The following is a 72,089-nucleotide window of genomic DNA, read 5'->3' as shown; positions in this document are numbered from 1 at the left end:
ACACCCTAGAAATTTGTTCAATAGCTTAAAACTTTAATCATTTATACTAGCCTATTTATTATTGATTCTTAAATATGTCTGATAATATAAATACTAATAAATGGATAGCCGGTTTTTTTGTCCGGTTATACTATGAAAACTAACCGGGCCGGATAATAGGTACTTATAAGTTGCAGCGTGTTTCAGAGAAGGTTTTAGTATATGTTAAGCTGGTGATTACTTATCGTGAAAAAAAATATGGACGGACAGAGGTCGCTAGTAACCTATAATAGGAAACCTTTCCGCGTCATACTTATTGTTTTAGAAAGGTACTCTTCAGGTATTTTACTAAATCGTTGTATGATAAATAGGTATATGGTCACAGCAATTAGGCGTGCGCTAATCACAAATAATTGTATTATTCATACAGATTTGTATGTTTTCGAAACCCGACTGAAAAATCTCATACAACTGAAGCTCGTCGGGTATTAAGCGAAATAATGAAATTTCTTGTATCGTTGTTATTAATTCTGTGGATTTATATGAAACAGCATGACTTAAGTTCATACTATGAATTCTAACGTACACTGAAGCTGTATACCATTGTCATCGTCCCTAAACTTAGTACAGTTTAATGAGGAGAAAAAATCCGAAATATTTAATTTCGAACGAAGCCAAGTGTAAAGTAAGTTACAAATGAATTAATAAACTTTACAGGGTTTTTATTGCGCAGGTAATTTTTTATACATATACACGTATAAAAGAATGAATCAGTCTGAATAAAAAAAAAATGTATTTAATGACTGCAATGTACAAGCTAACGTCTCGTCAGTAATAACAATCAATTTTGTGTCTTTTTACAAAGTTGATTGTCTCGATGTACTGAAAAACGACTGCTTTGAACAAAAGAAAAAAAAATGTAAGTATACTGGTAATATTTAACGAACAATTATTACGTATTATGTCAAATTTATTTCATACTAGCTGCCCGGACAGACTTTGTTCTGTCATAAGTTATAGTAAGAATTATTTATTTTAACTATTAAAACCTTCCGTGAACCTGGAACACACAAAAAATAATTACCCGAATTGGTCGAGCCATTCTCGAGTTAGGCGCTTAGCAACATTCATTTTTTTTATATCTTCTAATATATAAAATTCTCGTGTCGCGGTGTTTGTAGTCAAACTCCTCCGAAACGGCTTGACCGATTGTCATGAAATTTTGTGTGTATATTGGGTAGGTCTGAGAATCGAACAACATCTATTTTTTATCCTCCTAACTGTACCATCCCTATTTTTTTTTATTTTTAGATAAATTATTTATTTTATATTTTATTATGATTTGTAGTTAAAAAATACATACAATTCTAAATTTTCACCCTTTTACCACCAACCCCTATTTTTAAAATAGCGTTTAGCGGCAAGACAACGTTTACGTTTACAACATTAACTGCCTATATGTCAGCAATCTGTATTTTTTTATGGTTGAGTGTTTGTTTATTGAAGAAGATTTAATGGAAAACACATAACTATACTCAGCTATAGCTATAGCTGAATATTGATAAATCTTACTTGAATTTTGATTCCCTTGCAATAAGAGGTTTGTCTGGTATTTATAACGTTTTCTCCATTCTGACATGCTTATTAAAATTGTGTTCAAAAACTAGTTATTAGTGTATACTGGATATAATCTTCTCATTTACATTTTTAATCGATAGAATAATATTTTATTATAATAAATATTTATGTAACATTTTTATGTTAATACAGTTTGCATGATTTTTGGATTCTCATTTCGCGCAATTTATTTAAATAAAAATTTATTTATCGATAGAGAAAGGAAAGTTAGAAAGAAGTAAAAATGTTTGCGTCAAAATAAATTTAAAATATAAAATACAACTAGCTGATTTATGTTTGATACTTCCAATGTTACTTTTGCTATTATTTGCAAAAAAAAGTGAAGTCATTTTTTATTAATTATTGATAATACTGAAATATGGCTAAAACTGTACTGAAAACAAACTATATATATATATATTAATACGTGAAGCAAAAACTTAGTACCTCTTTTACAAAAATTGTGCGAATCCCTCCGTATGAAATTTCGTACACTTATAGTTTACATAGAGAAGAAGTGTAGACAGCTATTTTTTTTAAATTATCCATAAAAATACAGTAAGTCAATAGAAAAAAATATTACACACACTACCATGTATTTGACACAACACGTATATATACTCTTTTTTTTAATGTTCAAACTTATAATTTAAATTAATTATGGTCGAACTTTGACCACTGGACGACCAGTATTATTAAATTTTTGTAGTCTTAAAACGATATTAATATGCGAAAGAGAGAGATATTTATAATATATCTGTACACGTAGTAAATGAATAAGACTGCATGATGCGTAGATGTCCTCAAATGCTCTCTTAATTGCTAATATAAAACTATTAACAACCTCAAAATAAACTGCCATCAGATGTTTCATTAATTGTTTGTTTATATACTACCTTTTTTTAAATAAATGATTGAGAATGACTCATTAGTGATTCCATTCATCCAAAGAACTGATAGAGTGAACTTTAAATTAATTATATAACGGATGTTTGATACTTCCAAGACCCTTAATGTTTACTATGATTGACTGTTCTAGAGGAAATGATCACACTCAAACATTTTACTGTGTTTAAGTTTTGTCACACAATTAAATTTTCTATTAAACTTGAAGTAATTTGCTATAAAATTTGTAATTATGAATGACTGTATAAAATATTTTAAAGCCTGTGCGTGTTGTTTTAAAGCCTATGTAAGACACTCGAAATTTCCTTATTAATATCATAAATATGATTCACTTACTTCCCCCTAAAAAAAAGAGTGTACTCATGTGTTTTTCCCATAGTCACCACGCTGGGCAGGCGGGTTGGTGACCACAGGGTTGGCTTTGTTGCATCGAGGACGCTGCTGCCCGTCTTCGGTCTGTGTATTTCAAAACCAGCAGTTGGATGGTTATCCTGCCATCGGTCGGCTTCAACAGTTCCAAGGTGGTAGTGGAACTGTGCTATCCCTTTTTCTCCTCTTACGACAGCCACGGGAAGAGAGGGGGGAAATATGATAACAGTGGATTTATTTGTATATTTTTATATAAAACTAAAATTGTTTCTTGAAATAATTATAAAAAAATATGTTAGTTTTTCATAAAATAAAACCTCCAAAGTAGTTATTGTTACAACAAATATTATAAATAAAATATTTAAAAAAAAAACTGCTCTAAATAATTAGGCGACTGTTCCAATTTTAAGCACATGCACATCAAACTTGTATTACAACTATCTCTGTCAAAAACTGCTCTAGTTTCTAAAACGAGCTAAACTCTAAACGAGTCTAGCGACAATTTCACCCGAATCCGAGACGGGTCAAGGAAAACACAAGCTATGATTATAGAACTACGTCTTAATGATTCTTAAAATAAACTCAAGGGAGCAATGACACGTGACTAGGGTTGCCAACTCGTCCAGGAAGCCTAGACTTTATGAGTAGAATATCCAGGAACGTATTCATGACGCCATGAATTGCGACTTATTGTAATTGTTGACACAGATTAGTTAGTTTTTATAGAGGCTATGTTTCCTAAAAACTTAACTGACATATACCCTCAATTCTAATTTTAAATTCTCTCATCTAATTCTCTCATTACAAATGAACAAATTATTTTAATGTAAAAGTGATACTTTAAAATATCTAGTTCTCTTCATCTTTGTGTAATTTTTAGCCTTTCTTTATAACTATTAAACTGTAAAAGCTATTTAAAATTGTAATTTGGAACCTCTTGCTTGGTAATATTAGCATAGATAACGAGAACAAATTTTCGTTTCGATGTTAAGGGCTATAAATATCACAGATGATTTTTCTATAAAAATGATTGTCGTGCTATATATGAGTGATATTGAATACAATAAATCGGCATCCCTATACAAATCCGATTCCATCCAGACCGTTCAGAGTCAGATAGTTGTGGTATCAGTGAGTTACAACCAGATTCAGGCGGTGGTTAATTGTCACAAGAATTAACGATAATATAGCGTGATGATGCGAGCGTTTAACTTAAACGATTAGTATACTGTTTGTGACGGTAGCCCTTTATGATTGTATGTTAGATTTCTTGATAATAAAACCAGTTTTTTTTAACTACCTGATCTGTCAAACTTCGAGCTACCATTTTTTTCGTATATATCGAGCTATTTCAAATTTCCTTTCGTACCAGTTGTCACGACAATAGAGGATACAAAAAAAAAAAAACAATTTGGTGCACTGGTTCGAAAGTTATGCGTGTGTTTATATTTCAGCGATACTTTTTTTATTTATATAGAGATTTGGTAAGGTTTTGTCTGCTATCGGGATAAATAACATTTTCAAAATATAGAGATTTACATATAGAGAAGATACCAGCAAAATCCTCCCCTATGTTTTTTATGTTAGTTTTGTATGTAATAAATATACCAAATATATATTCCATAAGTTATATACATATGTCAGAAGACAAAGAAATCAGAATCTCGTAAATAAATACCGCCATTCGTGCTCAAGACATATCTGTCATGTTGGTAAACGTTTAATTCGTGATAAGGTACAAAAGAGTTGTCGCAGGACCCGCGAAACAAGTGCGACCTTACCCAACGCGGGATGTGAACCCGGAATCGCATTCCACAAGCGCTCGACTGTTTAATGACGGTAAGTAGCTCGCGAACAAAAAAATATATATTTCTCCACCAATGCTATGTCTCTTCCTTTCCAAACAGGTTCCAAACTGGTTGTAAACTTTTAAAATTAATAATTAGTACTAAAAACGGTACAATTGAATTAAAATTAGATTTCTTTTAAATTTTTTTATGATTTCGTTTCGAGGAAGGGGAACTAATCTAATTTCGTTGAAGGGTATTTATACTTTACGCATGTTGTGACTTTTATTCCATTTCCTTTATCACTTATTAAATTTGATGACGCTAATAAAATCTCTATATTCTAGTAGGTTCCAAAAGCGCATTTAAATCGTAATCGATACGATAATTATATTAATATTTAAAAAAAATATGGATAATGTGATGTTACAATCATTTAATATTAACGTGTTAATTGTTTTTGCTTTTTTGTTCCTATGTACTTTGTTTACATTTTATTGTATAGAGAAAAATATTCTGTAACACAGATATTCCTAATAAAATATAATTATATTACATTGAAATTAACTATTAACAAGTCATTTAGTCATTAGATGTGTATTTTTAATTATGTATTTTAAGCCAAATACAGTTAAGAATACATTGATTTACGTCTAAACAAAATACATAAATAGAATTGTCTGCCTCCTCGCAAGCCTTAGATAGGTAATGCAAATAACTATTTATTAACCCTCGGTCGGTCGCGCATTTTTTGTTTACGCGGTTGGTCGCGTGGGGTCTCTCAAGACCCCAAAAATAAACAGCTTAAAAACCAACTATCTAATTAAATTTTCTTAACTATCTTAGCAAATTATTGGTAATTAACCTAATTATAACGTAACTACAACGAGTTACGTAAAAATATTCTTATATTTCTGCCTTCAACTTACAATCTAAAAGTAGGAACCTAAATTTCTCTCCTTGAGATCACAATTACAAAAAAAATGTTTTAATGTAACTAAATGCAGGAACTTCTCCTTTTAATAAATCTATATACAATAACACTAAAATAACAAAGGCAGTTACGTGAAATTTGGAAAAAACTAACAAAAAAAAACATAAACTTTTACCAATTGAAGTCAGTCATTTTTTTACCGATTACCTTTTTGGACACAGTCGGTGTATACCGTTTTAATACGTGTTAGGCATATGTTACCCTTACAATAATGGCAAACAGATTTGAATTTTCGATCTGATGATCTTGGACAATGAATGCAAAGGTATCTTCCTCATTTTTTTTCTTTTTTTTATGTCACTTTGCAATTTATCAATCAATTTGCAACTTATTTTGTAGGTCCCATTTCTCTCCCTCTTTTTGACGATGAAAAACTTTTGTGACGATATATTTATCAATGGCTCTTCATCATCATCTCTATACGAACTTTTCAAATCTATGTGTTGTTTATTCGATTCCACAAACACATGCTGTTCGTCCAACGATTCCAGAACCTGACGATGCTCACGCAAAGATTCCCAATTCTCAACCAGTTCGTCCCGAGATACCTCATATTATTCTGTAGATTCATCTTCACATTTCTGCTCAGAATCAGTGTTATGCTTACTCCTTTTATCCGGATATATACCGCCTTCACCATCTTCATCATTACTACCACAGTAAACATCGTTATTTTCATCATCTAACCAGCTTGATATATGACGTTGTTGTTCTTCGTCCATTTTACCAGTTAATTAAATTTAAAATAACAAAAAAATACATAAAAATATGTTACAAATGAAATCTAAACTAAAAAAATCAATTAAATTTTACTTACGCGGTTAGTCGCGTGGGGTCTTTCAAAGCCCGTACGCACAAAACACGTTTGTATCTTACGCCACTTACACACGAACTGAAGTTAATGGGTATACAGAGCAAGTATAATCCAAATTAGGAGGGTACCCAAAATATTGAATCGCTGAGATGGTTTTAAATGTTAACATTTTACATTTCTGTAACACCTGGGCTTTCAAAGACCCCACGCGACCAACGGAGGGTTAATAGTTATGTGTAATATATAATTAACATTATAAGGTTATCGACTTGTTCATCTCCGCATAATTTTAAATGCATTACCAAGTAAATTTCTGCTTTTGTTATAAACGTTCATTTCCCACTAACTGTTATGTAACTTATATACTTCTTTGTTTGTTTTTATGTATGCGTTTATATACTTATTGGTATATTACATACAGTTTCTTGTGCGCTATAGGGCGCTGCTTCAAATAAACGTACTTATGTGTTTGAATAAATGTGTTTGTATTTAGTTCGAAGGTCACAGTGAATAATTGAAAAAAAAAGACTCAAAAATCATTACAGCTTGTAATAACAAATTATATTTGATTTAGTATTGTTACATTTTCCATTATTTCCTGTCCTTGGTTGTCCATAAACGTAGTGCTGTACTCCATGTCTTTATTTCCGGGACAAAGGAAATTTGTATTCATTCAATTAATTGACAGTTTCAAAGGTATATTTTCGTGTCACGTTCGCGGTTAAAGATAAAAAAAATGGTTTGTCAAATACCGTACTTTATACGCTACGCTGTAATTTCCCTAAATTACTGGCTGTTAATAAAAATGGACCATTACAGAAATATAATTAAAAAAAAAAAGACTGACTGTTGTAGTGCTATTTTACTAGGCTCAAGCGTTAGCGTTACGAATTTGTATTCGCTGGTTCTTAGATGCTTCAATTACTTCTGACTTACATTTGATTTAAAAAAGCGCTTTATAGTCTAGAGACTGATAAGACTAAGCTGAGAAGACCCGCCAAGGAACTTAGTAGTTATTCCGTTTAAATGCTCTATTAAATTGCTCAACCAATATAAATTTTGTTATAGGACCCCTTGAAAGCCAGCATTATGGGACTAGCAAGTAGCAAACTGCACGATAAGTACGGGGACAATAATAATAATAATATATTGGACATCACCGTCCCGCATGACGAGAATCTCGTGAAAGCCGAAACTGAGAAAAAACGTAAATATCTGGATCTGGCGCACGAGATTGTTGACATGTGGGGTGTGAGGCCCGCTGAAATCATCCCTATCGTAATATCTGCAAACGGTTTGATCCCGGTTAGCCTCGCTCATCATCTGAGGCAACTGGAGATACGGGACGGTTCGCTCGCAGTCAGGATGCAGAAGGCGGTGTTACTTGACTCGACTAGGATTGTCCGCCGGTTTCTCAGCCTACAGCCCTAACCCCCGGCCGTATGATCTGCCTGCCGGGGTGCATTCCTCCACCCGCTTATATTTGTATATATAAGTAAATTTACTATATTATTTATATAGATATTTATTATAATATATGTATTTATTATACATTAAGTGGCTGGAGGGACATCCAGTCAGATAATAATAATATAACCTCCTTAAATTCTTAACAATTAATTTGCGGTGAGCTTATTGAGATTATTTTAATAAGTAATATCAATAATTGTGATTCGCAACCGATCGATTCGATTGTGACTCGCAAAACGAAAAAAAAAACACATAAATAACATCGGCCAGTAAGTAATACAACGTAGGTAGACGATAAAATTTTAAATCAAATACGTATTATTAGAGGTAACTCAAGTAGTAAAAGTATTCGTCAGATTTTTAAATCGGGTCATATGACAAACACCAGTTTTCGATTCAATAGAAAACCTGTGTGTGTGTGTGTGTGTGTGCAATTCACATCCGGCAGAAGTGAAACTTATGAAAAGTCGTAGGATAGTATGGCGTTGGGGTTTGTTCTATCGATCATCGCGGTCTCGGCCAAAGGGTCGTAAGCACCATGAAAAACGCGTCGCTTACGCGTTTTTAGCAGTAATATATTCTATCTCTTTCTTTCCGATACATTTATGTGTTTGTGTCGTTATCGTAACGCATTTTCGTTTTATTGAGTTTGAAATTACGATTCTAAAAAAGTTTCAAAAAACACATTAAAATATAGTGAAATTGAGAGCCTCCTTTTTTTGAAGTCGTTTAAAAATCCAAATAATTTACAAAATTATGCTACATTTCGTTCTAATGCGCTCCTCTAAGTTCATTGTTTTGCAAAAAAAATATCTTTTTTTTTTCAACGAAAAGAAAAAATAAATTTTCTGAAAAGTACGCAATTGTTTTCCGTCAACCGTAAAACTTGTTTTCCGCAACTCCTCTAACGTTGCAGATGTTTAACGGTAACCATTTAACATCAATAGTCGTCTGTAGTAGTAATCTGTGCGTTTAAAAAAATCACTAAAAAATATAGTACTATGAAGTTCGATCAGCCAGTATTATATAATAAAACCTTTTTGTATATATACATCTTATCACGGCATACCGAAGGCGGGTAACAATAAATTCCGATTAAATTATGGCAAGGTGTATATCGGTCAAGATGCGCCGGCGCGTATCACTACAGTGGTTAGGGCTGCCAACTAAACTTTATATACAAATTTTACTTTCGTTAACTATTGGCGCTTTTGTCTTTTTCATAAATTTAATTTTGATATTCATTAAATTGATGAATTTTTGCTTATTTAATTTCGTTTTTTGTGTCTAACATAGGAATTGTTATAATAGTAGTAATTTATATTTTATTTTATTTAAAATTATAAAAAAATTGATGAGTTAATTATACGCGACTTATTCTTTATTAAGCGGTTCGTGAGAGATACGAGTCCTTTGTGTATATAGGAACCATGCTAATGAATTTATTTCGTCAATTTTTTTTTTTTTGAAGAATGACTAAGCCGAATTAGCAACCCTAACAGTGGGTGTCCTTACGAACATGTTTGTTACAACACAAACGTACGCTCGTGAATTCTCTCGTCTGCCTGACGCCTAGTCCTTGCATATTTAATAATAACTAATAAGTTAGCTTAATATAGCCTTAGTTGGAATTTATAATTTGCAAGCTCGTCTAAAATTTTTCACATATTATCGAATTGATTGATAAAATATCTTAACCTCGTTAAAAATGCCGTAAGATGTTCTCACAGAGACAAAGAAGTTAGACTGACCTAACGGAAAATTAATTATGTTTCTTTTGTAAAGAATATTTGGACAAATTTCAAACTTATTACAGATTACTAGCTGTATCCTGCGTGCATTGCTACGCTTTCGTACCAACTCAGAAACCTCAGTGTGCTCGTGTACTTTGCTGAAGATCATGACGCGATCAAGTGCATACTTTACGATTCTATAATGGTCATACAGAAAAACATTCACAAGATAAAGTTTTTGGTTGGAGGTTACGTCTAGTAACAAAATTGTGTTACATTCTAAGATTCTGTTATATTATTAAGAACTAGGTCGGCAAATAAGAGTACGGCTCATCGGTTGGTAAGCGATTACCGTAGCATATAGACGGCAGCAACATCAAAAGCATCGCAAGCGTTGCCGACCCGACCATCAATCCTCCAGGCGCCCTTGTCACGTTACTCACCACAGGAACACAACACTGCTTGAATCTGTGATCTTCTGTAGGTGTATGTGTATGCGTATGTGTGTGTGTGTGTGTGTTTGTGTGTGTGTGGTTGTGGGTTCGATCCCCGCACATAACAAACATTTGTATTGGCCATACAGGTGTTTGCCGTGGTCTGGGTGTTTTTACAGTCCTTGTGGGTCTCCCCACCGTGCCTCGGAGAGCACGTTAAGCCGTCGGTTTCAGTTATTATCATGTACACCTGATAGCGATCGTTACTCATAGTAGGGAATATATCCGCCAACCCACATTGGAGCAGCGTGGTGGATAAATAAGCTCCCTACCTTCCTTCTCCTACATGGGGAAAGAGGCCTATGCCCAGTAGTGGGATATTACAGGCTGAAGCGATCTTCTGTAAGATTGAGGTACTTCGCCATTCAGGCTGTTTTAGATTGTGACAAGGATATTTCTTGCTGTGCCCGACCTCAGTTACATACTGTCTGTCTGTTTGATACTAATAACTTAATAAAATGTATTCTTCTACTGTTAAAACTGTCGTTATAATATTATCGGTTATAATAATTTCGGTTAGAACAGTAAGGACGGATTAAATCTGGATTTTTTTGCGAAAAAGCTAAATCGACTAAGTCGTGCCAATATTTTACTTGTCCTTGTACCTTAAAATATAATGTTTCGTACGGAATATTATTGACTGAATCTACATAATTCAAACACACATAACGAGACAACTCTATGGGCTAAACCATTATTTTTTTACTATAATCATATATTTAACTCTTTTACTGTCTTTCAAAGAAGAAAGTTAAAAGCTATAAATATTGTGTGATAAAAAAGCAGTAATTTTGAAAAAGTATAATTGAAAAAAAATCAGACAGTCTTTGTTAAATTAATTTGAAATTAAGTCTTAATTGCTTATCGTTCTTGAATTACAATTAGACATTCATTTAATTAAACTTAAACACTAATTAATTAATTAATCTTTGAAGCAATACTTCTAATGCGTCTCTGTTAACAGGATATCATTGTATCAAGGTTCTAGAAAATCCTCAGTTTTAATCTATTAGCGAGAGAATATAAGAAAATATACCGTTTAATTCTACTTGAATTAAGTATTTATTTTCAAATATTGACAACATGGATTTATCAATAATATTTAATTTCAAATACAATTTGTAATTAATAACTAAATACATAAATATGAGAAAGTTCGTATTCTATTATATCAATCGATTAATACTGATGTTTATGATATTCTGTTAAATCTTCAGATCAATATTGTTTTCATCTGAAGTAAATTATTAATTACCAATAATTGTGTTTGCTCGCCAACGAAAAAAAACCGACTTCAACTACATCGACTACGCGTTATCAAAGATTACTCAAAAAGTAGTTATCAGATCTCAATAAAATTCTATGTGACCACATGACAAACATCAGCTTTCGATTAAATTAAAAATTATTAAAATCGGTACACCCAGTAAAAAGTTATTGCGGATTTTCAAGAGTTTCTCTCGATTTCTCTGGGATTCCATCATCAAATCCTGGTTTCCTTATCATGGTACTAAACTAGGGATATCTTCTTTCCAACAAAAAAAAAGAATTATCAAAATCGGTATACCCAGTAAAAAGTTATTGCGGATTTTCGAGAGTTTCCCTCGATTTCTCTAGGATCCCATCATCAGATCCTGGTTTCCTTATCATGGTACTAAACTAGGGATATCTTCTTTCCAATAAAAAAAAAATTATCAAAATCGGTACATCCAGTAGAAAATTATGCGGTATAATACAACGTAGGTCGACGAAAAAAGCGTCAAGTAAAAACGCATTATTAGATATAACTCGAAAAGTTGTTGTTAGTTCTCAAATAAATTTAAAATGGGACCAATTGACACACACCACCTTTTGATTAAAAAACAAATTTCGAAATCGCTCCACACGGTCAAAAGTTCTGATATAACATGTATAAAAAAAAATACAGTCGATTTGAGAACCTCCTCCTTTTTTGGAAGTCGGTTAAAAAATAAGCGTCATGGACTTATTGATTTGCTTTTTAACTTACTGCATATGAGGAGATTCTCAATTTGACTGTATTTTTTAAGTGTATTCACTTTTTTTTTTACTCGGCGTACCGATATTTATGAATCTCTTTTTAGTCAAAAGTTGATGCTTGTCATGTGGTCTCTTTTAAAATTGATCGAGATATGGTGCGTATATTTGAGTTATTCTTAATACTGCGTGTTTAATTGACTATTTTTTCGACTACCTACTCGAACGTTGTATTACTTGTCGATGAAAATTGATGTTGGTTTTTCGTTTAGCCATTGAACCCAGTAAAATTAAATGTATGTGATTATTCTCGCTTAAACAATTAGCGTTTATACAAACGAAACACTAATCTTTATAATTCTACTGTAGATCAACATAACGATAACATAGCACACCGCGTAACCCAAGTGATGATACAATTTAAAACGCGGGTTCTCATTGTGACATGACCAATTTGACATCAATGTTTCCAACAACAATACTGATTTCATACCTGCGGACACTTTTGCGTCATACATTTTTTCGTTTTGCCAATTAACTTGACCTCCAATACCTTATTAGCTAGCGGGGATGACAGGAAATGACACCGTGGGAATGATTCTATTTGATTTAGACACGCTCGACAACTGATACTTCTGATTTAGCGAACTAAAAATGTTTTGTATTCACGTCATTTCGTAAATGGACATGGCTGTGTAGCTTTACATTGATTAGTTTATTTTATTTATTTATTTATTTACTTATTATAATGATTTAGTTTTAGGATATTAAATAACAAGTTCGAATATAATAGTTGTATAATGATAAATTTTAGTACGGAAAAAATCTCTTTGGATACAAAGTTTACCAATATCATTATACTAGGCATTACTAGCGTGCTGATATGTTTAAAGTATGTCTACGTAATATTAATTGAAGACAAGCTTAAAAAAGTATTTAAATTTGAAAGAAGTATCCTCGATTTTAGTGTACAAATGTATTTGAAGTCATGACAATGTTGGAAAAGGTACGTTAACACTTATATTAAAATACTATTTTAAGAGGATTGAAACAAAAACCTCAGATAGTATACATAATAAAAGAAAATTGTAAAAAAAAAACCAGCCAAGGGCGAGCCAGACTCGCGCATCGAGGATTCCGTACAAAATTTTTTAAAAATATTTTTCCTTTATCTGTGGTATTAGACGTTGCTTCGTACCAAAGTTTCAAGATTCTAAGCTCACGGGAAGTACCCTGTAGAATTTGACTCCCTTACGAGTGTCAAAAATTTGCAGCATAAACGGCTGTATTTTTTGATTGCGTTAGTTTAAAAGTTTGATTTCTTCACAGCTTCAAGAAACAGTAGACTTGAGTAAATGGTGTACAATTCAGCTTGATATTTCCACGTGTTCCTAAGAAAAAAGGTCTTGACAGACAGACAGACAACAAAGTGATCCTATAAGGGGTAGATTATATAAATAATTAAACTTTACGCTTAGTAAGGTCGTTGGTGTTCCTAATGGTTGGTTGTTGTTTTTTTTTATAGACGAATAACTGGAAAACTTTAACCTACATATCTGTTAACGAAACTAAACGAGGATGAAACCGTACCTGACGGATAGTCAGCAATAAATTATAAAAGATATTTAATTACAAAACAATCAAATCAAATTGCAAGGTGATTAAAATATTTCATGATTAATCATTAAAATAGTTAAAACATCGCTACCTTATCACAGGTGCCGGATGCTAACTCGCCACGTATGGTATATTAGTTTATCACCCCGTTCTCTGATTATGTAAGATTAACTCTTATTTTAAGTGTCATAAGAACTTAAATGGTTGTACGGTATAATTATGAGCTCAGCTGAATGTTGTTGTGAACGTGCTCAAATAGCCAGTATCATAGATAAAGTCTCAATTTCAATATAATCAGAATACGGACTAACTACGACATGCGTGCTTATTCAATTAAAAATGCAAGCATTTAATCGTACCTATTAAGGGATCCGTATGATAGAAGGTGTACTAGGGTCCTTTTTTCGGACTAATTTACATAGGACTAGTATTAACACGTAGTTGGAGATCCAAATACGTATGTGTGATACGTATATGTATGTGATATAAAGGTCGTCTAAAATACGACAAAAGGTCACTTATGGCGCAAATCGGAATTGATAGCCCTTGAGACTGTATTATACTCACGTCAGTCAAGACAAATAAAAGAGTATAAAAAAAGCATTTTAATATTTTGCATTAAATTATTTAAAAAACACGTTTACATATCATATTAATTACCTATTTTGTTTAGTTTTAAAAATCCTTAATTATTATAAAGAATATTTTACGATGCATCATTTTTCAGCGTACGTTTAGAACACTTAATCAGAACTCCCAAAACTTTAAAAAAAGTTACAAAAACCCGTATAAATTAAAGTGATTCTTAGAAACGTTATTCGCCTTTGTCCAGCGACTACGTTTATAATTAGAGTCGTAAACAGGTAATGGACAAAGTGACAACATTACCGATTATTGTTCAAAACATACACATATAGTTACACAATAGAACATTCAATGATTCGCATTTGTTTTGGTCGCACCCGTCCGGAATATTTAGAAGAGATTTCAACATAAACCTTATTGTTGATACTGATACAACAGCAATGATGGCTGTCGAAGTAAAAATATATATGTGACTACGTGTGTATTCACTTAACTATAATTAATTATTTTTAAATAACTTCGTTATACTAGACGATACTTTTAAGTATATTTCTCAACATCAAGTTTTAGTCATACAGCCAGAAGGTCTTTTTTAGATTCTTTCGAGTTTCCAATATTTTGAAATGATTGTTGAATGATTTCCAATATTCTGATTGATCACTGTGCTATGGCGCACATGATTGTATGATCATCGATATGTAAACGTTATTGTTTTAAATTTGAAAATAATTGACATAATTTTCCATCTTGATATTCTACTGTAACAAAGATTCGTTGCAATTTATTTATAAGTGTACTAATTATACTTTTAATCTTTGTGAAGTAGGAACTAGTATTAAATAGCCTTCTAGAAGGCGATAATACAAGTGCTTTTCGACAACGAATTTCGCTAATGCAAAGTAGGAAGGAAGAACTAGCAGAATAAATTGTTTCAGTAGTTTTAGTCATCGAAGGTTATACATTTGCAATAGGTATCATATTCAACGTGTACAAATCACTGCGTGACAATACGATTGGATTATAGGTTCCTGACCATATTTGTGTGATGTGTAACGATAGATTCTATAGATATATTGCACGTTACTGTTCAAGAATTAATAACATTGTTACGGCACTAACAAACTGCTTTTATGATGCTGTGACGTCGGTTGCAATGGTGGAATCCATTTTGTAAGTTAAATTTGACCTCTCTTTTAGTGATTTGCAATTGTTAAGCAAAGTTAACAAAATTAGTAATAAGTAATTTACACTTTTATTAAAAAAACAAACCTTTCAATCACCATTACAGAAACATAAATAAACATAATTAGACCACTCATGAAGCTTCATTTTATTCTTATATATAAAATTCTCGTGTCACAATGTTAGTTACAATACTCCTCCGAAACGGCTGGACGGATTTTTATGAAATTTAGTGTGCATATCGGGTAGGTCTGAGAATCAGCCAACATTTATTTTTCATACCCTTAAGTTATAAGGGGAAGAGGGATTAAGAGGGTTAATAAAATATATGGCAAACAACGTTTGCGAGGTCAGCTAGTAAGTATATAGTTACTGCTCCCATGATACGTACTACGTTTCAGCATACACCGATTTGATTTCAAACAAATTAAAAATGTTAGCTTAATTTTTAAAATTTTTAATGAAGTGTAAAACGTGTTATTTCACGTTGATTATCATTCGGCTTAATAAATTCAAAAAGACTCATATAGCTGTCATGACGAAAGAGCAAGTAAAACAAAACAATTGTGTTATGTGTACTCAGCCGATGTTCACTATTGTGACGCTGATGCGGATCCAATCGAAATTGTTACAGAATCCTCTTCGCTGATCACAACACGTTCCATCATTGTGCTAGATCACGTGATTTTGATTGGAAAAAAACACACATCCTCTTGATGATTGTTTTTTTCCTCCACGTCTACAAAAACATTGACATAGGCCTTACGTCGTGATCCTATTGTTATTGTTCAATAGAACCTTTACCATTCAATGATAGTATAATAGATATCAAATACTAGTTAAGGCGTTTTAATAAAGGATTACTTGTATGTTATCGTTATCTAAAACATATTTTGTTTACAGAGCAAAAGGAGAACACGGTATGACTGCGACGCACGGTGGCGGCTGTGAAGACCACCGGCCGGACAAAGATTCTGTGTATACCATCAAAACTGGATTCAAGAACGATGGCTACCAGCACGATAGAGATTCTAACGACGATATCGTCAAACCTCCACCCCTGCCCACCGAGGACGATTCCTACGCCTCTGGTAAGGTCAAACTGTCGAGGAATGAGAAGTGGAGGATATTGAAGAATGTAGCCGCTGTGAGCGCGGCATTTATGGTACAGTTCACAGCTTTTCAAGGGACTGCGAATCTCCAGTCATCGATCAACGCTGCTGACGGCCTTGGAACAGTCTCGTTAAGTTCCATTTACGCGGCACTAGTTGTTTCCTGTATATTTGTGCCCACGTTCCTAATTAAGAGGCTAACCGTAAAATGGACCTTGTGTCTTTCAATGCTTTGCTATGCGCCGTACATTGGGGCTCAATTTTTCCCAGCGTTTTATACGCTCGTGCCGGCTGGAGTGATCGTAGGCCTGGGAGCAGCCCCTATGTGGACTTCGAAGGCCACATATTTGACTCAAGCTGGAAGTGTTTACGCCAAGCTAACAGATCAAGCCGTTGATGGCATTATTGTAAGATTCTTTGGATTCTTCTTCTTGGCGTGGCAGACCGCTGAACTATGGGGAAATCTCATTTCAAGTTTAGGTAAGTTTACTGGTACTCAATTTAAACCACATACCGTGATTTCGTTAAAGGCTTTTAATATATAAATGAAACTCGTTTCTATGGATTTTAACAAGCGTCCGGGTTCGATACCCTGACGTTACAAATCATTTTTTTTTTGCCACACTTAAACTTAATAGTTACGACATGCATATTCCACATAAACATATACAACTTTTTAAAGCTATCAACACCAAAAATTCCTACTCTGGCTTTATCACAAAATTTTCTGAAACAATTCCTTTATAAATAGTCATAACTTTTTTCAATTCAGCGTTTATAAGTACATATATACAAGGACTATTTAATAAAATTAACTCGTTATTAAAACATTTTATTATATACAATTGTAATAATAAAATATTACACAATATAATTCTGATAACTGTTTCGTGATTCAGCGTAACTGAAAAAATAACAATATTGAAAAACTAAACATTGATAGAATGACTCATGTAGCTTAATTATGTGTTTTTATTTTGGTAGTATTCTCATCTGGAGTGCATAGTGGATCATCATCAAAAGAGAACTCCAGTCGTGCTCTTCTAACGTGCGGTGCTAACTTCTGCATGATTGGCGGCGGACACCATGACAATCAGAACCTACACCGGCCGCCAGACAGCGAGATATATGAGATCAGTGCCATATACCTTGCGTGTGTTGCAGTGGCTGTTTTGATGGTTGCATTTCTCGTCGATCCTCTGTCTAGGTATGTTTGAAACTAATTTAAGAAAAATGTCTTACCATCAATAGTTGGTTCAACTTTGTCATCTGTATTTGTCCTGAGTTAGGTTTGCCAGTTTTGCATAAGTTTCTAAGTCTAAACAAAGAAATTTCGTCTAAGAAAAATGCTAAGAGCTCAATACAGAACCTTCTTTCAATGAAAATACTGATTAAGCTTCAAGCTAACGCATTAAGTAATGTCCGTAAAATAATCTTGCTCGCGATTTCTTGTATTCAATATTGCAATATATCATATAACATCTACAGAATATTTACTTACATGTACTTGCCAATTAAAAGTAATGATCTTTTTATTTTGATATTCGACTGCACTTATGATTCATATCTCACTTAATTATGTGCATCAAACATCATCCACTTTTAAATAAAAATATGTATAAAAATGGTTTTTCATTAGTAGTCATTGAATAAGATTAGTATATCCTGTAATGGATCAAAGAGCTAAAGTAACACGAACGATAATTATCTTCTTAAAATTCATTTAACGCCTGTTACAATGGCTCGTTGAAGTCATTGTTCTTTTTTTGCATAATTTAATTGAGCTTCCTTCACAAAACAGAGTCTTATTGTACGAATTCTGAGAAATCTAGAATGTTTAAAGAAGATCGGCTATTTTTGACATCGAAAAGGTTATTCATCGAACACGTACCGTACAATTTAAGGTTACATGAAGCGTTGACTGCATTAAGTGCTTGAGACTAAAATTCATTAAATATTAACATTACAGTTTTTTTTGTTAAGGTACGGAGAGAAACAGAGGACTTCAGATGCAGCAAAGTTATCTGGAATCCAGCTTCTGTCAGCAACAGCGTACCAGCTCAAGAAACCTAACCAGCAATTGCTCATCCCCATCACACTGTGGATCGGGATGGAGCAGGCGTTCATTGGCGCTGATTATACACAAGTAAGTTTTTACAAAATATTTTAAGTTACTATTATTATAGTATAGTATAATATTATATATTAATATTATATTATATTTAGTATTAATTTATCTCGAAATTACTAAATCGAAATTAAAATTTCGAATTATTAAATTACTTAAAAGTTTTTTACCATGTATTTTGTTTATATTTTTAAAAACAGTTTTAACGATTACAATGAAACTTATTGTGTGGCACATTGTCTGAATCTTTCTCATCTCGGCAAATTTTTGTCAGCTAGCAAAAAAAGACCAGATATGACAAGTAAAGTTCAACACCTATTTTTTTATTGCTACGCATTAACAATTTGCCGGCAAGAAAAAGAACATTACAAAAACTATAAAGCTTTGTCCGTAATTCAAATAAATAAAAATTCAGCGTTACACAGCATCAATACAAATAATAGTAAACAATAAAAGACAAATGTACCTATTTTGAGTATCTTTCGCTTCAGCCTGTAATATCCCACTACTGGGCATAGGCCTCTTTTCCCATGTAGGAGAAGGATCGGAGCATAATCCACCACGCTGCTCCAATTTGGTTGGCGGATATATTCCCTACTATGAGTAACGATCGCTATCAGGTTTACATGATAATCACTGAAACCGACGGCTTAACGTGCTCTCCGAGGCACGGTGGGGAGACCCTCTAGGACTGCACAAACACCCAGACCACGGCAAACACCTGTATGGCCAATACAAATGTTTGTCATGTGCGGGGATTGAACCCGCAACCGCCAGCGCAACCGGTAAAATCCATGGCTGTAACCGTTGCGCCAACGGGGCGTCAATGATATATGAATGTTATATAAACATTTATATAACATTCAAATATTTATATAACATTCAAATAACATTGTATATAAATAAAAATAAAACCCAGACCACGGCAAACACCTGTATGGCCAATACGTTTTGAGTATCGTTAAATCAACCTAATACTTTGTTCCAGGCTTACGTCTCATGCGCTCTCGGTATCCGATCAATTGGGTACGTGATGATATGCTTTGGAGTTGTGAACGCTCTCTGTTCCTTACTCTTCGGCTCGGCTATGAAGTATATCGGACGATTTCCGATATTAGTGATGGGAGCAGCGCTTCATTTGGGACTTATTGTATGGCTACTTATCTGGAGACCGAATCCCGATTCGCCAACAACATTCTTCGTTATATCCGGCTTGTGGGGAGTTGGAGATGCTGTCTGGCAAACGCAAGTTAACGGTGAGTGTTTATTTCTCAATAATTTATAATTTATTTTTTTCTTAACTATAAATAAAAAATGAAACTGGCTATCGAATGCATTACTTACTGTTTATTTTCAAAATAGTACTTAAAAAGTACTAAACATATTATTTAAATTCCTTTTTTGCAAATTTCGCAGTCAGCGGCTGAAGTATAAATAAATTCATCATGAACTCATAATTACATATGGTATTTTTGGGCTAACACATCTCTTGAAATTGTAGAAAAATATAATTTGCATTTTAATATTAAGCGCTATCTACAACTTGCAGCGTACTTACATGACACTAGTATTCAATATATTTTGTTTATACTTCGCGAAAATAAGTTGCATTCATTTTTTGCTGTTAATATTCATTGATTATATTTTCATTTTAATATTGTATGATCTTTGTAATTGAAGATAACAGGAAGTGTGAAGAAGGTCAATGCGTATAATTCTAATGCGATACTTATATCTGTAATGTATGCATATAGCGTATTATATGTTAATGATTGAGGGATTAATTGTGTGAATAAAATATAAGATTTTCTTGATTATCATAAAGTACACGATTTTTACCTAAACCGGTTTTAGTGACATCTATTAATATAATCGGAAGTGAGGTCAAAAATCTCAATTTTTATGGTTAAAATAAGATAAGATAAATTGGTTCTTTACGTTTTTTGAAGTCATCTGAGTCAAAATTTAAATCTACTGTTCCATTATTTTGAATCACTCTAGAAAATGTAACTTCCTAATTCAATCAGTCAGAAGGTTCATCCTATCACAGTTCACTGCTGGCCTGGACATAGGCCTCCTCAAGTTCGCGCCAGGGATGTCTGGCTTTTCCTCAATCCTCATCCAGCCTACACCGGCAATCTTACGTAGATCGTCAGTTCAGCGGTCTGGAGATTAACTTTATTAGAATCATCTCCGCTCTTTATTATTTTAGATTAAATTGCTAATTACGGAAGTATTGATTAGAGTTTTTCATTAATTTCTTCATTTTTTGGAGATAAAAAAAATCATCTAAGTCTTGCTCATAATATTAATAAAAGGTATGGATTTTTAATTCTACTGAATGATTTGTGTAGTATATAAAAGTATTACTAATAAAGAAATTACAGTAAATGTTACGGATAACCGCTTCGAACCTGTAATAATCTTATACTATATAAAAATTTCGAGTTTTAAATATTTCATTTTTCATTTCTAAAACAAGCATATATTTTAATACAAATAACAAATTATTACTTATATCTTATACTATTAACGAGCAATTCTTCTATATATATATAGTAGAATTGCTCGGAACCGGCTCCAACGATTTTCATGAAATTTAGTATGCAGGGAATTTCGGGGGAGATAAATTAATCTAGCTAGGATTTATTTTTAGGAAATGTCGTTTTATCCCAGTTTTCAGACAATGAAAAATATATCGTTAGAATACGAAGGTAAACTTCGTAATTTCAGTAAATTTGTAATACTCGTAGTTCGGGTGGGAAATCGACCGGTCGCGATCGAAAAGACCATGGTTCAAATCCTCAGTCGATTATTATTTTTTTCTTTTTTTTTTCTAATTGCACTCGTTATTTTTTATTTAATAATGTATGTAAAATTGAAAAATATTATTCATATCTTATCATTATTATTTTTTATTTATTATTTTTTTTTTATTTTTGATTTGTCATATTTATTAACATTTTTTATCATTGTCGGTAAAAAAAATGTTATTCATATTTTATAAATAATGATTTCCAAGAAACACAATTTACTAAAAATACCGAGCTAAGCTCGGTCACCCAGGTATTGCTATTTAAAATGAGAACAACAATGAGACATTTATTTATTACGACACATAACGGAGTACAGTTATGAGCGCACATAATAGAAATATATTCCAATTGGTAATTTGAGTTCGAAACTATTATTTATTTATTAAATACAATACAGTAATGCAATATTTTACTTATCAGATGTACATATCAGATGTACGCAGTGGCGTGCATAAAGTTTTTAGACAGCAATTTTTTCCTAGTTTATTCCAATTTTGTTGGGAACAGAAGCTTTTAGATAATTTAAAGAACAGACAAGTAAATTATTGGACACGTAAAGTGCATTTATACTTATAATAATGCAGTCATACAAATACACGTACAGCACCCAACTGATACTTATCAAACAAATCAGTTACTAGATAGACTGTGACCTCATAAGGCCGGCACTCTGATAATTTCGTTTGTGTCAAACATAGGAAATCATTGATAACACTATTAATTAGTTACGAAATTGTATGCTTAATGAAAGTACTTGTATATTTATTAATAAATGAAAAATTATAACGTCATTGTTATTTATATGTTAAAAGGATACGCCTGAATATTTTTAATTTATCTGTAAAATCGAACGTGTTGAATTTGGATGAACTATTTACTTTCATCAAACATACATCTCCGTTACATATTTCACAAGTAAACTTACTCATTACTAACATATTAATATTTTCACTAATAACAAGAACGCACAAATGAAAAATTCAAAGCGAATTATTACGAAATTACTGTGTGGAATGTTGTGATTATGCGACCGTGTAAAAAATCATAATTATTGGTAAAAACGGTATCGAATTCAAGACAATTTGATTTGACAGGTTATTCTTAGGCTGTGCCTACTCTCATTGGTAAACCGACCAATGTTAAAAACACAATACTTTGTTCGTATTCCATATGACGCGACATTATAAAATTGTAGGATTATATAATGTCCTACTGTCATTGCTAACATTTTGTTAGCGATTGTAGGCAGAAGTTTCATAAAATGCCCGTCGTCGATTCGCGCGAAGCGCTGATATCGCATATATGACGGCGGGTTTTTCAATTGAAGCGGATTTAAAATGAATTATGGTTTATGTCTTTTTCAAAAATATGTAATGTTCATGTTTTTTTATCATTTTTAGGAATATGACAAGGTAGGCAGTGCCTTTCTGCCTATATGGAATGCACGCTACGGGATATACGTAATACATATTTGAGTAGGTTCTTAAAAATTCCCAATTGTAACCTATAGATGACTCTGATTAACTTAGATTCTAGGATATTTTAAAATGAGAACGTTTACTAAGACTCCTAGTTCTTTATATCATACTTTAAATGATGAAGCACAGACATGAAACCATCCTGTAATGCAAATCGTGCAAAGTCAGGAAAAAGGCCCTGGAAATAAAAGAGTTGTAGCGTTCGAGTGTCATAAAATGCTGAAAATGTATATTCTTGTTAGGGTTGTCGGTTGTAGGATTTTCGATAATCTGTCACGCTTCGGTAAGCGCATGTACGAACGCACACAGCGATCTCGCGAACCGGTACCGACTACTTGTACTGTTCTGTTGATAAATGCTTGAATATCGTGCGGAGTATAAAATACTTATGTTTTGTACAGGTATCTTAAATCTCTGTCTATACTTAAGAACTATCAGACTCTGTCTGTTTATAAAATAATAACTATGCCTATATTAATATTAAGAAACATTTTTAATTACGAAATTTCAAAAAAATTTGCTATACTGTTCGTGTAAATTCTGTATACTACTTTTCAAGAGCTCTTTATTCTTATTACGTTAAGATTACGAATAATTGTTAAAAAAAATTATTACTTTATCGCATATAGCAATACTTTATATTTTCAATATACGTTGGATAATACTTGTATCATTATTTAAATTTTTACTACTCCAATAATTAATTAAATTTATTTAGTAATTATTCATAAAAGTATCTCTCTGAACCACTTACGAAATATAGCCCTTAGAGCCTGCGAATATTCTGGTCTCGAAGGTTGCAATTGCAGCATAACTCGATTCCAGGAAGAGCTACTATTAGTTGCCTCGTAGCATGGCGGCGATATTTTTAGCTCAGTCGTGGTATTTTCATATAAATAGAACTCTCTACCTTAGTGTTATTTCTATCTACGACATTCTCACGTTCAAGTTTTAGTTAAGATTTTCCTTAACTGATAAACTATACATTTTAAGCCTATTTGCATTTATCTGATATTGTTTGAAATTCATTTCTATAAGGAGAGATTACTATTAAAAAGGTACATGTAAAAATGAATTAATCATATCCTAATATCTATCTATATCCAGTCTAACATTGTAAAAAAAGAGGTTTTATAGTCATCTAAAATCATTAAGGGGGTGAGAGACGTGCGAGTAAGTTCGCGAACTAGTGGCTCGACGACCTTTTTCACTCGTGTGTCACCATAAGTACGCGTACTTTAAAACTGCCGAGTAAGTTCGTTGGCGATCCAACAAGTTTGAAATTTTGCTCGTAACCCACCTCCGCTCGTGCGTGTGGCAGCACTGTGAGCCACGAGCTTAACTGACTTCCAAAAAAGGAGTAGGTTCTCAATTCCATTAAGAAAATTAGAAATTTTGACTGGGTGGACCGATTTCCATGATTTTTGTTTTAATCAAAAGGTTTTGTATGTCGTGTGTTCCCATTTAAATTTGATTGCGATCTAATAAGTAGTTTCTGGCTTATATCTAATAATACGTATTTACGTGACTGTTTTTTCGTATACCTACGATGTGTTATTTGTCGATGTAATTGAAGTTGTTTTTTTAAAACACAATTATGTTTCGCTAGTCCATGGATGCGGAACGCTTGTAGTGTAGGTATTTGTTATTTTTATTACTTTTGATTAAGAAATTACTCATAATGAATTATTTCAGAACTTCGCCTTTTTTTGGTTTTTAAAATGTAATAATATAATAGTAATAATAATAATAATAATAATTGTTTATTTGCAAGAACATGGTGTTGAAGTTGTACAAGATTAATATTAGTATAGTCCAAAGATGTTCTACCTTACGGTGTGCAAATATTAAATATTAATGTGGTTCGATACAATATTTTTAACATTAACTGTAGATTATTTATCATTAAATTATTTATAATTATTAAATTATTTATAGATTATTAATATATGATATAATTTCTACCTAAAACTTTGCAACCAATATTATTATAATTGAGAAAGAAAAAATTATTAAATTATTTATACATTATTATTAATATATGTTATAATTTCTTACTAAATATTTATACATTATTAATATGTGATATAATTTCTTCTTAAAACTAATTAATATTACCATAATTGAAATGTTTCTTAGATGTCACGTTCAATTAACTATCTCTAAGGTCATTAAATAAATAAACAATACCATATAAAATTACAATAAGAAGGGGAAAGGTGTGGCAAGTTTAGTTTATATATTGAAACGGTACACGGTATTTCTCAAAACTAAACTACAGATTGTCGTAGATTTTGGACAAATGTTAAGTCGTTGGATATGCATAAGATTGATATTTTTATATTGTGATGATTGTCGTTATAAATCGTTTGTCGATCCTATATTAAAACAACCTACGGATGGAAGTTATTATAAAACATTTTGACTAGCCCGTTAGCGCAGTTTGTTGTGGCCCTGCTTTCTGTGCCGCGGGTTGCGGCTTCGATTCCCGCTTGAGTGTTGGTGTAATATAATATTTGTATTTATATATGCATTATTTCTATGTATATTTATCAAAAATAAATATATAGTTGAAACAGTCGACTGTTACCCGTAACACAAGCATTAAGTTGCTAACCATAGGAACAGACGATCGTGTGTGTATGTTATATGATATTTATATTTATATTCATCATTACAGCCTATACAGTCCACTGCTGGACATAGGCCTCCACAAGTTTACGCCAAAAATAACGTGAACTCATGTGTTTTGCCCATAGTCACCACGCTGGGCAGGCGGGTTGGTGACCGCAGTACTGGCTTTGTCGCACCGAAGACGCTGCTGCCCGTCTTCGGCCTGTGTATTTCAAAGCCAGCAGTTGGATGGTTATCCCGCCATCGGTCGGCTTCTTAAGTTCCAAGGTGGTTGTGGAACCTTGTTATCCCTTAGTCGCCTCTTACGACACCCACGGGAAGAGAGGGGGTGGCTAAATTCTTTAGTGCCGTAGCCACACAGCACGTATTTATATTATATTAAAACATTAAAATTAGCACATATAGTATTTTAATTAGTTGTATCATAAAGATGAATCAATTCTAAGAAAACAACTTTTGCAATCTGGAAGATTCCATAATTTTCGCCGTGGAAATCTCAAAACAAGCAAGAAAATCAATTACGGCACCGGTAATAATTGGCTTGTTAGGCTGACGTCATTGTGAAGGAAATATCATAAAGATAAGAATCGTAACTTTAATTTCCTACACGAGTTTCACTCGATTGTACTTGTGCCGGACTAATACCATACCACATTGATGGTTAATCAACCAATATAAATAACTATAATATAAAGAAATAACTATAATATAAAGAAATAACTTTAAAAATATTAATAACTTTTTAATAATCCACGAGCGTTTTAAATCACAAACTAAACTCATCTCAAATAGGGAGGAAGATTGTTCTCATAGCAGTGTCAATTTATAGTGAAATTTTATTTCAATTTTAGTAAAGCTGCGTAATATGAAATTATATTTTATTGAATGGATACGTGAAATATTAATACATTTGCGTATTGTGCGAGTATCTTCTATATATTAATACGTGAAGCAAAAACTTTGTACCCCTTTTTACGGAAATTGCGCGGTTGGAGGAGTATGAAATTTCGCACACTTATAAATTATATAGAGAAAGAGTGCAGAATGCTAATATTTCTTTTTAATTATACAGGATTACTTATAAAATGTCACGATACGTTTAAGGGGTTGTCAGGAGAGGTATGGACAATCACAGAAAAAGATTTAAAAAAATCCATGTTCACCTATTTTAGATTTTTTTAATTTGATTAATATTGGTAAAAAAAAACCCAAATCTATCACTTTAACGCCAATTTGCACGAAACAAAATTAATTTCAAAATTTCATACAATTCTTGCGATTAAATTAATTTAATCAATACTTAAATTTTAATTTCTTTTTATGCAACTCGGCGTAAGGGGCATTAAAAAGAAATTAACTGACGAATATTCGTAAAATCTTCATAGAATGATAAAAAATATTCTAAATAATAATAAATAATAACAAACATAACGATAACTTATTGTTATTTCAACGCTTGACTCACCAAAGTTAGAAAGAGGAAAATAATTAATGTCTTTGTTTTACAAACTTATGACGTACTGAAAAAAAATCTATGAACGTGTATCTGCGTATTATTTTAAAAATATTTACACTTCCGAAACTATCGAACGAGCTACAATAACCATAATCAAACTCAAAACCAGTCTCAAAATCAAATAAATTGCAAGCAAAGAAGAATAAATAAAAAATCAATATTATAATTTTTTAACTATCTTTATGTACATGACCGTGTTCAGTAGAAGATCATATTTGGTCACGATCCCCAGCACTTAGGAAACGACGAAGAAGAAGATTTACATGATGTTATTTCAATCATTTTTAATATGGGACCTGTCATTACGAATACAAAGGCGCATTCTTTTCCTTAAAGTGCTTTTTACGACACTTTTTCGTAAAGTTTGCCTGATTTGTTCAGCAGCAATAATAATGCGAGTTTTTCAATATTTCAATGTTCGGAACAGGTGACACATCATAGACTACACTCTGCGTGTGACCCCAAACAAACTCATTGCCCAATATTTTCTGCCTAACAATTTGAACGGGAAAAACTATGGAATTTTTTTAAGAGATCATTTATTAGATCTTTTAGAAGATGTTTCGGATTATCGGCCATACCATGTATTTGACACACACACACACACACACACGCGCATATTAGCTCTTTTGTCGATTCAGTCTGTGATCAAATTGAAAAATTTAAAAAAAGGTTCTTTATTTTCATATTTTTTTTAATTAAAAATTTTAATTATGGTCGAATTTCGACAACTAGGCGAACACTAGTATTTAGAAATTTACAATTAAAATTAAATACGCGATGCATGATATTTTTAGTGCAAGATACTCACATTTAGATGAGAAGAATTATTGAAATTAAAAAAATTAATTATTCAGAAACATATTGTACAAAGGAATTGTAACCATAAAGAAAACAGATGGATCCGGGTGACGGGCTTAGTAAACAGGAACTATTAAGACCCCAATCACAATATTAAAAAAGTTGATTAAATCTAAAACTATAACTATAAAAACAAATTTTATCAATTGTGAAAAGTTATTAAAAATGGTTTAACATCGATATTATTTCCTTGAATAATTTAAATAATGTAGGAGAATGTTTTTTGTCGTTATTCGAATTGTTTTTTTTTCTTTCTTACAAAATATAGCTTGTAGGTAATGATTTAAGATAAAACCGTTCAATCCGAAATTACAGGAAAACACAAATAATAAAAACGCTTAGTGGCAAACACAGCAATAATATAAAAATAACCGAACAGCAAAAAAAACGTGATACAACTTTTTACTTAAAAAGTAAGCACACGTTTTTATAAATATTAAATTAAAAATCCTTATTACTATTATTTGCTTCAGCCTGTAATATCCTTCTGCTGGGCATAGGCCTCTTTCCAGATTTAGGAAAAGAGTCAGAGCTTAATCCACCACGCTGCTCCAATACGGGTTGGCGGATATATTCCCTACTATGAGTAATCCGGTAGGTGTATATGATAACAACCGGGACCGACGGCTTAAGGTGCTCTCCGAGACACAGTTGGGAGACCCAACTTGACTGCTCAATAATATAGGTATGCATGAATAAATCATGGCGAAATAGTGAAAGAAAAATGGTCTTTGTCAGTCTTATATAATCAAAAATATTAAATTCCTTCAATTATGAGTGAAAGTTTTTAATAATGTGACTTGTTTCTTTTCGTTGAGTGTTTTATTCTTTCAGGACACGCGTTTTAATTCGTAGCATCTCAGACTTGTTAATTTCTCTTTTTAGATATTGTCGCTGTTTAGATCAAACGTTTGAGGACTCTTATCTCAAAGGGCAATCAAACTTCCGAAAGTTACGCGTTACAGGGGTTTCTTTGACAATTCGAGTCATACAGTTCATGCACGGTGATTTTTATTAATAGAGGAAACCAATTTACTGTCTCATTAACATCTGTCAAGAATATTTTTGTATTATTACGGTTTAGATGCTCAAAATGTCTATGATAGATGGCGTTACATGTACTTTAAATCACGCTATGATTTGGTTCAATGAAAATAATATAAAGCTTAACATTATTAAGTTATCTTCTTGCTATGAAGTGTATCGTGTATCCTGAAACTGTTTTATGTTGTACAATAAACGTAATAGGCATAAATAAGTATTTTGCATAAATTTTCTAGGTTTTTAATGTTACTAGTAATAAATTTGAATATTTTTTGTTTATAACTAAGTAAAAAAACTTTGACATTGTGACTCCTAACATAAAAAAAAATTAAATTAATCGAGTTCAGTAAGCTAGTTAATATTTTTTTGACGATGGACATTTTATTTTTATTTTTTCAAAGATACAAAAAACACATACTTAACATATTCATAAACCTGCCACGAAAACTTACAAGAGTTTATCCGGACAAGCCGCCACGTCACATACCATATTATCATATAACTGAGTTAGGGCACAGCAGGAATTTCTTGCTCAAAATCTGGAGCAGCCCGACTGGGGAAGTACCTCGACCTTACAGAAGATCACAGCTAAATAATACTGCTTTCAAGCAGTATTGTGTTCCTGTTGGCAAGTAAGATAACCAGAGCTCCTGGGGGGGATTGGGGATTGGGTCGGCATCGCGCTTGCGATGCTTCTGGTGTTGCAGGCGTCTATAAGGTACGGTAATCTCTTACCATCAAGTGAGCCGTACGCTTGTTTGCCGAACTAGTGATATAAAATAATAATAATAATAATAATATTTATACCGTACCGTACCATATTATAGCAATTAAATCTAAACTAAGGTAATAACCAAAATTTTGTGACTGTTAAACGCTTAAAGATTTCAATAAGTGTTCTTTTAATGATCTTCTATATTTGCGTTTGTCCAGGAATACTTACTATACTATATAATATACTACTACACTATATAATATACATAATATACTATATAATATTATACTATATAACTTTTGTAGGCCTTCGGGAAGTTCATTGACAAATGCGGGTATAATGGTGTTTAACATTCTAGCTCCGTAAAATTTCTAGCATTCGGTATAACAATTTTCTTTGAGCTTTGAATATTTCTTAGGGTATTGGGTCTACATTTTTCGATTAATAAAGAAGGATCATTAAATTCATTTAGGACATTGAATTTCACCAACGTAAATACATCCATGACATTACAATAATTTAAAATGAAGAATATAGCTACCCTTTCTCTTCCCGTGGATGTCGTAAGAGGCGACTAAGGGATAACACAGTTCCACTACCACCTTGGAACTTAAAAAACCGACATATGGCGGGATAACCTTACAACTGCTGGGTTTTTAAATGCACAGACCGAGGACGCAGCAGCGTCTTCGGTGCGACAAAGTCAGCCCTGCGGTCACCAAACCGCCTGCTCAGCGTGGTGACTATGGGTAACACCCATGAGTTCACACCGTTTGAACTTGTGGAGGCCTATATCCAGCAGTGGACTGTGATAGGTTGAAATGATGATGATGATGATTAAAATAATTTAAAATATCACTTTCATTCAAGGTACTTTTATTATAATATTAAATATTAAAATGTAAATATGAAACATATGTATTTTAAACAGAATTCAAATGCGCTACAAGAGTAAAGGAATATTAAAAATCGATATCACGTGACTATAATTTCAAAAAGTCTGAGCATAAAAACTTTAAGTCTGATAGTGTTGCTATCACACGTTCTCATAACTTTGGCAAAATGTACATTCAATGTTGATGTTTTGATTTATACATGATTATAATATTAAAGTTTAACTAGTGGAAACAAATGTATTTTTTAAAGGAATTTGTATTTATATCTGAATATTATGCTAAAGACTAGACAGGGCTTAAAGTTTTTTACTAGTAGGTATTATTAAAGGTACGACACAAAATAAGCTAAGTTATAACTATTTAGTAATCTGGGGCTAAGTGCTGATGAGATAAAATATATGGGTTCATGGGTCGGTACGTTACAAACAAAGTATCAACTTCAAAAATTATTTTGAAATTATCAGATTATTAAACTAGTACAGGCGTTTATACTAACTTATAAACTAATATGAACGTTTGGGCAGTGATACTTTAATATTGACAATCCGAAATTATTCACGGCTATATATAATTATGTAGCTAATAAGAATCTTTATAGCGCGATTTAATTTCGTACAGTGCCATCTAGTGGGTGGATTGTTGATGTTAAACGTAGCATCCCCATCCCTCTCATCCTCGATTCTTTTCACCCTCACCCATAAAAGATACGCTTTGTATAAGCTTATATAAACCTTATTTCATATACAATACGGCTCTAAATAACAATTATCCATAATTTATTGACAAAATTCCTTTCAAAGCTCATTGAAAAAAAATTTTTTTAATCAATTTCAATATTTTTAGTTTTGAAGTTATATTTAAATATATATATACACTATATAATTACACATACACATCCATACATTATTGACCATGGATATTTTACATTTTATGTATTTCTCATTTTTATTATAACTGTGTTTTACTACCTCAACTCAACTTTGTCTACCTTAGCAGTGTAATTCAAATAATGTAAAATCCGAAATTGGCTTTTGTTTGGATGTTCTGTATTGGTTTAAGAAACATAAAATGTAGCTGTGGATTTTTGTACAAATAAATAAATAAATAAAAAATGTAAGGAGCTTATTTAAAATTTTATTAATTAGACGTAAATATATATATATATTTCAATGCGATTGAATAATATTTTAACCGATTTAAAAAAGGAGAATGTTATCAATTCGAATGTATTTTTTAATATGTGTTTCTTACTGGGTAGACCGATTTCCATTATTCGTTTTTTAATCGAAAGCTGGTGCTTGGAATGTGGTTACATTTCAATTTAATTTAAATCTGACGAATACTTTTGAGTCTCTCAATAATGCATGTTTACTTGACTATTTTTTCACCTGACAATATCACAATTATAAACATAATCAATATTTATATTATAGAACTAAAAAATTTCTTTAGAAAACCTTTAACTAAACCTATAATAAGTAGTGTTTCAAATTAAAAATCCTTTTAGTGTTGGATAACTCATGTATCGAGGAAGGCTATGACCATGGACATACCCACAGTGGGGTAATGTGGTTTTTATGTGTCCCACTTTGACTGGACGCTTATAACAGAATTTGTAATTTATGATTTTAATTTTAGATTAGTCATAATATCCGATATCCGAAAGCTATTATTGAAATAGCGTAGGCAGAATACTTATTGAATTTTTACATTTATTTTCTACGGCCTGGCCCTTCACAAATATTCTAGATATGTCTATAGCCCTGGCTATAAATATCATTAAGATACAACTTAGAAGCATCAATCTAAGAAAACGGTTAATTTTACTACATTTGATAGTATAACTTATACGGTAACGATATGAAACGATACATTTAAGCCACGAGTACATCAGTAGCTAGTACATATATGTTTGAAGGTTAAACATTACCGCTACCTACCTAATTAATTTTTGTCTGGGTGTAACGAAATTCAACGAAACAATTAATATCAAGATACTTACCGCACATTACTTTTTGTTACGTTCACGTTAGTTTTACCATTACTAGACTGTCAAATATCAAATACTTCTATTCTAAAGTCTTTATCTTATTTCCTATTCATTTGATTAAAAAAGGAGTCTCAAGTACATATGAAAACTTTTTTAATATTTGACATTATACATCAGATAATATACAAGAAAAAAAGTGTAATTTATATACTATTCTGTGTCTAAAACATCCAGTTCTCTCACGGCTCATTTAATATGGACCGGCTTTCCGGGTCCACTCACTTTTGCTGCAAAACGTCTTTCAACATAAATTATCTTGTTACAACAGATTTTGATGTTTAAGATAAAAGATATACTTATAATGAAATGTGTTATTTAAATTATATTTATTTCTATTTATAGATAAAACGTGGGTTTTAAAATATAAACTTAACTTAAAGTAGTAATTAAATTTATGCTTTTTAACTAATAAGTAACAGCTAGTTAATTAAAAACTCAATACATCGAATATTCGGTCTCACAAAGTTAAGGGTAACAAATAAATAAATAGCTTTAACATATACACGGTCATCTGTTCCTATGATAAGCAACTTAAGGCTTGCGTTATATATAGGTAACTGATACTATACTTGTGTTATATATAGGAACTGATTTTATAAATACATACAAATAATACATATTTTATTATTATATTATATATGTAAATAAATCCAAATATTACACCCAGACTCAAGGTGGAAATTAAACCCACAAACCCTGGATCAGAAAGCTCACAATCTGTACCAACGGGCTAGTCTATATTCCACACGAGAGTGGTTTACAATAATAATAATTTGTAACATCAAATATCTCCTACATTTTGCGTATTCTTAACGATTTTTTTTTTTTTCATTTAATTGACAACATTTAGAACTTAAATATTCACGTAAGTTTATTAAGAAAAAAATCTAAATATTACATTTGGAGGATGAAAAAAGAATGGTGCAATACTTCTTTCTTGTTTGTCTTTTTTTTTTAATAGTAACTGCGGAGTTCGTTACTGATACTTCTCTATTTTAAAAATGCTTCTCGATTTAAAAATGCGTATTTGAAACCTACTCGAATAAATTGATTTTATTTTTTTGCTTTACAATAAATATTTCTTAACGTTACAGGCCTGTACGGTGTGCTCTTCCGACGGAACAAGGAGGCTGCCTTCTCCAATTACAGGCTGTGGGAAAGCGCAGGATTCGTCGTCGCCTACGCCTACTCAACTCATCTTTGCGCCAGGATGAAGCTATACGTCATGATGGTGGCACTTCTTATCGGTGTTGCTGGATATATAGTTGTCGAAATACTTCACATGAGAAAGGTGAGTTTATATTATTTATAATGGTTTGACTATTTGATTAAACTTGCATCGTTACATCGCAGTTGAGTAAATAATCTCTTAAATTTAAAAACGTTCGCAATATATTCCACCACGCTTTAACAGTGTAACAGTATTATTTTAGTGTCAGTATTGTACTCCTTTAGTTTTACGTGAAATGGTGTCTAAAGAGTAAAGTCCTCGATAGTAAAACTTTATATTGGACTGGAAGTCGTTATTTCAATTTCAAGTCAACGAAATGTAATTTTCTTCTACTTATATTTAAAATAAATTTGTATGAATAATGCTTTTTTAATTGTAGATACGATAGCTAAAAAACCTTTTAAATAAATTACTTTAACCGTAAAATTTATAAATTTGCGTAACAATATTAAATAATGTCGAATTTCGTTCCAGGCTCGTCGTCTGAAGGCCATCGCCGAGAACCCGGCCGCCGCCGCCGAAGCAGCCAAACAACCGCCAGAAGAGGATGACGAAAAGGACGAAATCGATGACGACATCATCATAACACATCTGTAAACGCGGTGACGCCGCGACCGAGCGCCTAGCGCTTATGCCATACACACATGTTAGGTACAATCCACGAGCTAATGTAATCTCGAATTTATTTTATTTATATGTATCCAGTAGTTAGGTATTAAATCGAAAACTTATCGATGTACAAAGTTTTCGCATGGAACGTGGCCTTCTTGCGTCGGATACTATCTGCGAAACGCAGAACGAATTACAAAATGTTCCGACTTGTACACTTCGGCCCGATATGTCGCCACGGACGTCCTACTTCGTGGCGGTTAATTAAGAAACTGATATCTATGTTGACGACATAATTATTTGTAACTGAAGAAATATTTTTGTTCTGTTTGCGTTACTATTTTCATAATCATAGTATGAGATTTTCAAAGAGATATGTGTCGTAATTGTTTTGTAAAAACTGAAACATGTGAAATCGGAATGGAATAAATTGGTTCAGTTTAAAATTATTCGATATTGTTTTTTTTTGTTTTTTTTTTTCAACATTCATTTAGATTTAGGTAACAGAAATCTGTGTTGACAATTGTGAAATGTAAAGCGCAAACGCGTTAATTTATTATTGTCTTAATGAATGAGTAAAACAACTGTGTTTATTTTTCTCTTTCATCGTAATCATTCGCTTTGTCTTTAAACGTGTTTAATTATTGTACTTTATTTATTCAACTAAATAATCCACACTGGAAACATTTTTCCTTTTTATTTTGCGATAAAACTACTATGCGAATCATGTTAAGACTTGATTTTTTTTTTTACAAAAGCGTTGATTATAAAAATTAATGGTGTGATTCCAATTAAAAGTAATTTAAGAGATAAAAGATATATTATTAGTTTAAATATGAAATTTTATTATTTATTTTTTAATTTATGCAAAAAAGACATTCCAATTGAATGGTATACCGCAGCTACATTTTCTTGTTGACATTTCGTTGTTTATATCTATAATCTGTTTGATGTTTGTTTTATCTGTGACTGTAATACATTTAATAATGCTCTAGTTTTCTTTCCCTATTGGGGATAAATTTTAAAACAACATAATGCTCTAGTTATTATTATTGTGATATGATCGAAATTTTGTTACAAAACACATTCATAATTCGATTGATTACAGCAGTAAAAAAAATTAAATAAAAAAACTGACGAAATTCATAGTATCAATAAGTTACCGTCTCGTTTAAATTTTCATTTCACTTTTCTCAATAACTTACAACACTAACATGACTTCAATTATATAAAAAAATCACTTTTATTTATTTAAATGACGCCCAACCACGCATTTGCGAATAATAAAAAAGGCGCGATATTATAGCAGAAAAATACTTTAAATTGTGAATTTGCTACCAAAAACATTTATCATAAGATTTTTAAACGGTAGCAGATTCACATACTGTAGGCACTTAGATCAAACAAATTAATATTATATCAAAAAAAAATTATAAATATTTAGTTTTTAAGGTATTACTTTAAGAACATTGTCGTTATAGTGATTTTATAGAAAATGAACTTAAAATATAAGATAAATGTACCACCATTGTCTCAAACGCAATCATATAAATATTTTTTTTTTCTGCAAAACTCTTTTCACATTTAATTTCAAAAAAAAGGTAAATTTCTAATACTAGTAAATTTTTATAAAATGTATTAATGTATAATTTAATTTTTTTTTTCTGAAACGATAATTAAATGAGAGTATTTAAAAAGCAGACGTATTATAAATAATTTTAAATTTTTTGAAAAACACATTTTTCACTAAAAGAAGTTATCAATTACATTATTATACTTAATTTTTTTTTCCGCTAAATCGATTTATCAAAAATTATACATAATAATACCAAAGGTGTGTTTTTCAGATAGATATGTATTTTTTTTTTTTGTTTTGTTTTAGGGTGAAAAACCACGTGATAACACTATAGCTATAGAGATCTTTAAACGTATATTATTATTATTATTTTTTTGTAAATTAATTTTAAATTACAACTTTAGGTTAATTGTTTAAAATAAGGTTATATTATATCAATTAAATACTATTTTTCAGATAACATTTATAAATAAGTGATTATGTTTATAATTATTATATCATTAGAAATTGTGATGAAAATAAACAAAAATTGTTTTGGTCAAATTCTATTATTATTTGATAACCGTTTTATCGTGTAGACGATTTGCAGATAAAAATTACCGAAAAAAAAAAACCGTCAGACAGAAATTTATAGTTGCTATATTATATTGTAAAATTATTTACCGATTACTATTTTTACATTAATTACAAAAAGGAGAATAAAATTTTGCATAGGAAGCACTTCAAGACATTCATTTCGTTATTTTAATTATAATGGAAGTACTGCCCTAGTCAGGTTGCTCCAACAGATTATTTTCTGGTGTGTCCTACTTAATTTTAGTTTCAGTCATAACAAAACCATATTAGGAGGTCAGGTGAGGCCGAGTTCTTTTCGAGCTCAACCGGCATTGTTAGTATCAGTATATTCATATTTTAATTCATTTATTTCAATTTAAAAGCTTATATATTTATTTTACTAACCGACTTCAAAAAAGGAGGAGCTTACTCAATTCGACCGTATATACGAGTATATATATATATATATATTTTATGTATGGTCGGGGATAACTTCGTCGTTTATGAACCGATTTTGATAATTCTTTTTTATTGGAAAGCAGATATTCCTAGTTTGGTACCATGATAAGGAAACCAGGATCTGATGATGGGATCCCAGAAAATTCGAGAGAAACTCTCGAAAAGCTTTTTACTGGGTGTACCGATTTAAATGATTTTTAATTTAATCGAAAGATTACAACTTTAGGAGTAATTTTTGATAATGCGTATTTACTTGACTATTTTTTCGTCAACCTCCGTTGTATTACTTATCGATATAATTGAAGTCGGTTTTTCTTCGTTTGCCTGCAAACACAATTATTATATTTATATACAATGTTATTTGAATGTTATATAAATATTTATATAACATTCATATAACATTGACGCCGCGTTCGCGCAACGGTCACAGCCATGGATTGTACCTGTTGCGCTGGCGGTTGCGGGTTCGATCCCCGCACATGACAAACATTTGTATTGGCCATACAGGTGTTTGCCGTGGTCGTTAAGCCGTCGGTCCCGGTTGTTATCATGTACACCTGATAGCGATCGTTACTCATAGTAGGGAATATATCCGCCAACCCGCATTGGAGCAGCGTGGTGGATTAAGCTAGGATCGTTCTCCTACACGGGGAAAGAGGCCTATGCCCAGTAGTGTGATATTACAGGCTGAAGCGATTTATATAACATTGTATGTTTGTGTATGTGTATATTAATTTGATTGGCGAAATACGTTATCGTGATCGTATGCAATTATAATGATATATATGAAGTTTTGGTGTGTTTTAAATCCTTTTGTTTTTCTGTATCCTTTTGTGTTTCTGTGTTAGTACTATCAGATATGGCGACGATACGATTATAGATGACGTGATAGTAGAATGCATATTTTGAAATTACGGTCAATGAACAGCACCAAGACAATAAAATATTGTTATGCGAATGTTTATTAAGTATTATTAACATGTATTAGTCACTTCTATGATAAAGACTAAAACTTATTAATTTTAATTATTATAGCTTTGTTACGATCTTTTTAACCGATCTTCTGTGTAATATGTACCATTTTATGTTTATAATTTTCAATTATGTTTTCTAGTCTTATACTATTAAACGAGCAATTCTTATATATATATATATACGGCACCAACGAGTTTCATGAAATTTAGTATGAAGGGAATTTCGGGAGAGATAAATAAATCTAGCTAGGATTTATTTTTAGGAAATGTCGTTTTATCCCAGTTTTTAGACAGTAAAAAAATATCGTTAGAATACGAAGGTAAATTTCCCAACTGTCAGTAAAGTTATAATAGCTCGGATGGGAAATCGAGACCATGGTTCAAATCCTCGGTCGATCATTATTTTTTCTTTTTTTTTTTTCTAATTGCACTCGTTATTTTTTATTTAATAATGTACGTAAAATTGATAAATATTATTCATATCTTATCATTATTATTTTTTAATAATTTTATTAATAATTTTTTTCATGTAAAAAAAATATTATTCATATTTTATAAATAATGATTTCCAAGAAACATGATTTACTAAAAATACCGAGCTAAGCTCGGTCACCCAGGTTATTATAAAGTATAAATGAATATACGTATATTAATTATTTTGAATAGGCATTGCGGGTTCATACAGGTATTTTCCGTGGTCTGGGCGTTTAAGCTTGTGTATTGTGTGTGTTTCCGGATACCGACACAGGAGCGAATCCTTGTGGCGGCATCAAGATGGAGTATCAAGAGTAATCGTTTATTATATAAACTATATAGACTAATACGTTGAATAGGCTTTTAATGGGACAGGTTCATAAATCGAACCCATCTTCAAAAATTCATAAAATATAAATAATCGACTGATGGAAGGAGAAACTCGCTTTTTTTTCGAATTGACAGTTGTTGTTGGCCCTACTGGCCTTTACAGCGTCACAGGTGAGAGGGGCCAGGCACTTAGGCAAACCGGCCGCGAAGGAAGATGTGGGCCCTTTTCGGCGGGCACGGGGTTGACGTTCGTCCTAAGGGTGTCTCGTCGTCGGGGGAGCGCTGCGGCGAGTTGTGGACGGTCGATGCGCCTAAGCGTATCCGAGCCGTCCTAACGCGGGGGACCTCGTCTTCGCCGGCGAAGGCGGTGCGTGTGTGGAACTCGCTTGAAAATTTTCAGCTTATATACTGGTACGTGAACAAGTCGTTAGCGCGATTTAAAAGTGCACAGTGACATCTATTGGCGAGGAGGTAGGGGGTGGTGAACGGGTTCACCCTCCTCCTCATTCCAATATCTAATTTCCCCTTAATAAATATGTCTAACAGATAAATCTAAGCCTAATCACTAACACAATAAGGTGAAATTCTAAAAAACTATGAAAATTTAAACATGTGTTTAACGTTAATAGATTAAAAAAAGTTATTTGATTATTAATTTTGAAGGAACAATGATATTTTGAAAATTTGATTATTGTGATTTGACATTTTTATTATTGTCGTATTGACGATTTTACGAAATTTAGAATAATTGTGCTACTCCATTGAAATATAGAAGGGTTTTCTTTATATGTAGTTCATCATTACATATATGTAGTTGCTTCTGATATTTTAAATATTTATTCTTGTTGTTTACTGTTTTTTATTAGATACATGAGTGAAGCCGCAGAAAACCGCTTGTAACCTATAAACACCTGAGCATAGGCCTTCCTATAGAAGCAAAAGCAAATCAAAAACATAACTTCATTTAAGTTGGCTTTAGAATCGCATTCGAATTGTCGCTATAGAAATTAAAACTTACATTGGTTATTAATAAATTATTTATATTAAATGTACAACTACCGCCAATTCGATAAGCGGATTATGCAGAGACGAATTGGCAAAACATTTTGTGTTCCTATTTTAACGAAAAACTTACTAGTTTGGATACATACTCGTAACATAGGTATGTCTTGCTGCTTACCCACCTGCAATGTACGTGGATACACCCGGCTATGCGCTTATTAGAAATAGTTAATTATTACATCATACCCCGTGAGAGAGACCCATTTTTGTCTTCTTTTCTATGTCAGTGCTTCAAAGTGTTATGCTTTGATACATAAAGGTTAATAGGTGTTACAAAAATGTTATATAATGTAACTAGCTGTGCCCGCGACGTCGTCCGCGTGGAATTTTTCCAAAAAAATATTTTTCAGTTCGCATAGTTACAAAATAAATAAATTTCTAAAATAAAAGTAGCCTAAGTTATTCTTTAAGCTGTCAGTGAAAGTGGCGTCAAATCGGTCCAGCCGTTTCAGAGATTAGCCGGAACAAACAGACAGATAGACAGACAGACAAACAGAAAAAAATTGTAAAAATGTTATTTTGGTATATGTACCGTGTATACATCCACATGCATTTAGTAAAAAGCGGTTATGTTAATAGTACACACAGATACTTAAATTTATTTATTTCTATAAATAATGGAGTGACAATTTCTAACACCTCCTCCATACAAATTGGATTGGATTGGATGCTTCTGGGGGAACTGGGGGTAGTTAAGGCATCGCGCTTGCGACGCTTCTGCCAAAAAATTTATAATAAGCCAAAAGTTTTCTATTTAGATTTATATTCTGTTGATTCTTTGTTGCTTGATACAAATGTCTGTGATTGTTATGTAGCTTATAATGTTGAATAAACGCGTTTAAACTTTTTTAGTTTTTTTTTAAATATATCTTTAGCTTAGGTGTTTAGCACTGTGGGACTTCCCTTACCAACAAATATACCTATCTATATACTATATACCTATCGATTTGTATATATGTGTTATATTAATTCTCCGATAAAATATTTCTTTGCGCCATATTTTTATCTGATAAAGATTAATTTTATGAAAAAGGTATTAAGAAAGTATATCGTACCGTTTTCTTTTAAGTTGATAGGTATATTTAACATCTATTCATGTATGAATGTATTTCAATCGTCAAGTATCAGTTTTGTGTGATTCCCGTTTAGTTTTATCAAAACCAAAAAGACATATTATAATAAAATATAAATACTTCTTTGTATTTTCAATGCATAAGGCTTTAATTGTTATCATTTTTTATAGGCACTGGCTCATCCCAATCGAATAATAATAAGAGTACCTAAAACATTTAATATTTAGATGTAGTAAACTTTTCTCTAATGAAAATTTAGAATTGAAAGAAGTTTGGAATGCCCTTCCGACTTTCGTTTTTCCAAATAATTACAACTTGGGTATCTTCAAATCAAGAGTGAATACGCATCGCAACCATCAGGCGAGATCGCGGTCAAGCGCTAGTCTATATATTTAAAAAAAATCTTTTAAGTGTCGAAATAACTGAAGATGACTATAAAATCTATGGAATCGATTTGTCATCATCAAATCAGTGACACGATTTAGCCTGTAATACCCCACTGCTGGGCATAAGCCTCTTTCTCCATGTATGAGTAAGATCAGTGACAGTCATTTCAAAGTTAATAATTTTTCAGCACCTTTCTATAAAATCTAAGGCATTAGGCATTTTACAATATTCTAAAGAACACATGTGTGCTCTCCCAAAAGCCATTCGTTATTATGTATATTAACAAAATATTTAACCTCGTAAGGCCCAACCCAAATTTATGTACCTATGAACAAGTTGAAATTGTCAAAATTAAAAACATGTTTAAGGTTGATAACAGCACGAAATTTTGCATTTTTTGGGGTTTTTAAATTAAGAAAAAAAGTATGTAAGAACCTGCACTATTGATGTCAATATAAGCACTAACTAATCTTCTTACCATTTATATATAGGCTTAATGGACATTTTAAAACAAACACTGCGTATGTCTGCTTGTTGCTGTATGCTTTGTTGTCAATAACTTCTTTAAAGTTTTCAATAAGTACATTTTCATTTAATTGAATATTATATAATTTATAGCAGCTAATGGGTTAACTTTTATGATTGTCAAGATAACGTAACTTCAGTAGGTAATTGAAATTAATTGCAGATTTTAAAGCCACATTAAAGAAAATTACTATATTTAAAGCCGGTATTATAACTGGTTGTGACCTCATACTAAAAATCCGTGTCTAGAAGGCAAATATTGAATACATCACACGACACGAAAGGCACATGGTGCTAAAAAGCTATGAAAATGTAAACATTTTTTAATAATAAGGTCTGAAAAACTAATACGAAATTACGTATACGTGTAGGCTGGATGAGGATTGCGGAAAACCGGAATGTATGGCGCGAACTTGGGGACGCCTATGTCCAGCTGTGGACTGCAAAAGGCTGAACTGACTTCAAATAATGTAATTATTTTTGTTTTGTTATCATTTAACTAACAAACTACTACAAGGATTTTTTTAAACTCCAATGTTATCATTTAATAGAGTGTATTAATTGATTAAATAAACAAAGATTAACCTTAATTTTAAAAGCACGTGGTGCATGTGGTGACATCTTATGTTGTATTGATTTAAGTATTTTTCTTTGAAAACAATCAATTTGTAGAATAAAAAGTAAAATAGATAGAGATTGATAAGAGCAAATGCAATTCAAGGCAATTTTAGCACTTTTTTATAGATATATTGTCACTAGCTATTGGTGAAAATGATATGGCTTGTTTGTTTTCATGATAATCATAAAGAAATAAATACCTATTCAAAAAAAAACTTTATATGTACTAATTAATACGGCGTATTGTAAAGTGGCACGTCAGTATTTTTAATATGAAAGCCTCTATCTATCAATCATTATAAAATAATATTTCTATCTAAAAAAGTAAAGATAATACCTATTTGCTTCAGCGGAACTTTATCAGTCAGATATAAGCGTCCTAATTATAGGTGACATTCGATTTTATATTTCTCTATACACAAATTAGATAACAGTATTAGCATTATTTCGAAATCGCTTGTTTCAGTAACGGAAAACAAGACTAATAAACTCGTACAACCTCTCGACTCAATCGGTCGACCATAACGTACATTGTTTATCGTATTACCAAATAAATAACTAACTGGATATCTTTATAAATATTTCACATGCGAATCTATGTATTAATACATATTATCAGAATTGTCTGATTGGCGAGCCTCGTTGTTCGACTAAGAAGTTAGTAGCGCTACGGATTCTGTCGCGAGTCATCGTCTCCAAGCGTGTTTCTATTACGTCATAAGTTAAGTGTTTGTGATGTTGACAATAAATGATGAGGACCGTATCGAAGTGAGTGATAGAATGAACGGCACCTCGAACGTGGCGATTTTGGACGAGCGGGCCATCGCGGCTGCGATGCCCGCCCCCAACGTCGCGAACCTGAATGTAACCAAGTCATCCAAAGTTCACATCGGGCCAAAGTTCGTCTCTGTCACCCAGAACGTGCAAAATGCAGAAATGATTAAAGGTAAGCAGCGTATGCGCATCATCCATTTGCCTTTGTTCGCCGTCATTTTATTAAGCTCGCGTTAATATGCTCGCGACTTTTTTGTGGACAATTTGTTTTTACTCAATGTTATCTAAGCATGATTCAAGCTAATGCCGACAAAATACACGTATTGCGATGCGAATTACGATTTTTATTATAGATATACTCGTTATAAATAAGTATACGACCGGACTTGTTTACTGGTGATAAGGACGCAGTGCTAACATTAGCAATGTGAATTCAAGACTTAAGTGCGTAAATAATTATATCAACAATTTAAACCGTTATTTAATTGATTTTTCCTGGTAACCACCATAAACGTATCTTCCAAAGTTAACAATTAGATTCAAAAATTCTAAATAAAATATAATGTCAACACTCACTGTTTCTGAAACTAGTTAGTTCCTAAACAGTTTGTACATAAAACTTAGAATGATTAATAATTTTAAAATTGCGAAATCTAATGTTGATGTTAAAAACTTAACACTTATCACAATAACAAGAATAGATTATAAAATCGTTTTACAAAACTAGTCATTACTTTTTTGGAGACAAGACATGCTACGAATCACTGTAATCTAGTCCTTATCAGTTCTTTGTTGCCAGCATCAAAATTTTACGTCCGATATTTTGCAATATTATGCTAATTCTAAAAGATGGCATCGAATGCTAGACAGAGACAAAACATATATACGTCTCACTTTACATCAAGACGTCACTAACAGTAATTTAAAATTACATGTTCATTAAATATATTTGTCTGTTCCACAAAAAGATGAGGAAAAATATTTCTACCACATACAAGCCGTAGCGCGTCATAACAAGCCGTATTATTAATAATGATAATTTATGTACAATCATTCTCAGCACATAATCGATCGTAAAAACTGAAATGAATATAGGTAGTTCTCGGAAATTTCTGACATCATTTTCTCCATTTGAAAAAATCCCGTTTTTTTAAATAAATTATACTACCTGTTTTTATACATCATTTTATATGAAAAATATTAATATATATATATATATATATATATATATATATATTAATATTATTATTATAATATTATATATATATATATATATATAAGCTGACCCCGTAACTGTTGTTTTGCCATACATGTTAAAACCCCGCTTAATACGTTATAACTTAGGGGTATGAAAAATAGATGTTGGCCTATTCTCAAACCTACCCGACACGCACATAAAATTTTATAATAATAATTGTGTTTGCAGACAAACGAAAAAAAAAAATCGACTTCAATTATATCGACAAGTAATACAACGTAGGGAGATGAAAAAATAATCAAGTAAATACGCATTATCAAAGATTACTCCAAAATTTCTAATCAGATCTCGATGAAATTTAAATGTGACCACAGGATAAACATCGGCTTTCGATTAAATTAAAAATCATTTGAATCGGTACACCCAGTAAAAAGTTATGCAGATTTCCGAGAGTTTCCCTCGATTTCTCTGGGATCCCTTTATCAGACTCTGGTTTCCTTATTATGGTGATTCTGTACATGTAACAAAGTTCTTTTACCACCTTGGAACAAATGAAGCCGACGTTTGAGGAGCTAAGCCAAATGCTGGGCGGCCTAAATGAGTCCTCGCGACGGGATATGAATTTGGATATAACAAACTTATGCTTAACAACCAAGTCATATCAAGACTTGTATTGGTCAACGATACCCTTCTATAAGTTGTACAACAAAATTTGCCACTTTAAAGTACTGACCAGATCTAATATTGAATCAATATGGCAGTGATAAAATTGGAGTTAATTAAAGGCAACTAAGTGAACGACATGGTCTATGGCGTAAAAATCCTCTGAGTTACGTTTATTTTTACGTATTTTTTGTTGAATTTTATAACAATACGTGCTCGCGATATTTAAGAACCACCTATTAAGAACCTAAATAGCTTAGGTATTGCTGTGTTGTACTAAATAGTTGTTAAAATGTTACAACAAATAACCAACAGTAATAGGAGAGATTTCATCCGAAACCACCGGATTCCCTATCAAAATTGATTTCGAAGCATAGATAATTCTTCACAGTCTAATATTGTATCGTTGTAATGAGATGGTGGTGATAGTAAAAAGAATTTATGGTAACTTATTTATACGATAGTGATGATCTAGGATGCCTAAGAAGATAATGTATCAAATAATAGCAATTTAGTATCATATCGCTTTGCAAATACGTTTCTGAGTGACCCATTAGCGGGGATCATACTTTCCGCTCCAGAAAAATGAAATTTGTTAAATATGTTCTAATAATAGCATTCCCGATGACAGCTTTTTTTTATGTCACTAGGTCGGCAAACAAGCGTACGGCTCACCTGATGGTAAGCGATTACCGTAGCTTATAAACGCCTGCAATACCAGAAGCATCGCAAGCGCATTACCGACCCAATCCCCAATCCCCCCAGGAGCTCTGGTCACCTTACTCACCAACAGGAACACAATACTGCTTGAAAACAGTATTATTTTGCTGTGATCTTCTGTAAGGTCGAGGTACTACCCCAGTCGGGCTGCTCCATATTTTGAGCAGGAAAATCCTGCTGTGCCCTACCTCAGTTAAAGCTGAAACCTGAAATACAGGCATTAAGTTGCCTACATTGGAAACAATCTATAATTTGTATGTTTAAATAGATTGATAACTAACTATAACTACTAAGATAATTAATTAAAAGTCTCTTTTAGAGTACTTTTCATATGTCGCTTCCTTTCGTTCAACTCCACACACCTAAGATAACGTGTTCGATTCTTAGAACTAAAACTAACATAAATACGTAATGAGACGATCAACTGACAGATAAAACATATTTTATCTGTTTACATTAGACAGACCCTCTGATTCCTATCGATGTCATTCCAAATATCCGAAACACTTTATTTATATATCTAGCAAAAACAAAAAAATAATATTTAAATATCACTCAGCGAAAATATTACTTTTATTTATTCATTTAACAGTAGGTCACGTGAATGTGAAGCAGTTATTATAGCACAACATATTTTTGGACTTGCATTACATGTGTAAAATATAATTTAAAATAGTTTTTATTTTGTTAAGAGTAATATTTGCCAGAACATGAAAAGTAGATATTTTTTGCTTGTTAATATGCCTCAATATACTTAGTTAAGGTAATAAGGTGTACGTTTTTAAGGTACTGAATGATTACTACTATTTAATATCTTTATTATTTGAAACCAATAATTACTTCAAACATTTTATCATGACTAAGCTGTCTTCATTTCATGAAACAAACCTCAGATCAAGATTAGCATTTCATGCATCAAGCTTTCCGCTTGCAACTTTTCTTTCCTTTTTTTTTTTTAAATACAAAACCATAAATTTCTTCCTTAGCAACCGTAGTAAATAGTATTTTTCAAGTTTGAGGAATTTTTGCTCCTTGTCCTATGTGTATTTTGTTTTGCAAATATTTGCTTGTTTATGTAAATGTTGTTGTCCATTGTTGCTGTCCACTGTTGTTGTCTACTGCTGTTCTCCATTGATATTATTTTTTGCCAGATATTTGAAATTGTTCTATAAAGTTATGCAGCATCCTCGTATAAACATATGGTCATAAAGTATTTTCACTAATAAGTGGAATTTTATCCGTAGCGCCTCGCTAAATTTAATCGTTTTATTAACAGCTAAAATTTTTTAAATAGAATAATTGCATTATTTTTATAATTATAATTATACTCTTTACTTATTAGCTTTTTCTAGTTACCATTAACATCTTAAATTATTAAGGCAATATTATCATACATTTAATTCATTATTTAAATGCCGGCCGTTCAGCACGGTGCTGTGCGTCGCGCGCATCTTGACAGTTGATAATCCACAGTTTGTGTACAAAATAAAATAACAAGAACCGTGTACTGTGGATATTTAATAAAATAATTTTCAGCCCTTAACATACATACATAAATTCAAATTCCATCAAGACCTTGTTTCGTATTATTCCACTTCTTCTTCATTTTATATTGGTATACAGATGTTATCAGGTATTTTTATTATTATTAGGTATATTATTATTAGGTAAGGTTTTGTCGTATTTTGGCATTTGTTTTGACGTCAGATCATTCATTCATTTTATTTAATAGCTTTCTATTGTGCAAAATATCATGAATAAATTCCCTAATTTCACGTAGAATGGAAAAGACACTAAGGAGATCGTTTTGTCCGTTTTTTTTTTCATTTTTTTTTTTTATAGTTTAAATATATAAAACGTGTTATTATAAGTTAATAATAATTTCATTCGGTACTTAAAATTTTCAAATTATACACCAGATACATATCTATTTTATGGCGATATTCGTGATTAGATTGTATTCTTAATATTCTTATTCGAGATGATTTCGGATTTTTAACGTATCTTTTGTAATGATAAATCTGTCAAAATTGGACCACGTCTAAACGGTTACAGGACTGTTGACCTATAATTATAAAGTTGTTATTTTTAGTAACTTATGGGAAAAAAATGTTTTTCAATCAAAAATTCAAAAATTTCATTTTTTTCATTTCAAAAAATCTATAGAAAAAATTATTACTTATTATCTACATATCTTGGTCCTAGTGATTTGTACCCGTTTTAAAAATAATATGAGTGCATATACGATCCGCCAAATCTCTGTTTTTAATAAAATAAATTGAGTCGCAAATCACAATTATTAATGGCTGGGCTTTTGAACTGTCGTGCAATACATTATACAATTATTAATACAATTTTATCACTATTGTCCGTCTAATTCATTTTTCGTTTGCTGGACAGTTAGTTAGATTTAAATCGAGCATCAACAAATTGTACTTAGACTGTATGCGTCATGTAGTCACGCCAACGGTAATTGTGGTTGTTATGACTAAAGGTGGAATTTCCGACACCACTGTATGTCGAAAAGAAGTTTTTATTTCAAATTTTTACCTAAAAACTAGACGATCAATTAACGAGAGCATAGGTAAAAACGGACGTAAGGTATTCAATTTTATTACATACTAGCTGGCCCAACAAGAGCTGCCGCTATCTTATCTCGCGTACTACACACATTTTTTGAATGATTGTTACATTTTCTGAAATTTCCCAATATTTATTTAATTTCGAATGAACATTCTACATAGTATTAGAAAAACTTGAAAAATTAGCTGAATTTTTCCAGCCCTTTTAAGCTCTTCATTTATATATTTTTCCCGACCAACAGTCGTTTCAATGAATTTATTCACAAATATGCATTTTTTCCCTAATATATCTTTATGTTTTGACGCGATAACGTCTTATAAATCGATGAACAACGGCTGCACGCAAGAAAAAGTGTCACGTTACGTTTGAGTCTGATCGTAAGTGCGAGAGCGCGGAACAAGCGGAAAGGCACGATCGGCCCAAACGTTAGCTTATGACACATTTGTCTCTCTTCTCGCGTGACGTCAGAGCTAGCAGTTTGAAATAGTTGGGTGATAATAATTAAATTCGGAAAAAAAAGACGGGCAGCAGCGTCTTCGGTGCGAGAAAGCCAGCCCTGCGGTCACCAACCCGCCTGCCCAGTGGTGACTATGGGCAAAAGACATGAGTTCGCGCATTTTTGGCGCGAACTCATAGAGGCCTGTGTCCAGCAGTGGACTGCAATAGGCTGGAATGATGATGATGAATGATGAATTAAATTCAATTCATAAAAGTATGCAATTTTTCATTAATGGTTCTTTATGACGTTATCACGTAAAACTATCATTTCTAAACTGACTTTACAGACAACAACTGTTTTTTGTTCACTCACCAAATAAGGGTTTTTTCCATTGTTTCAGGCCGATTTCTGGGCCTTGAATTGGTGTCGTCAAAACGAGCGCGCAGGTTAAGATGCTGTGTGGTGGTCTTTATTAGTTGGGCTTTGATTGTCACCATAGGTCTTATGATTTATATCATATACGTAACCCAGCCTACCCAGATGCGGCTAGACATAGGTAACTTATATATAATCTATATATCTAAAGCTAAACTTCATTCGATTTGGTTTACAGTTAGATATATTCATAATTTCCTTTCACTCAAGGTTTAAACGAGACCTGGTATTTACGTCGGGTCGATTGGGATGCGATGCCCTCGCGTCACGATGACTATCTCAACTTACCAGTCGAAAACGTGATCATTGGACATTCCGCCGCTAACTATTGTATTCAAAGAAATATCTGCATAGACCAGATGAGAATAATTCAGCAGTATCACTTCAGGAGTAATTGGAACGATATTGGACCTAATTTCCTCGTCGCTGGTAATGGGGATATTTTCGAAGGCAGGGGTGCCAATATACTCGGAACAATGATCAGAGGTATGAACGGTAGAAGTATATCGATCATGTTTATAGGAAATTACGTAGTAAATCAAACCGATCCACTGCAATTTGAGCATACCCAAATCTTGGTAGACAGGTTGGTGGAAATAGGTGTTTTACGACCTGACTACGTTCTTCGAGGACAGTGTCAAATCGAAGAATTAACTATACCTCCTGGACCGAATGTAATGAATAAAATGAGCTTCTTTCCTCATTGGGATCCTAAAGGTCTAAATGCTTGTATGCCGGGGTGACGAAACTGGCATACAAATTCGTAAATTTTGATAAATTTTGATTATTTCACAATGGATTCATTGAATTAGGGATGTTATGAATTTGAAATTTCGGATATTGATGTAGATATATATATAAATATGGATAACGATATATGAATAATATTGTATCTGTTTCGGACATGTTTACGGGTTTTAAATTAGTTCGGATTATCCATTAGTTTCGGTTACTTTGGTATGTAAGAAGGAGATCTACAAGAGTTTTAATGAATTACTAAATATAGTAAAATGTTACTTTATTGAAATTGTACAAAAGGGCCTTTTGTGCAATTCAATAAAATAAAATTCAATGAAGTGTAATTAATTTTGAGTCATGAATACAAAATAAAAATAGTACAAACATCGCGAACGGCTTGTGTACGAGTACACCTAATATATATTAAGTAGACTATCCCAAACTGTCCGAAACATTTATATCGGATTCGCTTACGGTTACGGAGTTCCATAACATCCCTAAATTGACATTAAATCATAAACTTTAATTACATTTATTTATTGTATTTAGTAAATTACTAATAATACCTATATATCGTTACTTTGTATTTAGGTCACGAGATATGATGCAAAAATAATAATGTTTTAAAAATAATAAATTAAATATTAATGTTTTTGTTTTATTGCTTTGTGATTAATTCTGCTATTACGTTACTGGCTACATAGTGAAGTCGAACGGACGGTATTCACGGTATGCACAATGATGCAATAAAGGAGTAGCTTAAAAAAATGACGTGTATGGAGTGTATTAAGCTTATCTAGATTATGATAGCAACTATAGAAAGCGAAGTAAGGGACAATCATCGTCCAATTCCAAATACTTTGGCCACTTATAACTTTTTACTTATGTTTACTCGTAACACCATCTGCATTTTGCGACTACAAACGTTTATACGTTTGCAGTCGCAAAATAAACAATGTCATTGGTTGATTGGTTTTCTTTTTAAAGTATAATTTAGTTTCAACAATGAAAAAATAATTGTAGACTGTTCGAGGTTAAATCAATTAAATAAATGAAGATATCAATTTACTCTTTTTTTATTTATGACTCCTGTTCTTTATGTTTATTTCAGAGTGTTTTGTTCAATTTTTATACCTTTAACTCTGTATCTAAATTTGTTACAAACATGGAACAATATAGATATAGTATAGTAGTAGTCAATAGGTATACGTTAAATCAATACATATAATAAAAAAAGTAACGGCTCACTCTCTGTACATGAAAAATAATTATGAGAAAAAATATTATTGGGACCTTTATCAACGCAAATAGCACCCAAAACAATGATTGTTAGAAATTTTGTCTGTTTGTCTGTGCACGGTAGTCTCAGCAACGGCTTATCCGATTTAGATTTTTTTTTTTTAATTTTTTTTAATTTTCGCTAATATACGATTCAATTCACCCCGAGACACCCGCTGCCGGGCATCGTAAAGAAGAACTTAAAAGTCTGAATTGCAATGTTAACGAAGTTTTAGATTTATGTTATCATCCCAAATATTTTTGGCACTATCAGAGGCGGCCCATCCTAAAGAACGCTGGTGCAGTACACTCGTGCGAAGATTACATAGGTAATCTTAATTCTATATTTCTTTATAATACATATTAGCTGACTCGGTAAACGTTGTCTTGCCCGCTAAACGCTATTTAAAAATAGGGGTTGGTGATAGAAGGGTGAAAACTTAGGGTTGTATGTATTTTTTAACGCCAAATGATAATAAAATAAAGAATAAATAACTCAAATAAAAATTTAAAAAAAAAATAGGGGTGGACTACCCTTAATGTTTAGGGATATGAAAAATGGATTTTGTTCGATTCTCAGACGTACCCTACATACACAAAATTTCATGAGAATCGGTCAAGCCGCTTCGGAGGAGTTTAACTACAAACACCGCGACACGAGAGTTTTTTTATATATAAGATTATCCTTACATTATATTCTTTCTGTCCTATTATTATTATTTTCATTCATATACAATAGTCTCTTATATTACTTAAACGGTTTAGGCTAAACCTACGCGTATACTTGACGTCAAGTTGTAACGAATGGAGCGCTAGCGATTGCGCTTTCAGAAAATGAAGTTTAGTTCTATTCAATGAGTATGACAGGGACACATTGACAGAGGCCGACGCGTGAAACAAAAGACTTCGTATGAAAAAATAGCCTAATCTGGAGCGCTCCTCATAAACTATTTTGTTTTCCGTGTCTGGTGTTTGGAGTTAGTCCGGTAGTGGTAATGAATCTCTATGGACGGAATGAATTTTCTGTCATCATCATCAATATGTCATCATTTCAGCCTATCGCAGTCCACTGCTGGACATAGGCCTCCATAAGTTTACATCAAAAATGGTGTGAATTCATGTGGTTTGCCCATAGTCACCACGCTGGGTAGGCGTGTTGATGACCGCCGGGCTGGCTTTATCGCACCGAAGACGCTGCTGCTCGTCTTTGGCCTGTGTATTTCAACGCCAGCAGTTGGATGGCTGCCCCGCCATCGGTCGACTTTATAAGTTCCAAGGTGGTAGTGGAACTGTGTTATCCCTAAGTCACCTCTTACGACACCCACAAGAAGAGAGGGGAGGGAGGATTTTCTGTAGAAATAAATAAATGGTAAGCTCTAGTCTGTTGATTTTCAGTAAGCCCCTTATGATTCGCTTCATGACATGAAGTTTCTAGTCTAAATTAATAAACTACATGTATCCCTTGCTCTTTGTCGTCATAAACTAAAGTACTTACATTGTATAAATTACTGCGTTTTTAAATTACATATTACTTGCCATTACTAGATAATTCTAGTAACTGAATGATAATTATATTATAAGACTTAATATTATTAATAAGAATTACTACCCTACCCTTGTCGGACTTGAAGTCGATCGCCATAAGATACCTACTGCTAACGAATAGTACAAAATCAGTTTATCTTGATTTTATAGTGATCCTCTTTTAACCCTATTCTAATGTTGCACACATCGAAATATAGCTTCACACCTAAACTCCGAGAGGAAAATGCGGTATACAAATGAATTAAGTCTGAATAATAAAAAGAGATATCACAGAACTTCAAATTATTATTTCAGTAGTTGTTGACAGCACTTTCAAAGGGCATGGTGCCTTTCTTAATATGTTAACTGTTTACTAACTTCTTTTCTTCTCGACTAATAGTCGATCTAACTTTATTAAACACAAATATGCTTCTCTTTCGTGTGACTTATTTTTTTCTTTTTGTATTTGCCGAATAACGGTTTTGTTTTTCATTGTTTCAGGCCAATTTCTGGGCCTTGAATTGGTGTCGTCAGAACAATCGCGCAGGTTAAGATGCAGTGTGGCAGTCTTCGTATGCTGGGCTCTCATTGTCGCTACTAGCCTTATGATTTATATCATATACGTTACTCTACCTAGCCAGATGCGGCTAGACATAGGTACTAAATACGCATTTACAGTTTCATGACGACTTTTTATCTTTCAGTAAAAACGATGATTAGATTTTTTTTAAATGATTAATTTTTAAAACTATTAAGTCTAATTTATCTATGATTGGTTCGTAAACTCAATTTTAATTTCTTTGTTAATTTTCCGAACTAGCTAAAGATAAGCTCCTTCTTTGATTACTGCACAGAAATATTTATAATTTCCTTTCACTCAAGGTTTAAACGAGACCTGGTATCTACGTCGCGTCGATTGGCAAGCGATGTCCTCGTACGGTGATGAATATCTTGATTTACCGGTCGAAAACGTCATCATCGGACATTCAGCCGGTAATTACTGCAACCAGAGATATCGTTGCATAAAAGAAATGATAATGATACAGCAAGATCACTTGAGGCGAGGATGGAACGATATCGGGCCCAATTTTTTCGTTGGTGGTAATGGCGATGTCTTCGAGGGCAGAGGGGCCAATGTAATTGGGGCAATGGTCAAAAGCTATAATCGAAAAAGTATAACTATTATGTTCCTTGGAAATTACGTTGTAAATCAAACCAATCCATTGCAACTCAACCATACCCAAACCTTGGTAGACAGATTGGTGAAAGTTGGTGCCTTACGATCTGATTATGTTCTTCGTGGACATTGTCAAGTCGATCCACTAATTATCACTCCCGGGCCGAACATAATAGATAAATTAAGCTACTTTCCTCATTGGGATCCTAAAGGTACAAAAGGTTGTCTACGCAGATAACGAAATTACATTCGAATAACAACGATGTATATAACGTGTTACTTAAAAAAAGAGTATGAATTTGCAATTTTAATTACTAAGTGGTTACTATTTGAATATTAGATTTGAATATACGTAGTGCAGTAGTAATATACAGAGTACAGTTCAACTTTTATCTCATTTATGTAAATATACGAAGTAAATTTAAAATAAGTAAATCCAATAGGTAGATATATAAAAATCCCGTTTTATAGTTGTTATCGAGTAGGGTATTTTTTATATCCTAGCTGATAAGGTGTCCCTGTCCATATGAACAGAACAACGCCTTTCTGGTCAGCTATTATTTTATAAAGAAATAATGTACATAAAGTGTAACAAGAATGACTTGGATAAAAAAAAACTGTATGATTTATTACATTTCTAGTCGAATAATCAAGGTTGATTTGGAGTCGAATTCATGTTTTTAATGCTGATATGAGTGTGAACTATTAACAGAACGAATCAAAATTCTATCTTCGTTTCTAATGAATTCTGATTATTATGCTTACATCAAATCTATGGAATCTAATACATAAACATAAAAAGGTTTTTGAGACTAATTAAAAGCAATTATAGATATGAATGAATGAATGAATAAAAAATAATTGTAAACCTGAAAAAGAAAGATTTGTTTGAAAGAAACATCGCGGTTTGAAATAAAAATTAGGACCATGTTGATGTAATTTTGAAAAGGCTTATATTAAATAGATATAAAACAACTTTTAACTAATTATGTCATTTCTTGTTTAATGATTTTGAAATAATATTTAATTTACTAAATTATTCTAGATTTCAATCTCAAGATATGTTCTGTATAATGTTAAGATACATTTATTTACATAATAGGTACCATAATTTGTGTTCTCAATCCATGTAAACTTATCATTCAGTTTTGTAAAAAAATTAAACTAAATTTTTATGTAAAAGTGAAGAGTCTCAAAAATTTTATATTTTCATAGCGTAGTTTCGCATTTTTGTTTATTAATTATTTTATATTTTATTTAATATTTTCGTGCATTTATAGCTCTTGCAATGATATCGTTGTTGCCGTAGGTATACTTAGTCGGTATTATGTAATTGTAACAGAGGGAGTAAGGCTACAGAGGAAGGAACGACCATGTACCAAGTAGACACCTTTTATCTACCGCAGGAAAATTGACAGTTTGATGATAGAATACAGACACAATTACTAGACATGAAGACTTATTTTTTTACTTCAATTTCTTTTTTTCTATCTTGAATTAAACTTAATAGACTATTCACTGGAAAACCTATTCAACTTAGAAATGTCAGTATCTTGGTATTAATTTCTAAACATGGAGCCAACGACGGTGTAGAGACACACGAGACAGGTAAACAAAGTTAGGTTAGATAACATTAAAATTAACGAGCAATATTTGTACAATCATATATTTCATTCGCTCATATATAAATACTCGTTACAAGTCGGAATCTGGAACCGGTATTTAATAGATATATTAATAGGAATTTCATAATCGTTGCACCATACAATATCCGATAAATAGTTGATCTGTACACATATGAAATTCAGAACTAACTATATATAGAATACGTATATCTCTATATCTATATCTATATTAATGCTAAATTTTGTTCCAAATATTTAAATTTCGTGTTTGTTCCAATATAATAATTCAGTCATTTTATATAATTAAATGTGTACTAAGAAAAAATATATATACATACAAAAACCATTATTATTTAAAATATCCGTCAACTGTCAGAATGCGATAACCACGCAGTATCGCATTTACATCGTTTTAAGAGCGAATTATTTCCAAAAGTTTTGTTACAGTATTTACAAATGTACCAAACAATGTTTATTTTAAAGTCTGTTGATATGAGCGTAAGTGATAAATCAATCAATTAATATACGATATCATCGAATGAACCATGTAACTGTTAATCTCTGTTTAGACTTTAATTTAGTTCTAGTTTAATGTGTAAAATAGTTATAATGAGTTCGAGGAAAACGACGATGAAATAAAATCATTTTGTAATTTAATTTATTTTTTATTTATATATCCTTGTAAAGCGATTTTGTTATTTGGAAAGGAATTTCTTTAGACTATTGTACGAATAACGAATATGAATCTTTTATATTGGAAGAGAACAAAAATACCTAGAGATTGACGGGAGTGATTTTACAAATAATTACCGGCAATTATCTATTCTGGTATTTGTGAAATACTAATTATTTTTATCTTTCACAATTACAGAATATTTAAATTATGATAAGTTGCAATAATCTACAATAGTTAATCACATTCTCGACAAATTATCTTTCTATGGACATTACCTACTACGTGGTATCGATGTGAATCAAATGAAACCTACCGGGAGCCTCATAAGAATTAAGTTTAATTTTCGAAGTTTATCTCATTACACAAACATGTCTTATACATTCATCACCACTTATCATAGATAAACACCGCTCAAGATCATTCACAATATCATGCAGTCTGGACTATTGTCCACATTGTTAACCTTTTTGATAATCATCTGGACCTTATCTAAATAAAACTAATTGTTAATTTTTCTGTAAAAAACCCAAAAAGTGAAATCATGTCAATTTGAAATAAAGTCATATTTTTGTAGGAATAATATGCGTTGAAGGAACTAATGCACATACAAAATGTAAACACCGTTGTTGTCTTTACCAATATGTGAAGGCGCTAGTAAATACAAGGTAACATGATTTTCCTCTTGTCTAAGAGTCTACTGAATCATAACGAAATATGTCTAACCTAATCTACTGAATATAATCGTCTATATGCTTAAAATGATAAGCCAGTCTACTGCATAAGTTATTTATTTAACTCGCTTATTTGAAGATCAATTTTAAACTTCTTGGTAAATAATAAAACGAGACTTATTTGAATTTAGTCAGCAAAATATCGGTGACTAAATCTTTTGAATATGTAATATTATAAATACTACTACTTACATGAAAAATTTTAAATTATGTCAAGAACTCAACCTCTACTGTAACTAACATATCACCGCATTATGAAGCAGATAATTGGCCTCGACAGTGCACATAAGAGGGTCTCACTTGAGGGCTTTTTTACATAACTTGATGTCGGACCCATAAAAAAGTACCTGATAACAGTAAAGAGAAGAGCTACATCTTATAGTATATTATTTTCTTATTACAATAAAAAAAAATCCCCAGAGTTGTAATAGGAATTTTTACCAGCAAATGTCTTTTTCTTTCTAATATATATTTAAATTACCGCATAACGACTTTTTCCTTGTTTCAGGCCAATTTCTGGGCCAAAATTTGGTATCCTCAAAAACGGCACGCCAATTAAGATGCAGCGTCGCGGTCTTCGTATGTTGGGCTTTGATTATCGCAGTTGGCCTTATAGTTTATATCGTATATGCTACCCTGCCTAGCCAGATGCGTCTAGACATAGGTAATTTATGCATATCTGGTTCATGTTCTACTCGTTCATCGATCTTAAGAACGTTTAGATGAATTACTCTCTTATTTGCCCCGAAATGAATGTTGTTTTACTATTTTTTTTTCAATTGTCAAATTTCCTGAAACTAAACTTGACTCAATTTGGTTTATGAATAAAAATATTAATAACTTTCTTTCACTCAAGGTTTAAATGAGACCTGGTATCTACGCCGCGTCGATTGGCAAGCGATGCCTTCGTTTGGACAAGAATATCTCGACTTACCGGTCAAAAACGTCTTAATCGGACATACAGGCGGCTACTATTGTAATAATAGATTTTGCTGCACTAAACAGATGATAATATTGCAGGAGGAACATTCGTGGCAATCTTGGAATGACATCAAACCTAATTTTCTCGTCGGTGGCAATGGGGATGTCTTTGAGGGCAGAGGTGCCAATGTGCTTGGAGCAATGGTCAAAGATTATGACCGAAGAAGTATATCGATCATGTTCATGGGGAATTACGCAGTAGATCCAACCGATCAGTTGCAGTTCAACCATACACAAATCTTAGTTAACAGATTGGTAGAAATAGGTGTTCTACGAACTGATTACGTTCTTCGAGGACAGTGTCAAGTCGATCCGCTAACTAATAGTCCTGGGCCCAACGTTATGGGTGGATTAAGCTTTTTTACTCATTGGGATCCCGAAGATCAATACGGCTGTGTTCCGCGATGATGAAAATATGTACGTCGCGTTAGTTTCTAAAGAGTTCGTTTTTAACGTTTGACATTTTGGTGAATAAATTACTTTTTAACTAAAATATATACAATTAAAATGTATTAGATTAAAATTTGTTATTCTTACTTGAAAACAACACAATTTTATGGCATTTGCCTAGTTATAAAATTTTATATTGAAATAAAAAAAGTTTTGCAAAAATGTACTCACTATATATATCAACAAAGATGACTTAATCCGAATTATATATTCGGAGAGAATGAGTATATATAATAATATGATATTGTATAATAGTTTTTAGATTGTGATAGGATAGTATGTAATTTTGTCAGACCTGATTATGTATTAATTAATAAAATATATTTCAAAGTATGATACGTAATAAATATTTTATTGTATTTATGGTTTTTATTTTGTCATGTATACCACCTACTTGACGAGTGATAATAAAGCAATAACAAGCAATAAGAGCTGATGAACTTGTTAAAAATTCTGGTGTAGCTTAGAAGAAGAAGGCTTTTTTTTATGTCACTAGGTCGGCAAACAAGCGTACGGCTCACCTGATGGTAAGCGATTACCGTAGCTTATAGACGTCTGCAACACCAGAAGCATGGCAAGCGCGTTGCCGACCCAATCCCCAATCCCCCCAGGAGCTCTGGTCACCTTACTCACCAACAGGAACACAATACTGCTTGAAAACAGTAGGTATTATTTTGCTGTGATCTTCTGTAAGGTCGAGGTACTACCCCAGTCGGGCTGCTCCATATTTTGAGCAGGAAATTTCTGCTGTGCCCTACCTCAGTTGCTAAGATTATCCTAAAATCTTTATTATGCCAAACACTTCCCCCTATCATCTATCAAGCAGGTAGTAACCTACTACGTACCTAGTTTTTTTACTACTTTAAAAAATTTTTTATGCCATTACATTTCTTTTATAATTACAGTTGTAAAACATATCATTAAACTTATTTTATCTTATTTTCCAAAATTAATTTGGCAACGGAATTATTTAATAAAATTGCTCCTAATTTAAAAATACTTCAAAGAAGACACTTTGTCTTCTAGGTGCACCACTTTTTGATGAAGGCATACAGCCAATTTTGGACAATAAAATTAAAATATTTGTTGAAAACACTGACAAATTGGGTACTCTCAATTCTCATATTGCCTACACTATATTAAAATATTGTCTATTTGTCCCAAAATTAGTGTATATTTTACACAGAAGCCCAATTTGGAAATTTCCTGGAATGACCGAAAAACTTGATGCCACTTTAAAAAATTCATTAGAAAAGATTCTAAATTTATCTTTCGATGAAAATTCATGGACGCAAGCTACTTTCCCAATTAGGGATGGTGGCATCGGCGTGAGAAAAATTTCTAGTGTCGCTCGTCCTGCGTTTCTTGCTTCTGTGCATAATATCAAGGGTTTATGTTCTGACATCTTAAAAGCTAATTCAGCCCGAATTACAGATGCTACAGATGCAATAGAAAACTGGAAGTTAATGTGTCCTAATGGCGATATCCCGAAGGACGTTACGAAACAAAAACTTTGGGATATACCAATAGTTCACAATACTCATATAAGTTTGACGCAAAATCTTACAAGTGACAAAAACCGTGCCAGGCTTCTAGCTGTGTCAAATAAAGAGTCAGGTCACTGGTCACACGCAATGCCGTCAAAACATCTTGGGACACTTTTAGAGAATGAAAGTTTTAGAATGTCTCTCGGTCTCCGGTTGGGAGTTCCACTGTGCTTTGAACACAGATGTCCGTGCGGAAAAGAGGTCGATTCTTTCGGACTACACGGCCTTTCCTGTAACAAGGGTTCAGGTACGTTTTCCTGCCACGGTTCCCTAAACAATAACAAAAAAAAGAGCTCTTGCCACCATCAACGTTCCTGCTCTTATCGAACCTACTGGAATTAGTCGCAATGATGGCAAGAGTACTGATAGATTGACGTTGGTTCCCTGGGAAAGGGGACGGGCGCTTTTGTGGAACGCAACCTGCGTTGATAAACTTGCTCCGTCTCATGTCAGGTAAACAGCCTTAAAAGCGGGAGCCGCAGCGGAAAAAGCTGAAACGACTAAACGGCACAAATATTCGTCACTAATTCCAAATTACATCTTTGTGCCGTTTGCAGTCGAAACACTTGGACCTTGGAGTAGCAGTGCTAAAAAATTTTTAAATGAGATAACACCTCGCCTTATTGCCTCCACTGGTGACAAGAGGGCTAGTGCATTTTTTGCCCAGAGAATCGGCATAGCGATTCAACGGGGAAATGCTGCCAGCATTCTTGGCACAATTCCATGCGGGCATGATTTATACCAAAACTATCTGTAAATATTTAGTTCTTAAGTTGTGAATTGTAAATATGTATAATATTTTGTATAAATAAAATTATGTTTTTTATTTTATTTAACCTATATTAACATTTTAATATTATTTATTTATTTCACCAAAACTTATTTATTTCACCAAAACTCAGCTATTTTTTTTAGGTTTCGATCTTTATGCCTTACGGCAAAAGTCCGCTCTTAGTACAGACACGCTATCATAAAACCCCGTTCCTACATTCACGAAACGTTTCGAATACAGTCATAATGAACCATTAAATTTCGAACAAGACATTATCAAAAATTTAACCGTTTGTAAGCAAAATGTCTCGTTTTATAAATATGGGAACGGATAAAAGTGAACTTCTCCTTTAATACTTTTCACATCACCGAATGCGAAAGTGTATCAAATACGAGTATTTATAAGTCTTAAGATATTTTATTGCTTAACAGCTGTGCGCATTACTTATGTTGCTTTTTTTAAATCTAAATAAATATAAATATAATATTTAGGTCAGTAACAGGTTTTTAAATACATTTTTAATTGAATAATTGTGTTTGCTCGCAAACGAAAAAAAAACCGACTTCAATTACATTGACGAGTAATACAACGTAGATCGACGAAAAAATAGTCAAGTAACGACGCGTTATCAAAGATTACTCAAAAAGTAGTTATCAGATCTCAATAAAATTTATATGTGACCACATGACAAACATCAGCTTTCGATTAAATTAAAAATTATTAAAATCGGTACACCCAGTAAAAAGTTATTGCGGATTTTCAAGAAGTTCCCTCGATTTCTCTGGGATCCCATCATCAGATCCTGGTTTCCTTATCATGGTACTAAACTAAGGATATCTCCTTTTCAACAAAAAAAGAATTATCAAAATCCGTATATCCAGTAGAAAGTTATGCGGTATAATACAACGTAGGTCGACGAAAAAAGCGTCAAGTAAAAACGCATTATTAGATATAGCTCGAAAAGTAGTTGTTAGATCTCAAATAAATTTAAATGGGACCAATTGGCACACACTACCTTTCGATTAAAAGAAAATTTGTCGAAATCGCTCCACCCAGTCAAAAGTTCTGATGTAACATACATAAAAAAAAAAAAAAAAAAATACAGTCGAATTGAGAACCTCCTCCTTTTTTGGAAGTCGGTTAAAAAATATAAAAATAATAGAAATATTACGAGGGTGCGTTTTTAAGTTCGCGGAATGAGAGGGTTGGAGGGGGGTGATTAGGCTCATTAGGATCGTAACGTGTTTAGTGACTCATAATTAGTATAAATATAAGATTTCATTGTTATTAGACTATTAGTCTTTGAGCTATCGCCAACCAAGCAACATAATCAGGAGTGAAAAGTTGAATATGGAAAAAATCGAATATCGTGCCGTTATAAAGTTCCTTACCAAGCAAGGAAAATCAGTTGCGACCATAATGGATGAGATGTCATCGGTTTACGGTGACTCTTGTCCAGGAAAAACCATGGTGCACAAGTGGCACAGTTTGTTTAAAACGGGAAGGGAATCCCTTGAAGACGACCCGAGGCCGGGCAGGAGCATCGAGGTGACTACGCCAGAACTTATCCAAAAAGTCGAAAAACTTGTACTCAACGATGCTCGAGTAAAGAAGATACAACTTGGAAATGGTTGGCGTATCTGATACAACCATTTTTAAAATCCTGCACGATTATCTTGGCATGACTAAGGTCAGCGCAAGATGGGTACCGAGAATGCTCACGCCGCCGCAAAAACAACAACACGTAGAGTGTTCACGTGCATTTTTGGACCTCTGCAATCAAGACAAGGATGGTGTATTGAGTCAAATTGTTACTGGAAACAAAACTTGGGTTCATCATTATGAACCTGAGTCAAAACAAGACTCTATGCAGTGGCATAAAAAGGGCACAGCACCCCCCAAGAAGTTTAAGGTGTCACAGTCAGCCGGGAAACTCATGGCAACGGTCTTTTGGGACTCAGAAGGAATATTATTGATCGATTATAAAGATAAAGGTGTTTCTATAACCGGAGAATACTACGCTTCAATCTTAGAGCGATTAAAAGAAGCCATTAAACAGAAAAGACGGAGAAAATTGACGAAAGGTGTGCTGCTTTTGCACGACAATGCGCCCGTCCACAAGAGCCGCGTTGCGTTGGCTGCTCTGCTTAAAGTGGGCTTCGATATTTTGAACCACCCACCCTACAGCCCAGACCTAGCCCCGAGTGATTATTACCTCTTTCCAAAAATGAAAAAAGAGCTGCGGGGTAAAAAATTTACCACCGATGATGAAGTTAAAGAGGCAATTTCAGCGTATTTCGAGGACAAAGACAAAACATTTTTTATGAGGGTATAAATAAATTAATTGAAAGATCTGAAAAATGTGTCCGTCTTGCAGGTGAATATATTGAAAAGGAAAAATAATTTGGTTTTTTTATTTCAACCCTTCATTCCGCGAACATAAAAACGCTCCCTCGTATCTTTGTATTACTTTTATGACTACACCTTTTGTCAATTGTCCCCGTCTTTGTTCTTTCGTTGTTTATGCGCTGGCGTGAATATTCGCGACACACGTCTAATCTTAGTTATGTCATGATGATTGTGTAGAATTACTAATATCGTGGTTTCCGATATTTTAACAATCTCTGCAAATTGTTTCTTTTTTCCGCCCGCCAACTCTTTTGTTTACACTTTTATTAACACTCTGTGAATTATCTTAAGTTTCTCGTGTCACCATGATAGTTACAATACTCCTCCGAAACGGCTGGATCAATTTTTATGAAATTTTGTGTGCATATTGGGTAGGTCTGAGAATCGGCCCGCATCTATTTTTGATACCCCTAAGTTATACGAGGGCGGGGGGCTAAGTGGGTTAATAACATATATGGCAAAACAACGTTTGCAGGGTCAGCTAGTAAATATATATACATATATACAATCCGATATTAATAACAATGAACTAGCTATATTAAAATAATATCATTTTTCTAATAATTGCTTATTTTTAGCAATTTTGTATATTAATTATCTCATTTTCTTGTAAAATGAACTGATATTTTGCAAATAGCGATAATTCTGTATCTACTGTAATACTTAGTTTTACCAACTAAAACCGGATACAACTGGATTTAAAATAAAAACAAACATTTGAATTATTTGCATCAAGCCGACTTAAACTAGATAAAACTAGATTTCAAAATAACAAGTGGTTGGGTTTGATTAGCAACCTCATTTTTTTTCAATTCCTGTAATTTCACATTATCTTTAAGTAGGTACGTGGATTTTTATATCTTATTGAGATATTTATTTTATAATGAAAATTTTTTATTGTAGTCGATAACACTTGATGTCAATTCAGTCATTCGTCATCATAAATAGCCTTTTATAGCCTTTTTCAAATATTAATTGATTTATTAAATTTGATTGGTTAATTTTGACGACGCGTTGGCGCAACATTCACAGAACTGGTTTGTGGCTGTTGCGCTGGGGATTGCGGGTTCGATCCCACACATGACAAACATTTGTATTGGCCATGCAGATGTTTGCCGTGGTCTGAGTGTTTGTGCAGTTTTTATGGGTCTCCTTACCGTGCCTCGGAGAGCATGATAGGCCGCTGGTTCCGGTTATTATCATGTACACCTGATAGAGATCGTTATTCATAGTAAGGAATATATCCACCAACCCGCATTGGAGCAGAGTGGTGGATTAAGCTCTGATCCTTCTCCTACATAGCGAAAGAATCCTGTGCCCAGCAATAGGATATTACAGGCTGAAGCGTGAAATTAATTTTAATTTAACGTGGAAGAATTTAACTTTAAGTTTTATAATGTCATTTGTTTTTTTTATTATATGATTAGGCAGCAAACAATACTAGAAGAATCGCAAGCGCGTTACCTACCTCTGATCCATCCCAGGAGCTCCGGTCGCCTTACTCAGCATAGAAACGCAACACTGATTTTGAGCAAAATAATATCCTGCTATACCCTACCTCAAAAAAGCCCGTCGGTGAAGTACCTCATCCTTACAGAATAGAATTATAATAGCTAAATAATACTGCTTTCAAGCAGTGTTCGATTTGCAGTTTGTTACATATATTGTTTTAATGAATTAAATGCATAACATACAAAGGTACTTTACTTAGTGTTTCGTTTTCAAATTCGTTTACCCAAATCTAGTGACAAGTGTCACTTGTCATTTGATTATTATTACGAAAATAAGAAAATTAAAAATAATACTTTTCCCCAGCGGTAAATGAGAAGTAGATTATCGATAGTTTAGTTGTTAATATATAAACAAGAAGACTTCGTGCGATAGCGCCTTACACATTTACAATACCCTACCCACAAACACATATATATTGAAAAAAAGAATATACAGAAAATTAATTGTATGGTTAACGTCAAAGGTCGACTTATTCCTAGAAGAGATCTCTTCAAGTCAATCAATAGTCATGAATGTGTATACTAAATAAAATAAAATAAAGAATTGTGTAGATTTTAATGTAAAAAAAGTTAAAGTTAAGTTGCATAAAAAGTTAAACAGAAAAAATACAAACGAGAAATATTCATAAGAACTACATTTATAATATTATAATGTGATGTGAATTTAAATGACTAATAGGTGTTTTATTTTCGCAAAAAATCTCATACATAAGCTGCTGTTTCTAGTTGATTGATTTCTTCTAAAATATATAGATTTGTAATAGTTTGTCTGTAATCTCTATCTATCTTCATCCTACATATATGTATACTTAATAATTGTGTTTATTTTCAAACCAAGGAAATCCTTCTTACATCGACGAGTAATAAAATGAGTTGCAGACTATTATGTTACGTATTAGCTTAAAAAACTACTCACTCAAATTTCGCTCTAAATTAAAATGGAACCAAATGATAAGAACCAGCTTTCGAAACAAAGGAACTATCGAAATCGGTACATAAAATAAAAATAGTTATGAGGTAACATAAAAATAAAGTTGAATTGTGAACTCACTATTTTTTGAGGTTTTAAAAAAGTCAAAGTTTGAAGATTAGATTATATATCGTATGTAATCTATACATATAATAAAATGGTAGGAAAGTCAAAACTGTACATTGAATATTTTTTTAAAAGAATACTTGTGGCGTGATCTACAATCGATATCAAATTCAAAAATAGTTTTTTGAATTTTTGTCTGTGTGTATGTCCGGGATAAACTCAAAAAGTACCGCATGGATTTACTTTAAATTTGTCACGAATATTATTAAGAAGTCGGGTCAACATATAGGCTACAGAATATCATGCTATCACCTACCGGGAACGAGCAGTGAACCTTTATTTCCTCAACGCATTCTGTAACAACGTGTGATCTAACGACGCATATTTGAATGTTGTTGTTATTATGTTAATAGCCATGCTATATAAGCTATCTTCAAACTATAAAAATCACCCAATATAAGTAACTAAGCCGATAAACATAATAAAATGAATATAAGTAGACAAGACAATTTTAAAGCAGTGCCATCTATGATATTTTTCTGTAGATATGAAATGTAAAGAAAAAACGGGTAAATTAATGTTATTTTAAAAGGTATAATCGTAGGTATTTTTGGTGCTGTATAGCGTTCACGCAGACGACGTCGCGGGCAGCAGCTAGTGTTAATTAAAATTTTTGTCTTTACAGAATTGCCACTACCGATGTACCTCTGGAACATTGTGAAGAATAGTTCGCGAACTGAAAGACTGTCGTGCGCCTTGGCTCTGCTTGTATTAATTACGTGTATAGCTCTCATCGTATATTTCACCGTGCAGAGTTCAGAACCTATTGGCCCGGAGGATATACGTAAGTTTCATATCTTCATAATCCATATAAATAAGTCGCTATGTGTATTGCTAAGCGGCTAAACTCGATAACGATTTGGTCAATTGTTACTTTCGTTGTTCTTACGGAAAAAAAGTTACGAAAGCAATTCAGAAAAGTGGACAAAAAATATTAAAAAACGTAACTATTAAGGTCACCTGCCCGACTTTGATATATGTATATATATATATATATATATATATTATATTATATATATATTAAATATATCTAGATCGGCAACAAGCGTATGGCTCATTTGATGGTAAGCGATCACCGTTGCTTATAGACGTCTGCAGCACCAAAAGCATCGCAAGCGCGTTGCTGACCCATCCCCAATTCTAACAGGAGCTCTGGTCACCTTACTCACCAACAGGAATACAACAATGCTTGAAAACAGTGTTATTTAGTTGTGTTCTTCTGTAAGGGTAGGTACTACCCCAGTCCAGTCTCCATGTTTTGAGCAGGAAATTTCCTGCTGTACCCTACCTCAGTTAAGTGATAGTTCGTAAGGCTGAAAAATGTCAGTCCGGTAAGCTGCTATTTTTATTGTACCTAATATTCTAATCGATAAAGGATAATATAAACAGAACACTTTGGGGGAGTTATGGTTTAAAATGTTAGATAACGATTACAACAGGTAAATATGACTCATTTTCAGAAATTGGACTGTTAACTCAATATATTCTAAACCCATTAATTACCTATTCATGTGTGATGTCATGTAAGATTAACAGGAAATTTTCATCTAATATACTAGTGCTTGAAAAAGTCTTCAGCGCGATTTAACAGTGCACAGCGATATCTATTGGCGAGGAGGTAAGGGATGGTGAACGGGCTCACCCTCTTCCTCATTACCCATATCTAGTTTTCCCTTAATATATCTAACACATAAACCTAAATCTCATCACTAATTGAAAAACGTTAAATTTAAACAGAAATATAAAAATTTAACATGTATTTACTCATAATATTAATAGAATGAAGATCAATACAAAGGGAAACCCCATTAAATCATTCTGAATTAATTCTGAAGGTCGCACATACAAAACAATATAATCTTACCGTATCATCGTGTTTCCGTGTATGAGTTTTTTTTTTTACTTCTTTGCTATATCGATCCAGTAAATTTTCGTGATCAACGACATAAAGACGACATACCTACTCGCTATGGTTTCCTAAATGATACCATAAAAAGAACTGTTGCCACCATTGACGTTTCTGCTCTTATCAAGCCTTTTGGAATTAGTCGCGATGATGGCAAGACCTGATGAATTGACGTTGGTTCCCTGGGAAAGGGGACAGATGCTTTTATGGGACGCAACCTACTTTGACACACTTGTTCCGTCTCATGTCAGGGAAACCGCCTTAAGAGCGGGAGCCGATACTAACTAAATGAACTAAGCGGCACAAATTTTCGTCACTTGAGCCATCCAACCACACCAAATTACATCATTGTGCCGTTTGCCATTGAAACACTTGGACCTTGGAGTAGCGGTGCAAATTTTTTTTCAAAGAGATGAATCCTTGTTTTATTACTCCACTGGCGGTATTGCCTAAAGAATCGGCATAGCGATTCAACGGGGAAATGCTGCCAGCATTCTTAGCACCAAACCACGCGGGCTTGATTTTTACTATAGCTATCTATAAATATTTAGTTCTTAACTTGTGAATTGCCAATCTATACTATTTTCATCTATACAAATAAAAAAAAAATTAAGTGTCTGTTTGTAATATTAAAATAACCGCTTTTTACTAAAACCATATGGATGTATACACGGTACATATACCAAAATTTCATTTTACAATTATACAAACAGACGCTCTAATTTTATTTATTTGTATAGATACAATTATATTCATATTGCATGTCATGATTAATGGATGTCGAGGGATGATCAATAAAACATATTTTATCAGTAATGTTTGAAACGATGTAATAGTTATGCCACGTACTCAAACGTATACTATGGATAAACTGTTCTTGAAACTATTAATTAGAGCAAAGCTTCACTTTATTAGTGCTCGAGGGCTATATTATAATAAAAAATATTTGGCAAGGTCAGTTTCATTAGTGTTAAGTAAGATAATATTGCAAAAAAAGTTTTGAATGAACGTTAGTAGATATTTGTTTTTTTCTGTTTTTTTTTTTTTAAGTTTATTAAAAAGAAAAGTTTAGCAAATTGTTTGTGATAAAAACAAATTAAAAAAAAAAAAAACTTATAGAAAACCAGGTTCTTCCTTTTTTAAATACGCATATTCCTAGTTGATAGCGACAGTTACATTATTGCAATCGATTTTTCAACCGACTTCCAAAAAAGGAGGAGGTTCTCAATTCGACTGTATTTTTTTTTTTTTTTTTTATGTATGTTACATCAGAACTTTTGACTCGGTGAAGCGATTTCGACAAATTTTCTTTTAATCGAAAGGTGGTGTGTGCCAATTGGTCCCATTTAAATTTATTTGAGATCTAACAACTACTTTTCGAGCTATATCTAATAATGCGTTTTTACTTGACGCTTTTTTCGTCGACCTACGTTGTATTATACCGCATAACTTTCTACTGGATGTACGGATTTTGATAATTCTTTTTTTGTTGGAAAGGAGATATCCCAAGTTTAGTAACATGATAAGGAAACCAGGATCTGATGATGGGATCCTAGAGAAATCGAGGGAAACTCTTGAAAATCCGCAATAACTTTTTACTAGGTGTACCGATTTTGATAATTCTTTTTTTGTTGGAAAGAAGATATTCCTAGTTTAGTACCATGATAGGGGAACCAGGATCTGATGATGGGATCCCAGAGAAATCGAGGGAACTTCTTGAAAATCCGCAATAACTTTTTATTAGGTTTACCGATTTTAATGATTTTTAATTTAATCGAAAGCCGAAGTTTATCATGTGGTCACATTTAAATTTCATCGACATCTGATAACTACTTTTTTAGTAATCTTTGATAACGCGTAGTTACTTGACTATTTTTTCGTCGATCTACGTTGTATTACTCGTCGATGTAATTGAAGTCGGTTTTTTTTTCGTTTGCGAGCAAACACAATTATTTTTGTTATCAGCTCCAGATGAGTGGAACATAACCCGTGAGATGTGGCTTGCTCAGACCTACGACTATCACACTTTTATAAGGCAAGAGTTTCGTCCTACGATGCTGATTATCATCCATCACACCGTTAGTCAAGAGTGTACAACCCTCGCTCAATGCTCCGCAGAAATCCGGAACATACAGAGTATGTACCTCAGGAATTTAGGCTACGACTTACCGTGAGTATTTAGTAAACTTTTTAAACATCAGTAGGCTCCTAGCCTTTGTATTTTGATACATAAAGAATAATTAAAATTATTTTTAAGGTATTAAGTATTACCATTTTATTATGTTCGGTTTTGGAATACAGTTTTATAGGAATTAAATTACTTCAAATGCGCACACATGTCTCACGTGACTATACACCAGTTTAGTAGGGGTTTTTTCGTGTTAGCCTATTATAAGCGTTCGTGAAAAGGAACGCTTAGATACAACACTGCTTAATACACTCTAGATATGATTTACTTATTGCCCTAGGGCCCATATTTCCGGACGTTCAATTACGAGCACGACTTATTCGAAATTGAATCGTCACTTAAGAAACAAAAACGAATAATTGTAAAAAACTGGTAGAAGACAGTAACTTGTTTTATGTTCCAACAGTTAAGATATATACAAGCTAACGATCATTTTTAAGTATTCTTTACGATATATTTCAGATACAGTTTCATCGTCGGCAATGATGGTCGAGTGTACGAGGGTCGTGGATGGAATACAGAAGGAGCTCATACATTGCGATACAATCTCTGCGCTCATGCAATTGCATACACTGGTAATGTATTTACGTTAAAAAGGCCTCGTCTCGCCACTTTCCGATAAAGCTATCTGAAAATTAATGAAAATATTTGAAATGACATAGCTATCACTTATCGTAAAGACAAAAGACCTGAACCATTTATACATACATACACATAATCACGCCTCTTTCCCGTAGGGGTTAGGCAGAGACCACTTCTTTCCACTTGCTTACTTGCTTGCTCCTTACTTTGCTTCTTTCGCTTCGTCCACTTTCATTATTCCCTTCATACATCCTCTTCGGTTTAAGGTACTCTTGACCTGGCCTTTTTTCAAGACGTCCCTTATTTAGACGTCCCTTATTTAGGCGTCCCTTATTTATAACCATAAAAATAAATTGATTATGGTAATTATACATTAAATAAAATTATTTTCAGGAGACTACCGAGGCGATAAACCGAATCATTCCGTTGTGTCAGAATTACAATTAAGCAGAACGAGATTATTACTAAATCAAGGTGTCCGTTTGGGTATTTTACGTCCAGACTACCTTATTGCCGGCGCGAGTGATCTCGTCGACACAGCGAGCCCTGGATCAAACCTCCTAGATGCTTTTCGTCAATGGAAAAATTATGACCATCAACATCGCTTCAAGGGTTTAAACTGTACACAGATGCAAGAAAAGTTTGGCAACGTAACCCTTGTCGATCTATAATAACAGAAGTGGCATTTGAGTGTCCTCACTCAAAACGAAAATATACAAAATGATAACAATGATAACCATATAATTACATGACTTAAGCAAGCCCGGTCGCTATATTAAGCGAAGTGTGTCGTTATTATACTTATATCTTCTATGACGAGCTGAATGTAGAAGCTGCAATAGAATTGGCATATATTATAATAGCAACCCAACAATAAGATTTTTTTCAAAAAAGAAGACCAGGATATTTTCAGAATTTGCAAAATATTTGTATTATTATCTTTAAAAATATCTAATTACAGGACAAAATGCATTGTAACAATAATTTTGAGCGTGGGCTCGAACTACAAAGAAATATAATTACAAATATCTACGTATACGTCTTAATTTAGTTGATAAGTTTGGGACTAAAAGTTTGTTGAACATTTATTAGAATAGCTGATAGCGAGATGCATTTTCACTTTTACTAACAAAAGTAGTTATCCTTAGTAAAAAAAGTACCTATAATTTTATTTATTTTTACTTTTTACTTTAAGCAATTGACACGTTTTTGAAATAAAACAAAAAGCAAATTATAAAATCCATTTACAACAATATATTAAAGTAATTTTAGGATTGGAAACGTTTATATCTACAATGCCCGAAAATTTTTAAGTTATTTAATTTACACGATTATAAAGCGTGTGGGAGTATGTGTGCGTCAACTTATAAAGTCGGGATATCTAACCAAAAACTATTTATAATTTAAGATTTGTTTTTTTT

General features: G+C 32.6%; 4 protein-coding genes across 4 annotated transcripts; all 4 read left to right on the top strand.

Annotated features, from left to right (window-relative positions):
• The first annotated feature begins 16,464 nt into the window (after positions 1 to 16,464).
• LOC123668551 (UNC93-like protein) lies at positions 16,465 to 35,081 on the top strand. Its single transcript, XM_045602284.1, has 6 exons — positions 16,465 to 17,134; positions 17,639 to 17,861; positions 18,638 to 18,800; positions 19,771 to 20,038; positions 33,887 to 34,083; positions 34,498 to 35,081. The coding sequence occupies exons 1-6, from the start codon at positions 16,465 to 16,467 to the stop codon at positions 34,618 to 34,620; spliced, it is 1,644 nt and encodes a 547-aa protein (XP_045458240.1). The 3' UTR covers positions 34,621 to 35,081.
• Positions 35,082 to 43,331: 8,250 nt separating this feature from the next.
• LOC123668903 (peptidoglycan-recognition protein SC2-like) lies at positions 43,332 to 50,863 on the top strand. Its single transcript, XM_045602595.1, has 3 exons — positions 43,332 to 43,611; positions 49,443 to 49,598; positions 49,688 to 50,863. The coding sequence occupies exons 1-3, from the start codon at positions 43,401 to 43,403 to the stop codon at positions 50,218 to 50,220; spliced, it is 900 nt and encodes a 299-aa protein (XP_045458551.1). The 5' UTR covers positions 43,332 to 43,400; the 3' UTR covers positions 50,221 to 50,863.
• Positions 50,864 to 51,018: 155 nt separating this feature from the next.
• Positions 51,019 to 54,432, top strand: LOC123668902 (peptidoglycan-recognition protein SC2-like). The gene is made up of 3 exons (XM_045602594.1): positions 51,019 to 51,109; positions 53,519 to 53,674; positions 53,900 to 54,432. The coding sequence occupies exons 1-3, from the start codon at positions 51,019 to 51,021 to the stop codon at positions 54,430 to 54,432; spliced, it is 780 nt and encodes a 259-aa protein (XP_045458550.1).
• A 3,395-nt stretch (positions 54,433 to 57,827) lies between these two features.
• Positions 57,828 to 71,452, top strand: LOC123668901. Its single transcript, XM_045602593.1, has 9 exons — positions 57,828 to 57,890; positions 58,083 to 58,611; positions 59,844 to 59,985; positions 62,276 to 62,581; positions 62,667 to 63,222; positions 66,618 to 66,776; positions 69,864 to 70,068; positions 70,549 to 70,661; positions 71,062 to 71,452. Exons 1-9 carry the CDS (start codon positions 57,875 to 57,877, stop codon positions 71,337 to 71,339), a joined length of 2,304 nt encoding a protein of 767 aa, XP_045458549.1. The 5' UTR covers positions 57,828 to 57,874; the 3' UTR covers positions 71,340 to 71,452.
• The last annotated feature ends 637 nt before the right edge of the window (positions 71,453 to 72,089 follow it).

This window comes from Melitaea cinxia, chromosome Z, assembly GCF_905220565.1.
Source record: "Melitaea cinxia chromosome Z, ilMelCinx1.1, whole genome shotgun sequence".
Classification (NCBI taxonomy): domain Eukaryota; kingdom Metazoa; phylum Arthropoda; class Insecta; order Lepidoptera; family Nymphalidae; genus Melitaea; species Melitaea cinxia.
Note: the sequence above shows the minus strand (reverse complement) of the source record. Positions and strands in the feature narration are given on the sequence as shown.

Excerpts from the sequence above, each read along its gene's own strand:
- LOC123668551 (XM_045602284.1), top strand. The coding sequence starts at position 16,465 with ATGACTGCGACGCACGGTGGCGGCTGTGAAGACCACCGGCCGGACAAA. Across the intron at positions 17,862-18,637 it reads CTCGTCGATCCTCTGTCTAG|GTACGGAGAGAAACAGAGGA; the intron begins GTATGTTTGAAA and ends TTTTTTGTTAAG. Across the intron at positions 34,084-34,497 it reads AAATACTTCACATGAGAAAG|GCTCGTCGTCTGAAGGCCAT; the intron begins GTGAGTTTATAT and ends ATTTCGTTCCAG.
- LOC123668903 (XM_045602595.1), top strand. The coding sequence starts at position 43,401 with ATGTTGACAATAAATGATGAGGACCGTATCGAAGTGAGTGATAGAATG. Across the intron at positions 43,612-49,442 it reads AAATGCAGAAATGATTAAAG|GCCGATTTCTGGGCCTTGAA; the intron begins GTAAGCAGCGTA and ends CCATTGTTTCAG. Across the intron at positions 49,599-49,687 it reads CCAGATGCGGCTAGACATAG|GTTTAAACGAGACCTGGTAT; the intron begins GTAACTTATATA and ends CTTTCACTCAAG.
- LOC123668902 (XM_045602594.1), top strand. The coding sequence starts at position 51,019 with ATGATAGCAACTATAGAAAGCGAAGTAAGGGACAATCATCGTCCAATT. Across the intron at positions 51,110-53,518 it reads CTTTTTACTTATGTTTACTC|GCCAATTTCTGGGCCTTGAA; the intron begins GTAACACCATCT and ends TCATTGTTTCAG. Across the intron at positions 53,675-53,899 it reads CCAGATGCGGCTAGACATAG|GTTTAAACGAGACCTGGTAT; the intron begins GTACTAAATACG and ends CTTTCACTCAAG.
- LOC123668901 (XM_045602593.1), top strand. Across the intron at positions 59,986-62,275 it reads TTAGGGATGGTGGCATCGGC|TCTTTGAGCTATCGCCAACC; the intron begins GTGAGAAAAATT and ends TTAGACTATTAG. Across the intron at positions 66,777-69,863 it reads TATTGGCCCGGAGGATATAC|CTCCAGATGAGTGGAACATA; the intron begins GTAAGTTTCATA and ends TTTTGTTATCAG.